Genomic DNA, 72,089 nt, shown 5'->3' on the forward strand with positions numbered 1-72,089 from the left:
AGCTTTCACTGCGCAGATGGGAGGTAGCTGCTGACAACAGTGAGACCCTACACGAGCTTGCCATGGAAAGGAGTAAGAAGGATTGGATGAAGGCAGTAGGAAAGCAGAGAGACGGAAGGGAAGGCATCTTCATACGCTTGTCTGAAGCTCTTACACCAATGATATACATAAGTATCACTATCCTTATCTTTATATTATTTTCGTTCATCATCATATACAATTGAGTTTGCCTGACTAAGATTTACAAGATGACCATAGCTTGCTTCAATGCTAACAATCTCCGTGGGATCGACCCTTACTCGCGTAAGGTATTACTTGGACGACCCAGTGCACTTGCTGGTTAGTTGTGCGAAGTTGTGTAATGCCATGGTATTGAGCCACCAAGTTTTTGGAGCCATTACCGGGGATTATGAGAGTTGTGAAAAAGTATTGTTCACAATTTTGCGCACCAAGTTTTTGGCGCCGTTGCCGGGGATTGTTCAAGTTTTGAGCAAGCTTTTTGTCCGGTAACATCAGTGCCAAAATCCGGCAACAGCACCAAGTTTTTGGCGCCGTTGCCGGGGATTGTTCAAGTTTTGAGCAAGCTTTTTGTCCGGTAACATCAGTGCCAAAATCCGGCAACAGCACCAAGTTTTTGGCGCCGTTGCCGGGGATTGTTCTAGTTTGGACAACTGACGGTTCATCTTGTTACTTCGATTAGGTATTTATTTTTTTTTCGAAATTCTTGAAGATGAATTCTAGAGTTTCATGATGATTTGTTGAAATCTGGCTGGCTGAGAAGCCATGTCTAATCTGATTGGACCGAGGTTTCAACTTATCACCACAAGAGCTTGTTGATTTTCATCAATTGTGCTTTTGGAGCAGTGATCTGCTAAGGCTTGGCTGACCTTTGGTCATGTCTAGTGTTTTGGACCGAAGCTTTCTTTGAAAGCTTGGCTGGCTGTGAAGCCATGTCTAATTCCTGGACCGGAGTCTTAGACTAGCATTGCACTGATTCCTGGAATTCTCATTAAGAATTTTGATACCTTTTCCCACTTAATTTTCGAAAAATACAAAAAATTTGCAAAATCATAAAAAACCAAAAAATATTTGATGTTTCTTGCTTAAGTCTAGTGTCTCATCTTAAGTTTGGTGTCAAATGCATGTTTTTGTTATATTTTTCGAATCCATGCATATATTTCTTTGTTTTGATCTTTGAATTCTTTTGGCTTGAGTGTTTATGTGTCTCATATAGTGTCAGTAGTACACAAACTGCTAAGTTTGGTGTCTTGCATGCATTGTTATTTGATTCTTGTTGCATTTTGATTATTAAAAATCCAAAAATATTTTTAATTTGTGTCTTTTCAAGTCAATGATACAAAGAATTGAAGATTCAGAACACACTGCAGAGGAATTATACAGAAAAAGCTGAGCATTCAAAAATGCCCAGTGAAGAAGGCAGACTGGCGTTTAAACGCCAGCCAGGGCACCTGGTTGGGCGTTTAACGCCCAAAGAGGTAGCATTTTGGGCGTTAAACGCCAGAATGTATACCATTCTGGGCGTTTAACGCCAGGATGGTGCTAGGAGGAAGATTTTGTTTTCAAATCAAATTTTTTTTCAAGTTTTCAAAGTTTTTCAAAACCAAATCTTTTTCAAATCATATCTTTTCAATCAAATGTTTTCAAAATCAATTTCTTTCCTTTTTCAAAGATACTTACTAACAATTAATGATTTGATTGAACATTTTTTGCCTTTTCTATTAAGGAAGGTTTTATGTTTGAATCATATCTTTTCTTGTTAGGCAAGTCATCAATTTTTTTTTTTAAAAAAAAAATCACTTCTTTTCAAATTGTTTTCAAATCATATCTTTTAAAATTGTTTTCAAATCATATCTTCTCAATCACATCTTTTTAAAACCATAACTTTTCAATCAATTCTTTTCAATCACATCTTTTTCAAATTAGTTTTCAATCAAATCTTTTTAATTTCTAATTTCAAAATCTTTTTCAAAAATCACTTGATTTCTTTTTCACTTTGAATTTTTGAAAATTATCAATCAAATTTTCAAAATGTTTTCAAAATCTTTTAATTGAATTTTCGAAAATCCTCTTACCTCCTTCTCACATCCTTCTATTTATGGAGTACCACTCCTTCTTAATGCACAACTCGAATTCTATCTAATCAAGTTCGAATTCTTCTACCTTCTTTTCTTCTATTTTTCTTTTCCTCTGACACTTCAAGGAATCTCTATACTGTGACATAGAGGATTCCACATTTTTGTTCTCTTCTCTTTCATATGAGCAGGAGCAGAGACAAAGGCATTCTTGTTGAAGCTGACCCTGAACCTGAGAGAACCTTGAAGCGAAAGCTAAGAGAAGCTAGAGCACAACTCTCTGTTGAGGACCTGACCGAATTCTTCAAGAAAGAAGAACCCATGGCAGCCGAAAACAACAACAATGCCAACAATGCAAGGAAGGTGCTGGGTGACTTCACTGCACCTACTCCTGATTTCTATGGGAGAAGCATCTCTATCCCTGCCATTGGAGCAAACAACTTTGAGCTTAAGCCTCAATTAGTTTCTCTAATGCAACAGAATTGCAAGTTCCATGGACTTCCAATGGAAGATCCTCATCAGTTCTTAGCTGAATTCTTGCAAATCTGTGACACAGTCAAGACTAATGGGGTTAACCCTGAGGTCTACAGACTGATGCTATTCCCTTTTGCTGTAAGAGACAGAGCTAGAATATGGTTGGATTCTCAACCTAAAGAAAGCCTGGACTCTTGGGAAAAGCTAGTCAATGCCTTCTTGGCAAAGTTCTTTCCACCACAAAGATGGAGTAAGCTTAGAGTGGAAGTCCAAACCTTCAGACAGAAGGATGGAGAATCCCTCTATGAAGCTTGGGAAAGATACAAACAATTAATCAGAAGATGTCCTTCTGACATGCTTTCTGAATGGAGCATCATAGGTATTTTCTATGATGGTTTCTCTGAACTATCCAAGATGTCTTTGGATAGCTCTGCTGGAGGATCTCTTCATCTGAAGAAGACGCCTGCAGAAGCTCAAGAATTGATTGAAATGGTTGCAAATAACCAATTCATGTACACTTCTGAAAGGAATCCTGTGAACAATGGGACTAGTCAGAAGAAAGGAGTTCTTGAGATTGACACTCTGAATGCCATATTGGCTCAGAACAAGATATTGACTCAACAAGTCAATTTGATTTCTCAAAGTCTGTCTGGAATGCAAAATGCACCAAACAGTACTAAGGATGCTTCATCTGAGGAAGAAGCTTATGATCCTGAGAACCCTTCCATGGAAGAGGTGAATTACCTAGGAGAACCCTATGGAAACACCTATAATTCTTCATGGAGAAATCACCCAAATCTCTCATGGAAGAATCAAGAGAGACCTCAACAAGGTTTCAATAACAATAATGGTGGAAGAAACAGGTTTAGCAATGGCAAGCCTTTTCCATCATCTTCTCAGCAACAGACAGAGAGTTCTAAGCAGAATACTTCTGACTTAGCAACAATGGTCTCTGATCTAATAAAGACCACTCAAAGTTTCATGACTGAAACAAGGTCCTCCATCAGAAATTTGGAAGGACAAGTGGGACAGCTGAGCAAGAAAATTACTGAACTCCCTCCTAGTACTCTCCCAAGTAATACAGAAGAAAATCCAAAAGGAGAGTGCAAAGCCATAGACATGGCCGAATATGGAGAGGAAAGAGAGGAGGTGGACGCCACTGAGGAAGACCTCAATGGGCATGCACCAACCTCCTCTGAGTTCCCCAATGAGGAACCATGGGAATCTGAGGCTCAAATTGAGACCATAGAGATTCCATTGGACTTACTTCTGCCATTCATGAGCGCTGATGAGTATTCTTCCTCTGAAGAGGATGAGTATGTCACTGAAGAGCAAGTTGCTAAATACCTTGGAGCAATCATGAAGCTAAATGACAAGTTATTTGGAAATGAGACTTGGGAGGATGAACCTCCCTTGCTCACCAAAGAACTGGATGACTTGTCTAGGCAGAAACTGCCTCAAAAGAGGCAGGATCCTGGGAAGTTTTCTATACCTTGTACCATAGGCACCATGACCTTCAAGAAGGCCTTGTGTGACTTAGGGTCAAGTGTAAACCTCATGCCCCTCTCTGTAATGGAGAAATTAGGGATCCTTGAGGTGCAAGCTGCAAGAATCTCATTAGAGATGGCAGACAATTCAAGAAAATAAGCTCATGGACTTGTAGAGAATGTTTTGGTGAAGATTGAAGACCATTACATCCCTACTGATTTCATAGTCCTAGAGACTGGGAAGTGCATGGATGAATCCATCATCCTTGGCAGACCCTTCCTAGCCACAGCAAAGGCTGTGATTGATGTTGATAGAGGAGAGTTGATCATTCAAGTGAATGAAGAATCCTTGGTGTTTAAGGCCCAAGGACATCCCTCTATCATCATGGAGAGGAAGCATGAAAAGCTTCTCTCAAAACAGAGCCGAGCAGAGCCCCCACAGTCAAACTCTAAGTTTGGTGTTGGGAGGCCACAACCAAACTCTAAGTTTGGTGTTGAACCCCCACATTCAAACTCTAAGTTTGGTGTTGGGAGGTTACAACACGGTTCTGAGTATCTCTGAGGCTCCATGAGAGTCCTCTGTCAAGCTAATGACATTAAAGAAGCGCTTGTTGGGAGGCAACCCAATGTTTTATAGTTAACTATTTTCTTTTGTTATTTTATCTTTTTTGTAGGTTGAGGATCATAAGAAGTCACAAAAACAATGAAAAAAGCAAAAACAGAATGAAAAACAGGAAGAAAAACAGCACACCCTGGAGGAGAAGAAGCTGGCGTTCAAACGCCAGTAATGCTAGCTGTTGGGCGTTTAACGCCCAGTCTGGCACCATTCTGGGCGTTTAACGCCAGAAAGGGGCACCAGACTGGCGTTAAACGCCAGAAAAGGGCAACAACCTGGCGTTAAACGTCAGGAATCGGCACCGCCCGGCGTTTAACGCCAGAAATGGCTCAAAACGTGATTTTGAGCAACAATTGGTGCAGGGATGACTTTTCCTTGACACCACAGGATCTGTGGACCCCACAGGACCCCACCATCACTCTCTCTCTTCTTCCCCCATTCACCAATCACCTCAATACCTCTTCCCCAAAAACCCTTCACCTATCAAATTCCATCTTTCTCTTCACCACTCACATCCATCCTTCATAAATCCCCACCAACCTCACCCTTCAAATTCAAACCACTTTCCCTCCCAAAACCCACCCCTAATGGCCGAACCTTTACCCCCCTCTCTCCTATAAATACCCTTCTTCAACTCTTCATTTTCACACAACCTAAACACCCTTTCTTACCCTTCTTGGCCGAACACACTACCATCTCCCTCTTCCTCATTTCTTCTTCTTCTACTCTCTTCTTTCTTCTTTTGCTCGAGGACGAGCAAACATTTTAAGTTTGGTGTGGTAAAAGCGTTGCTTTTTCGTTTTTCCATAACCATTTATGGCATCCAAGGCCGGAGAAACCTCTAAAAAGAGGAAAGGGAAGGCAAAAGCTTCCACCTCCGAGTCATGGGAGATGGATAGATTCCTCTCAAGGGTGCATCAAGACCACTTCTATGAAGTTGTGGCCTTGAAGAAGGTGATCCCCGAGGTCCCCTTTTCACTCAAAAAGGGTGAATATCCGGAGATCCGCCATGAGATCCGAAGAAGAGGTTGGGAAGTACTTACCAACCCCATTCAACAAGTCGGAATCTTGATGGTTCAAGAGTTCTATGCCAATGCATGGATCACCAAGAACCATGACCAAAGTGTGAACCCGAATCCAAAGAATTATCTCACTATGGTTCGGGGGAAATACTTGGATTTTAGTCCGGAGAGTGTGAGGGTGGCGTTCAACTTGCCTATGATGCAAGGAGATGAGCATCCTTACACTAGAAGGGTCAACTTTGATCAAAGGTTGGACCAAGTCCTCACAATCATATGTGAAGAGGGCGCACAATGGAAGCAAGATTCAAGAGGAAAGCCGGTTCAATTGAGAAGGCATGACCTCAAGCCCGTGGCTAGAGGATGGTTAGAGTTCATACAACGCTCAATCATTCCCACTAGCAACCGGTCCGAAGTTACCATAGACCGGGCTATCATGATCCATAGCATCATGATTGGAGAAGAAGTGGAAGTTCATAAGGTTATAGCCCAAGAACTCTACAAGGTGGCGGACAAGACCTCCACTTTGGCAAGGTTAGCCTTTCCTCATCTCATCTGTCACCTCTGTTATTCAGTTGGAGTTGACATAGAAGGAGATACCCCCATTGATGAGGACAAGCCCATCACCAAGAAAAAGGATGGAGTACACAAGAGACCCCTCTCATCAAGAGATCCCTGAGATACCTCAAGGGATGCACTTTCCTCCACAAAACTACTGGGAGCAACTGAACACCTCCCTAGGAGAGTTGAGTTCCAATATGGGACAACTAAGGGTGGAGCATCAAGAACACTCCATTCTCCTCCATGAAATTAGAGAAGACCAAAGAATCATGAGGGAGGAGCAACAAAGACAAGGAAGAGACATTGAGGAGCTCAAGCACTCCATAGGACCTTCAAGAGGAAGGAAGAGCCGCCTTCACTAAGGTGGACCCGTTCCTTGATTTCCTTGTTCTTTATTCTTCTGTTTTTCGATCTTTATGCTTATGTTATCTATGTTTGTGTCTTGTGATCATTAGTGTCTTAGTGTCTATGCCTTAAAGTTATGAATGTCCTAAGAATCCATCACCTTTCTTGAAAAAAAAAAAACGTGCTTAATTGAAAAGGAAAGAATAGCATGAATTCTGAATTTTATAATAGTTTAATTATTTTGATGTGGTGGCAACACCTTTGTTCTCTGAATGTATGCTTGAACAGTGCATATGTCTTTTGAATTTGTGGTTCATGAATGTTGGCTCTTGAAAGAATGATGAAAAAGGAGACATGTTATTGAGGATCTGAAAAATAAAAAAAAATGATTCTTGAAGCAAGAAAGAAAGCAAGCAAACGAAAAAAAAAAATTCGAAAAAAAAAAATTCGAAAAAAAAAAAGAAAGAAAGAAATAAAGTTGTGATCCAAGGCAATAAGAGTGTGCTTAAGAACCCTGGACACCTCTAATTGGGGACTTTAGCAAAGCTGAGTCACAATCTGAAAAGGTTCACCCAATTATGTGTCTGTGGCATGTATGTATCCGGTGGTAATACTGGAAGACAGAGTGCTTTGGGCCACAGCCAAGACTCAATAAATAGCTATGTTCAAGAATCATCATACTTCACTAGGAGAATCATTAACACTATCTGGATTCTGAGTTCCTAAAGAAGCCAATCATTCTGAATTACAAGGGATAGAGTGAGATGCCAAAACTATTCAGAGACAAAAAGTTAAAAGCCCCGCTCATCTAATTGATACTGATCTTCATAGATGTTTTTGGAGTTCATTGCATATTCTCTTCTTTTTATCTTATTTGACTTTCAGTTGCTTGGGGACAAGCAACAATTTAAGTTTGGTGTTGTGATGAGCGGATAATTTATACACTTTTTGGCATTATTTTTAGTATGTTTTTAGTATGATCTAGTTAGTTTTTAGTATATTTTTATTAGTTTTTAGTTAAAATTCACTTTTCTGGACTTTACTATGAGTTTGTGTGTTTTTCTGTGATTTCAGGTATTTTCTGGCTGAAATTGAGGGACCTGAGCAAAAATCTGATCCAGAGACTCAAAAGGACTGCAGATGCTGTTGGATTCTGACCTCCCTGCACTCGAAGTGCATTTTCTGGAGCTACAGAAGCCCAATTGGCGCGCTCTCAACGGCGTTGGAAAGTAGACATCCTGGGCTTTCCAGTAATATATAATAGTCCATACTTTGCCCAAGATTTGATGGCCCAAACCGGCGTTCAAAGTCACCTCAAGAAATCCCAGCGTTAAACGCTGGAACTGGCACCCAAATGGGAGTTAAATGCCCAAACTGGCACCAAAGCTGGCGTTTAACTCCAAGAAGAGTCTCTACACGAAAAATGCTTCATTGCTCAGCCCAAGCACACACCAAAGGGGCCCGGAAGTGGATTTTTATGTCATTTACTCATTTCTGTACACCTTAGGCTACTAGTTTTCTATAAGTAGGACCTTTTACTATTGTATTAGATATCTTCGAATCTTCGGATCTTTGGAACTTTTTTCTTTAGATCTTTTGATCACTTTGGGAGGCTGGCCATTCGGCCATGCCTAGACCCTGTTCTTATGTATTTTCAACGGTGGAGTTTCTACACACCATAGATTAAGGTGTGGAGCTCTGCTGTACCTCGAGTATTAATGCAATTACTATTGTTCTTCCCTTCAATTCCTCTTGTTCTTTATCCAAGATATCACTTGTTCTTCAACATGATGAAGGTGATGATTGACGCCCATCACCATTCTCACTCATGAACAAGGTGACTGACAACCATTCTTGTTCTACAAGCATCTGAGGCTTAGTGAATATCTCTTGGATTCTTTAAAAGGAATCTTCGTGGTATAGGCAGGACTTGATGGCAGCATTCAAGAGAATCCGGAAGGTCTAACCTTGTCTGTGGTATTCTGAGTAGGATTCAATGACTGAATGACTGTGACGTGCTTCAAACCTGTAACCTACTGGGCGTTAGTGACAGACGCAAAAGAGTGATTCTATTCCGGTAGGGGAGGGAACCAAACCGGTGATTGGCAGTACTGTGACAGAGTGCGTGCATTAGCTTTCACTGCGCGGATGGGAGGTAGCTGCTGACAACAGTGAGACCCTACACGAGCTTGCCATGGAAAGGAGTAAGAAGGATTGGATGAAGGCAGTAGGAAAGCAGAGAGACGGAAGGGAAGGCATCTTCATACGCTTGTCTGAAGCTCTTACACCAGTGATATACATAAGTATCACTATCCTTATCTTTATATTATTTTCGTTCATCATCATATACAATTGAGTTTGCCTGACTAAGATTTACAAGATGACCATAGCTTGCTTCAATGCTAACAATCTCCGTGGGATCGACCCTTACTCGCGTAAGGTATTACTTGGACGACCCAGTGCACTTGCTGGTTAGTTGTGCGAAGTTGTGTAATGCCATGGTATTGAGCCACCAAGTTTTTGGAGCCATTACCGGGGATTATGAGAGTTGTGAAAAAGTATTGTTCACAATTTCGCGCACCATAATACTGATCAACTGCATCTCTACCAATAGGCCCGAAACTTCCTCTTGCAATAATTTCAGCACCTTTATCTATAACATCATTGACAAGGCCTTCAAGTTTTTCAGAATGCTCATGCATGCATAGAGCTCCAATGCAACATGTTCATGAACAAACCACATTGAAAGCAGCAAAGGCATAAAGCCTATATATGCCTCAAAGAACTGTCATTGTTTTGCCATGATAATTTCATTATATTATGAGCTTAGAAGATATTTTTCGCTTTTTCATAAAATATATATAATCAAGGAAACCATCAGGAAACTACCAATTAAGAACCATGGAACTATGAAAGTGTTGTGATTATAAAGTACAAGACTCATTAGAACAAAAATGAAGTGTTAAAAAACTGAAAGAAGGACACCATCAAAACATTTCAAATTTCTAGACAGATTTCTGGACTTAAACAATTTTGTTTACCATCATATACAAATAAACTCAAGTGATGAGTAACATAATGAAAAATGAGTAGCAATTCAATTAAGTAGGGCCCTTCTATGGCAGTAGGGTGGTACTAAAAAAAATCTTTCAAGTGATTACAACACAAGCAATGAATCTTTGGCTCAACATGAACAATATAAAGCTAAAAATATACAAACCTGAAAAATGACAATAGCTGCTTAAACACATCTTCTAGTTTAGAGATATCTTCAGCAATCAAATTATTTTCATTGAATACAATGGAATCACTAACTGTAAAGTCCATTCTACTGCCAAAACACTCAATGCTGCTTCTCAGTCTCGCACTTCCTTCATGCTTGCTTTGCAAGTCTTGATGCCCTTTATGTATTTCTGCCTCTGCCTGCATATATATTGGTCCTTTCATAAGAGAACTTTCTCAGAAGTCAAGTCATATATATATATATATATATATATATATATATATATATATATATATTGGTCCCTTCCTGTATTTTAACTTGTCAATTTAAAAAGGATCATAAAAGAAATGTGTATAAGAAACATATATATTTATCAAATCTTACAAAACAGAAGTCCCTTAGCTTTCTTCTAGTTAAATCAGTTTTTAAGTTCAGTGGCTATGAACATTATTCCACTGCTCGTCTTCAAAAGCTCAGCTAAACAGAATCATTTTTCCCTGCCATTCATCCACTCACGTTTGTCATTGTTAAAGGTTTAATTTGTTAGAACTTGCAAACTTAAAGCTTTATGAGCTTCAATTTGAGGGACATGATATCAAATTTAGCTGTGGCTTCTAATTAAATTGATTGTTCACTTAGATAAATGGCAGAAGAATATAGAAACTTACTTGGCTACCCTTCTGCACAAGGCTGGCAATATCTTCCAAGATTGGCTTAGCAAGGTGCTCTAATTCGGCGGATTCCTCAGTAGAATCAAGTTCCCTCTCCTTTTCATCATTCAGCTGCAGTGGTAGAGTGCCACACACATCTGATTCTAGAGGTATATAATCCAAGTCAGAAGCCGAACTGGTTACGCTTTCAGTTCTAGCTAAGGGCAGCTTCCTAACAACACTAAGTATCCTTGTGATTTTGAGCAAGGTCTCTTTGGTATCTCTTGAAGTCTGATCCGGCACATCGAACCTAAAGAAACATTCTAGAGACACCACCAATTTGGCAAGTTCATCTTGGTACTGAAATTCATGTCCTTCCCAAATCTGTTTGGATTTGGATTCTCTAAAGTTTGAATTTCACTTTAGAGAGTAAAGTGTGATCTCTTACCATTTATTTTATAGGTGGGACCAAAAATAAATATGAGAGAGAAACCATTTAAGAATAGAAGATCACACTTTATCCTCTAAAGTACAAATTTAAAATTTAGAGGATCCAAATTCAACCTATTTCATGAATTAAAGAAAAAATCATACTAATCTAGAAACAATAACAGGGCTAGAGCTTATATGACAGAGCTTAATTGAATATGGTGATAGGATAATTTTGACTAACTGATGAATGGATTTTAGCCGGTATAGAAATTATCAAGTAACCAATCGTAGTATAGTCTAAACTGACACAAAATCCATCATCAAACAAATCAAATCAATAACCGAGAGTATTAGTCCTGAGTCGTTCTTCCCTAGGAATGCTACAAGGATGCATGTTATTGGTTAAATGGTCTTTTGTGGTTTGAAGAATGTGGCATAAAAGTGCTAACAAAGGTGAACAACAATCAATCAATATTAAAGGCCTTGGCCAAGGTTGAACATTGGAAGTTCCATCACTATAGCTTCCTTCAATTGTGATAACAATGGAGTATTGTTTCACTTTGTTAATCCCTAATCATAGAAGAAAGTCAAGTGAAAGTAACTAACTTGAGTCACAAGTCCTAGTCTTACCCTAGGAAAGTCTAGCTTTAGTGCACTCCAAGTCAATCAATTAGCAATTCTCAATTCTCAATCAACAATTGACATCCATTATTCAAGTGTCTCCAATGACTCAACCACTAGGCCAAGTGAGGGAATGCTACTCCATATCTAAAAGTTGGCATTTTCTCAAACATTTGGAGAGCAAGAATGAGAGACATAGTAGAATTGAAAAGTTAGAATCAAAGTAGTTTAATACAAGAGATTAACAACAATCAACAATGAATAATAATGAAAATAAGATCTCCAATGCATTAATAGAATCTAAAACAACAAAGTTAAATCTAAGATCTATCAGGATTGAACAATTACAAGCACTAATTGAGATTAGAGAAGATGATCTATAACATGAACAAAGCCAATTGAGAGTTGCAATAGATCTCACCAAGGAATGGTTGAAAATTGAGAAAATGAAGATGAACCCTAGAGAGAGGTTGGAGTCTCTCTCTCTACAAATGTAACTAACTAAAAATATCTCAGAAGGTGTAATAAAATGAGTGTACGGATGTGATTGTGTGTCAATCCCCTTCAATCCTTGGTTCTTATATGCAGTTTGGTGCCAAAGTTGGTTGCAGAAGCCCTCCAAAATCGCCAGGCACATGTTGCAATAACAGAATCACGTGCGGACTGCGACGCGTGCATGCACAATACGCGTACGCGTCCCTGGCCGATTTAGCGATGTGCGCACGAGCGCCTTGTGTGCGTGCGCGTCCTTTGCCGAGATCAATTCTTTGGCTTTTTGTGCTTCTCTCCACTTGCATGCTTCCTTCCTTGCTCCTTTGATCCATGCCTAGCCTATTTTAACCTGAGATTACTAGCAAACACATCAAGGCATCTTATGGAATCAAGGATGAATTAAAATTATCAAATTAAAGGCTTAAAAAGTATGTTTTTACATTCAAGCATAAATATAGGAGAGATTACAAAATCATGTTAATTCATTGGTTAAACGTGACAAAAGGTTGATAAAATGCTCTAAATTCAACACAGGATAAACCCTAAAAATGGGGTTTATCAACCTCCCCACACTTAAACCTTAGCATGTCCTCATGCTAAAATAAGAAGGAAACAAGGGGTATGATCTTTATTTGATGGAACTAACCATATGAGTCCTATCTAAATTCAACTACTAAAGTGAATGCAAATGCTTGATCAACATAATTCAACTTCCAAGAGAACATGTATAAGCATGAGAGCTAGAGCAATAGGAATCAAGTCCAAACCACAATTGTATTGAATTATCAAAAGAAATTCAAGCTTGCAAGAATATAGATAATGTGGGCGAACACATGTAATTGAACTTTTGAACCCTCACCGGATGTGTATCCGCTCTATTCACTCAAGTGTTTAAGGGTTAATTCACTCAATTCTCTTCTAATCATGCTTTCCAAAATTTGATTTTCTTCTAACAATCAACACCTATTCAATGCATGCATATATTCATCATGAGGTCTTTCATTTAGGTTGTAATGGGGTTAGGGTCAAGGTAGGATCATTTATGGTTAAGTGGACTAGAGTTTAGATCTTTGATTAGTATAGACTTTCCCACCTAACCTATGCAATGACCTATACAAATTCAAACTATTCTAACTACCCATTCTTTATTTTCTTACATATTCATGCATTGTCTTTTCTTGGTTCACAACACCTATGCATTGATTCCTTCATTAAGCTTCACTTTGGGGCATTTTGTCCCCTTTGGTTGCTTTCTTTTTATTTTCTTTCTTTTTCTTCTCTTTTTTTCTATATTTCTTTTCTTTTGTTTTTTTTCTCATTTCATATTTTTTTTCTTTCATACTTTGTACAAGAACATCAATTGCATAAGGTCCTATACATTTAATCAATACATGAGTATGTATTCCTAATTCCTAAATATGGAAGTGTAACTACCCCTTTTATCTCTTCCAATGTTCCCAAGCCTCACCAACTTTGAATAATGAACACTCTCACTAGCCTAGGCTAATCAAAGATCCAAGCAAGGGACTTTTATTAGTTTTCCACCTTGGGCTTGTAATGTGCTAAACTGAGAATAAGTTGGTTAAGCGTAGGCTCAAAATTGGCTACAATGGGGAGTAAAAGGTAGGCTATTTGGGTAAGTGAGCTAATGAAATAATGGCCTCAATCATACAAATGTATGAATACAAGGAATAAATGGACATATAGAATCAAGCAAATCAAGGATCACAATCATAGAAAGAGAACAGTTGCACACAAGAATGCAAAGTAAGTGGTTATAAAATGTAACCACGTCAATAGGCTCAAATCTCACAATACATGCTTCACAAAGTATGAATTCAAGCAAGCTACAAAAATTTTTCAATCAACTGGGTTGTGCTCTCTAGATGGGTTCCTTGAAAAGTTCTATTATTTTGACTAAGCATTGTTGTGATTGAAAAGCTCCTTAGTTTACCCTTTCTATTTCCAATCAAAACAAATTTCATATGTAAAAAGGTTGACTACGTCTTAACAATTCCAAAATATTTTTTAATCACTACTACAAGCTACTAAGAAGATAACTATATAGAGAAAAATCTAACTAATATCTAACATCCAAAATAAAAGAGTATGCAACGACCAAAATGTGTCAAAAATATCTAACACAGTATATACAATAATATACAAAATAGGATAGCTAGGAGGATATAACTAGAAAATGCACCTAAAATGTTCACCGGTCCTCCAATGATGCCAACGGCAGCCTCCCCACACTTAAGATCAAGCATTGATGAGCGGATAATTTATACGCTTGTTGGCATTGTTTTTAGTATGTTTTTAGTATATTTTAGTTAGTTTTTATTATATTTTTATTAGTTTTTAGTTAAAATTCACTTTTCTGGACTTTACTATGAGTTTGTGTGTTTTTCTGTGATTTCAGGTATTTTCTGGCTGAAATTGAGGGACCTGAGCAAAAATCTGATTTAGAGGCTGAAAAGGACTGCAGATGCTGTTGGAAAGTAGACATCCTGGGCTTTCCAGCAATGTATAATAGTCCATACTTTGTCCGAGATTTGATGGCCCAAACAGGCGTTCCAAGTCAGCTCAAGAATTCTAGCGTTTAACGCCGGAAATGGCACAAGAATGGGAGTTAAACGCCCAAACTGGCACAAAAGCTGGCGTTTTACTCCAAGAAAAGTCTCTACACATAAAAGCTTCAATGCTTAGCCCAAGCACACACCAAGTGGGCCCGGAAGTGGATTTTTATGTCATTTACTCATCTTTGTAAACCCTAAGCTACTAGTTCTCTACAAATAGGACCTTTTGCTATTGTATTAAGCATCTTTCAATCTTTCAATCTTTATATATTTTGATCATGTTTTTATGATTGAACCCTCTTTGGGAGGCTGGCCTCACGGCCATGCCTAAACCTTGTTCTTATGTATTTTCAACGGTGGAGTTTCTACACACCATAGATTAAGGTGTGGAGCTCTGCTGTACCTCGAGTATTAATGCAATTACTATTGTTCTTCTATTCAATTCAGCTTATTCTTATTCTAAGATATCACTTGTTCCTCAACTTGATGAATGTGATGATCCGTGACACTCATCATCATTCTCACCTATGAACATGTGCCTGACAACTACCTCCGTTCAACCTTAGATTGAGTGGATATCTCTTGGATCCCTTAATCGGAATCTTCGTGGTATAAGCTAGAATTGATGGCGGCATTCAAGAGAATCCGGAAGGCTAAACCTTGTCTGTGGTATTCTGAGTAGGATTCAGGGATTGAATGACTGTGACGAGCTTCAAACTCGCGATTGTGGGGCGTTAGTGACAGACGCAAAAGAATCACTGGATTCTATTCCGACATGATCGAGAACCGACAGATGAATAGCCGTGCTGTGACAGAGCGCGTTGAACATTTTCACTGAGAGGACGGGACTGTAGCCATTGACAACGATGATGCCCAACATATAGCTTGCCATGGAAAGGAGTAAGAAGGATTAGATGAAGACAGTAGGAAAGCAGAGAGACGGAAGGGACAAAGCATCTCCATACGCTTATCTGAAATTCTCACCAATGAATTACATAAGTATCTCTATCTTTATTTTATGGTTTATTTATCTTTTAATCATTAATCCTCCATAACCATTTGAATCCGCCTGACTGAGATTTACAAGATGACCATAGCTTGCTTCATACAAACAATCTCCGTGGGATCGACCTTTACTCGCGTAAGGTTTATTACTTGGACGACCCAGTGCACTTGCTGGTTAGTTGTGCGAAGTTGTGATAAAGAGTTAAGATTGCAATTGAGCATACCATGTTGATGGCGCCATTGATGATCACAATTTCGTGCACCAAGCATCATCCCCGATGCTAATCCTGAGGGTCAGGAAGAGGGACACCAGTTGGTACTGGCTCTGGCTGGGGCTGCTGTGTCTGAGACAAGAGTAGGTTCTGGTGTTCTCTTCCTCTTTCTGGAAGATGGTACTTTCCTCTTTTCTTTGTTCGACATCCTGAAAGTAGAATATGGTAGAATATAAGCAGTTAAACAAGTAATATGAAGCAAATAGAAGCATATTCAGGATGCAAGATGGATGGCAAGTAATCATGTTGTGAACTTGAAATAGAAAACTTGGTTTGCAAGTAAGCCTAGAAAAATGGAAACATAAACCAAGAATTCAGGATTCCAACCAATGTGACACAATTCTCAAAGATTAGGCATATTCATCATCATACCTTAAGAGAATGGTTAAAAGGTCAAGTGTAAGTAAAAGTAAAGTTAGTGGTTAAAGAAATCAGTGAGTTAGAAAAGTGAAGTTGGTAATTAGTGGTATGATGGAAAATTGCCTAATGGGGGAGAGAATTGCAAGTTATGCGCAACGGTCATGTTCACAAGCATGAAAATATAGAAATGCCAAAAATGGACTTCCCAATAATTGGTGTGACAAACAGTAAAGTGCAATTGTGTAACTATGAGAAGTTAAAAATGATGTTAAGTTGCAAGGAGTTACACAATCAAAGCATACTAATTATTGTGAGCTAATCACGGGAATCAACATAGGAACGGAAAAACTGGCCCAAAAGTCTTGGGTATTTAACTTGGTGCGAGCTAGGCAAAGGTTGAAGTATAAATGCCAAGTTCAATCCCTGCTCAAGAATTTAGAATTGAGATGGTTTTAGGAAAAATTGGGCAGCATTCCGGCTTAAAATTGGACGTCACCGGATAGCCAAACAAACAAGAAGCGATTCCAAAAGCATCGCTCAAGTACCAATCATATAATCAAGCAAGCATGGGAGAATCTTCAACAAGCATAGCAGCAGAATAGGTACAACATGGCAAGACATGATCAAACCACTCAGCAATTAAGCAATATGCACACAAACATGTAAACGAATACGACGCACTTTTAATGCAGTCTCATTATACGACCTTAGAACAGTAACCACAGCCAAATCAATGATCATCAACGACTTCAGGAGCCTCCAATTTTCCAGATTCAGGCCAAATCAAATGCAGAATTTTCACTACTCAGCAACAATTCAGCAAAGCTAGCAGCAAAAAATTTAATAATCACATATCTTCAATTTTGGAATTCAGATTCAGAATATAAAATTGCAGAATTAGAGTCTACAACAGCAAAAGCTTCAGAATCAGCAAGGAATCCAAAACTTACAGAAGAAGTTCACATCAAAGGAGAAGAAGGAGACTCATCAGATTTTAATTTTACATTTTAACCTCAACAACAAACAAAATCAACAGAGCTGGCAGATCGAGCAATAATTCAGCATTTATCTTTGTCTATTTATGCAGAAAACGAAGAAGAAGCAACAGATTTAGCTGAAGAAGAAGAATTAGCTTTCAATTTTGAATTTCAACCAGTATAATCAAGAGCAATTTCAATTCGAGCAGGATTCCAAAATTCAATTCCAAAACTGCAATCAAAATTACCTCTCATTCCAGAACACACAAGAGAAGAACACATGGATCTACATTTGGCGCATTTGGAGGAAACGGCTCGGGCCGAGCTGAGGAGGAAGTTGCCATCCAGGGCGGCGGAGTAGCAGCGGAGGGGTTGAATCGCTCACCGCCAAAGCTACCTTACTCATTTACAAAGGCTGTGGTTGGCTGGGCGACAGCCAGCGGCGCCGTCAAAAAGTTGGAGGGAGATGACACCGTGCATGAAGGAGGTGGATGGGCCCAGAGCGGTGAGAACGACGACAACGCGACTACCTCCACGACCACCAGAGGCAGAGATCTTCCCTGAAAAATGTGGGCAGTGATTTCTGAACCGGTGGATGAGGATAACCAGCGAATGGCCGTTGCTGAGGTCAGTGATGAGATTGTGCGACGCTAGCGGCGGCGGCAGCAGTAAAAGAAGCTCGTGGACGGTGAGAGAGCATGGATGGAGAGAGTGTGGACGGAGAGAGGAAGAAGCTCTTCACTTGTGCGGAGGATGGATGGAGCTCGAGAGACTAGGGTGTAAGTTAGGGTTAGCTCAATGTTTTCGACGGAAAATTTTTAATTACAGACGAATTTTTCTGTCTGTAATGATTTACTAAAACACAGCGTTTTGTTTATTTAATTATAGACGAATTTTTCGTCTGTAACCATTTTCTATGAAAAAAAATTAATTTTACCGACAGAATTATCGACGGATTTTGTTTTCTGTCTGTAATTTATGTTAATTCATTTTTTTTATCTTTTGACAAAAAATTTTTTCCGAAATTCCGTTTGTATTTTCGTGGGATAAAATCCATTAGAAATATCCGTCTGTAATAACTAATTTTCTAGTAATGTCCTAAATTTTACTCGTAACTACTCTAAGATACTTTTTACTATTTTAGAAGAATTACGCTGATTTGAATTTCTTATTGCATGTATCTCGTATTTAAGTCAATGAGCGACAATAGTAATAGAAATTCCAGCATATGGCATATGCTTTTTGAAGCGCTAAGTTTTTTTTTTTTTTTTTTTTTTTGGGATGTCCGAAGCGAAACTAATTTGATTAACAGTAGGATTATATTTAATTATTTATGGATTTAGATTCTCTAAATTTTGAATTTTACTTTAGAAGGTAAAGTATGATCTATCACCATTTATTTTATAGGTGAGACCAAAAGAAAACATGAGAGAAAAAATATTCAATGGTAAGAGATCTCACTTTATTCTCTAAAGTGAAAATATAAAATTTAGAGAATCCAAATTCATTATTTATATAGTATAAAAATAATTTGGAGACGAAGAACCAAAAATAAAATGAAGCTAGCTCTGAAGCCTTTATTGTTGTTTTCCAAATTTATGATGAAGCATACAAGAAAGTTAAAATGGAGCATCATCTGAATACATGATTTTCACAGATGGTAAGGTTAACAAGGTCGACCATACCTACACCTAAGCGCCCCAGCAAATTCTGTTAGGGAACTCACAAATCTGCCAGGTATTGCTTTCAAGATGTCTTCAGGTTTGAATAGGTGACTTAGCACTAGATCAGGTCCAGATTCCTTAAAAAATGCTCCATTAATAAATTCATCGTTGATTGATTTCCATTGCCATAAATTTAGCCCAACTAGTCCGTTCCTCTTTGTTACCTTCATCAATTATCCAACAAAATGTTTTGTTATGTAGTAAAAAATCAAATATATAATTAGTAAACAATGATATATGATTAATAAAATTTATTATTTTTTATTAATATTTTAAATTTTAAATCTTAAATTATAAATTCTACTCTTAATAGTATAAAAATAAAATGTTAGTTTAAAATATCGACTAATATTAATAAAAAATATTAGTCTCCTAACATTTTTCAATAATAAAGCTGCTTCAACTTCTCTCCTTTTCTCATTTGAAACCCGTTAACTAACAGATTTTTTAAAATAAATAATTGAATATTTTATTTATAAATATATTTAATTATGAAAGTGTTTACGAATTTACACCTTGTTATGAGAGTATTCAAAAGGTTGATATTTTAAAAATAAATTGTTGTAAATTAATAATTGGAATAGGCAGCAAGAGTAAACTACTTAATACAAATGCTTGTATAACATTAAATTATTCATAAAACTACATTTAGTATGCGATTTAAGAGCGAGAGACAGCGAAAGTATGTGTAATACTAGCAAAATAAGTATTTATTTGTTTTTTTTAAATAAAATACTTTTATAAAATTTTATGCATGTTGAATACATATTTTAAAAAATTATTTTTATAAAAAAAATTATTTATTCTTTTAAAAAGTTAAGAATATCTTACTTTTCTAAAAAGTAGAAGCAAGAAAATTTTTTAACTAGTTTTTACTAAAATATCCATGATTATAGTAAATAATTACAATTATACCCATAATCCTATTTTTTAAAATATTATTTTTTTCCTTCACATTTATATCTATATAATATATTCCCCCAAGATTTTTTACGTTTATCAACATTTTAATTTAGAATAAAAACAAGCTACGTTCCACTGGTAACACATCTTCCAAGTACAAAGACAAACACACATATAATTGAACTATATTTTTCAAATGTTTTTTCTTTATTTGAAATAAAAAATATTGTACATTTTTCACATATTCATGATAAGTCTTACCACAAAGAAAGTGAATACTGTTTACAAGCTTATGAAAGTAAGAAAAGAGAGAAAAAAAAACAAAGCTGAGAGAAAACATTATTGACTAAGAATTTTTTTAACATGTTTTTTTTTTTATGTAATGTAACTAAAAAAAATGTACTTTCCTATTCATCCAAATAAAAAAAAACTATTTTTAATATTTAAAATTTCTTTTTGAAAAATCGGATAAAATGTGACATAGTTTTTCTTATCAAAAGAATTTTTTTTTAAAATAATAAAAATAAATATTTTTTTCAAAAGCAAATTCAAATGGATCCTAAGTGCTTTCTCAATACTAAGTTTTTTTTTCAAATAAAAAATATATTTTATCTATTTTTTTCAATCTTAGCCTAATATAAAAAATTTTCAAAAACAACACAAAAAATTTGTCAAAAATAACACTAAAAGTTCTTAAAACCAACACAAATTTTTGGAAAATAATGTCAAAATTATAATGAAACAACTGAAATCTTGTACAAATAACACATAATATGATGAAGTGAAGAAATAAGTAGAAAAGTGCCAAAAGGAAGAAGATATGTAGGAGTAGAAGAAAAGTGTTGAGAGGGAATAAAAGAACGAAATAAGAAAACTGCAAAAGAAGAAGACTAATAAAAACAGAATAAGGAGAAGAAGATGCAGGAGAATAAGGAGGACGAGGGAAAAAGAAAGAAAGAAAAAGCTTAATAAGGTGAAAAGGAATAAAAATAAGAGGAAGAAAAATATGGGTGATCGATGACTTAGTTGGGGATTTGTTTGAAAAAGAATATCTTGACCTAAAATTGCTGTAAAATAATATATAAAATACTCATATAGTTGCATACCTCTTTAGCAGTGCTGTCATTAGAAGCCATAAATCGATTACCCTCACTAATAATGATAGGATGCATGCTACCCCCAATAGCATACATTTCCCAATGAGTATAGTCATTATTTACCAAATGGAAAAATCCAAATCTACACCTTGGCATTCTTTGCACTAATCTTTTACCAAAGTGGTTAAAGGCCACCGTGATTTGCATTATTTTATCATCGGGAGAAAAATCATTAGCACCAAAAAGCATGACCTACAAAATTGATCAACACAATAAACAAAAATTGAATGTTGAAGTGAAATTTAATGAAAGTGAATTATTACCTTATTATGGTCTGTAAAATGGCAATTGGAGATGGTAATTGCAGTGGAACCTCTAATAGCATCAATGAGACCATCAGTGCAATTTCTCATGGAAACATGGTCAATCCAAACATTGCTAGAAGCATAAATGCTAATTCCATCACCATCACTACGTGTCCTAATATGAGTCTTCTCTCCCTCACCGTACCTAATACGTCCACCAACACCGGGTTTAATGTCATATACCTTGATCCCATGGATGATTACATTTTGGGCGTAGTTAATAGTGATGCCACATCCCTTACTAATGTGAACATCAACTCCTCTTCCGTCAATGGTCTTGTCACTTGACACCAAGAGCTCCTGGGTCAGCTTAATGTTCATGTTACGTGAAAAGATTATCCACAAGGGTCTATCCCTAGTCACTGCATATCGCAGGGTACCTGGTTTTGGATTAACAATGTCGTCGTCGGAAGGATCCGTAACCGTATAAAACTCACCACCTTTTCCACCAATAGTATTTTTTCCAAAACCCAGAACACAAGTTGCAAGTTTTTGGCGATCTTTTTCCCAGTTAGGATCACATCTCCAACATCTATCAATGGGGTTCGTTGCCGTGCATGGAAGCCCTGCCTTTTTCCCTTTCAAGCTTCTCCTTGTGTTATTGTGCCCTTCTACGTCTCTGTACATCCAAGAATGGAAAAATAAAAAGTTTAGATTTTATTCTCAATTTTTATTGTTTTCTATTTTTATAAGAAATATATTAATTGGAAATGATAATATCACCCATAAACTAATAAATTTATGAGTTATACTATGTGTACACCAAAATCAACCACCAGTATAAAATATATATTAAAATATAAATATACATTAAAAATAAATTAAACCACACCTATATTTATATATAAATATATTGATGGCTGATTTTAGTATATAAATAAATATCTTTGTATATGTATGCATATGTAAAATGGTAATAAGACGACATGAAATTTATAATTTTGCAGAAACAATTGTTTAATATAAGAATACTCACTCCGCAATGATAGAAGTGAAGTTTTTAGAGACTTCATATGGGTTTGTAAAATATGCTTCTCGGTTGGTCTTTTCAGCTCTTGCTTCCATTTCCTGCCAAAGTTTTTCTTCTATGTCTGAAACTTGGAAATCATCTTCCGAATTCGTAGTATTCTCTAACGTATTGCCATTTAAGGTTGGCAAAATGAGAACAATACATAGTGAAATGAATAAATTGTATGCTTTCATCATTATATTTGTCTATTGATTTAAGACCTAAGGGCCTAGCGTTAAGCCTAATCTAAATTAAAAGAAAGAATCCTTGAGGAATACGAAAGGGTTCGTTACCCTAGAAGGGTCCCTCAATCATATTGAAGAAAGTATGCAGGTTATATACATGGCAAGATTACAAATCTTGACCAAAAAGGAATGCCAAGTTGGACAAATACATAATAATGGTTAATCTCTTTTTGCCGTTGAAGCGATTTAGGCTGAAACCTACCTATTATTAAATTTATTTTACTATAAAACTCTATATCCTAAAAATATATCAACTAAAAAGCTCTTGAATATTATTAGAACAAACAAAATGTCTCTCTTTTGTACAATAACGTTTAGCCAACTAGGTATCCAAGTAATAGTTTTCTTGTTCTTATTTTTTTGGCTTCTGCACGCGTCATCTACTTGACTGTGGTTTATTTTCTACCTTCTCTCGCTTTCTTTATATATTTTTATCTCCTCCCAGTTTTGCTGTTCCCCAACATACGATCATAAATAACATTAATCACCCATATACTAAGTCTTATGCGGCACATTACGTATACTCTAAAATACATGGCTTAATAAATGCATACCAAAATAACTAAAATGGGTGATCTCCTAGAATGTCTTTGTATTGCACCTCTCTAATTAATTTGATCAAATAATCAGTTCATTCAATCATTTAAATAAATATAAAAATTTTAAATTGTGTATACAACAATTTAAGTTAATCAAAAATTTAAATAAAATTCACATTCATAATAAATTAATATTTAGTCCGCCAGACAAAAAAAAAAAAAAAACAATTGTGGAAAAAAATACATACAAATATTGCACATACTTTAAACATAATGTATTTTCATCACGTAAATATGTGCATTTTAAGAACATAAGGTGTCTCTTCCTATGTTAAAAAGTCTGAGTATTGATATAGAAACTAAATAAGTATAATTTGAGTCTATAAGTATGTAGATTTTATTTGGTATTTATTTTGATATGATAATAAATTTATATGTATCGATACGATAAAAATATAGACAAATTAGAACATGATATGTAGATTATATTTTCTACATTAGTAATTTTTTTTTAAATATATATCATATCAATACTTTTACTAAACTATATTTATACTTTAATAAAAATAAAAAATATTTTTTATTTAATTTTACAAAAATACTTAAATATTTTTTTATATTAGACAAAAACTACACTAACGCTTTTAGTTTAGACAAAATTCAATTAACTTTAGTTTTATATTTTTAAATTTGAAACAATTTAAAAATTAAAAGTTTAAAACAAAAACATATATGAAAAATAAAAAAAAAATCAAAAACATTTTTTTATCTTTTTAGGGTTCAGTGTTCTTTCTCTTTGGGCAAAGAAAAAGAAGGTGTCTTCGTCTCCTCTATGTTCTTCTTTCTCCAAAGCTTTCTTTGTCTCGTCTCCACTATGTTCTTCTTTCTCTCAAGCTCTGTTCGTCTCGTCTCTGGCCAAGAAGAAGACGAAGATCTATTCGAATTGTCTACTCTCTATGCCTATTTGTTTCTGGCAAAGAAAAAGAACACAGTTCCTCCACGATTTCTATGTCAATTTTTTGTTCCTCTATGACCTCCCCATGTACGAGCTCAGCAATCCATGGAAGAAGTTTTTGCTGGTTGCCGGAGTCTCCACTGACAAGAACCTCGGTCTCTTTTACTTCAATGAAGGCGACGCCCAAACCTGCTCCGCCAGATTTCTACAGCCGACCCTCGCCTGCGTGATGGCTTCAAAATTATTCCCGTTTCACTCAACAAGGTTCTCCCTATCTCTCTCTCTCTGTTATTTGATTCACCTTATGATGTTTTACTGATTCATTTTATTATCTCTCTCTGTTATTTGATTCACCTTATGATGGTTTACTAATTCACTTTATTGAATTGCTTGGTAATAACTTTTATTGATGACCTTAATTCTATACATTAATCTAAACTTACTGTAGTTATACCTTTGTATGCTATGAATGATTGACTTTATTGAAAAATCCAACAATAAATTAGCATTTAGAAAATTGGTGGTCAATACTATCAAGTTTTTATGATTTTGTGCTTTTGAATCCAAATCATGCTCCTGTTGGGACAGTGAAATACTTTTATTCGTGTATAAAACATATGTCTATTTAGGGTGTTTTTTTATTATTCAGATTTGTCTAGAATAGGTTTTGTAAGTGTTTGAATGTTACATCTACTGCTTTAAAAGTTTTGTTATAGAGTAACACATAGTTCGGTGATAATAACGGTAATGCAAGAAAATAATTGCAGGACATTCCTTTGAATTCTAGTTTATATACACCCTTCTGAATTATTTTACATATGAATTTTAACATTCTCTAATTTGGATAACTTAATAAAGTAAAGTATAAATGGATGTGCTAAAGAGTTTTGCACATATTCTCTGCCCCTACGAATTCGTTTAGAATAAGCATTTTTGCTAAGGACTAAATTTTCTTATATGAAAACACTAAAATTTTCAATATTCTTTGTATTAAAAAACTGTAGAAGCAAATTAAAGTTTTAATAATTAAGAAGTTAAGAAATTATAAGTTTTCGTTTTGGCCAAAATATGTGCAGGAGGAGTGGATAGCTTCTTGAAAAGTAAAAGTTTGTATAATTGGGTGACTGAGTAGAGGTTCAAGTTCTTAAAAATTTTTAAATTATTTAGTAATTAATTGACGCCTGTGAGTTAACTGACAATTTGAATTGGTTAAAGTCAATTTATTGCTTAATTATATGCTAATTTTCTCCTTTTTCAATATGTTAATCTCATGTGCAAGATTTACACTTTATTATTCCTGATTATTTCATTTAAGTGGGACAGTGATACACCCTCTTTTTTATCAGCAGGTTAGTATTATGTACATTAGATTGCACATTCATGTATATTCGAATATGCTGAAAACCATGAGTAGACTGTTAATTGTTTTTTTATTAGGCATAATATATATATATATATATATATATATATATATATATATATATATATATATATATGTAGAGTGGTGGAATTACTTTGGCCCTTTACCAGAAATCTTGCCCCCACCTGCTGATGAGGGGTTCAAAATTTTCACCAAAAAATTTGACCAACAAGAAACAAGCATTCCCGCAGATCTCCAATTTTTCTCTACATTCTCACTAGCTTGGGTATTCTCATGGCAGTACAGGTATGGCAAACAGGAGCACCTAAAAGTATCACGTATGCTTCAAAGAAATGCCTATGTCAAATAGTGGTCTTAGTTCGATGCAACCATGGCTCATCCGGACACAGTTCGAAAATGGTTCAACGAACACCCTAAGTTCACCAAACCATTTGATCATAAAGCGTCAATATTTCTCAACCAGAAAGCCCAAATTGATGCAGCCCTCGCAGGAGCCCAATCAAAAGAAACTTTAGCAAAACATCTTCAGCAAATCAGGTAGATGATAGAAGAAGATAAAGCACACAAAGAAGATCCTACTTCGTCAGCAGAATCCTCAAGTGGTTATAATTAAAACAAAGACGATTGCTTTGGGATCAACCTAGGAGAAGATTAGATTCTAATCTCAAAATTTATGTAATTGCAAAAAATTAAAATTGTATCAACTTATACTGTAGAAATAGTACCGGTTAACATGACCTATACTGTAGAAACAGTAGAATCCTCAATTATAAAAGGAGGCCTTGTTCTCATTGTGAGGCACCCTTCAGTTTACACAATTATAGAGAGAAGTTAGAGAGAGAAGCTCTGAGAGTTTCCTTGTAAGCTCTCCAGCTCTTCTTCTTTCCTCTTCTTCTTTTTCAATCATTCAATAAAGTTTTATCCAGTTCTTCAATTACGTGCTTTTCATGTTTAGTTTTCTACATCTGCATATGTGTGTGGACTACTGCCACATCTAACTTCATACTAACCTGCATATGCGTGCGGACTACCGCCGCATCTAACTACATATTTACTTCCTTGTCTTTGCATCTGCATTCATTTAACTGGCATTTATCATATCACCTTCTTCCCCTTTTCCTCCTTGATCCGCTTCGAGCCATCTGGTATCGGAGCCTGATGGGAAGTAGGAATATTATTATTATCATTAAACTATCTCTGAGGTTCATGGATCTGGGAATTTATAATTTACTGTTCATGTTCTCAAATTCTGTACATATGAAATAATGCTTTGAATCTGAAAATACAGGTTGTTTAATCTTACACTTAAAAGGGCTGTAGCAGTAAGACCCTTGAGATTGGGCAGTAAGGCTAATTTGACGATGTCCTTGAAGGTGATAAGATCCGAACATAAGAATTCCTAGTGGCTATGGATTTAAGGGTTTATTATAAAAAAAAAGAGTTAAAATCCCCAGATTCAAAAATTTGAGTGATAGTTTAGTGATAATATATATGTTCTTTCTGATTATTTTGCAACCAAAATACTCTTGTTCAGGTGTCCACATAATCCCAATAAGAATATCCTATCGGGTCAAACGGTTGGGAAAATTTCTTAATACTATTTGGGTTTTTACCGAATTGAGTAGGGGTGAGTACTTTTAAGATTTGAATGGTTGAATGAGTTATGTTAGCGGTATCTTTGGGGTCTTTATAGTGTTTTATCGAGACCAAATCTGAATCCACTAATATGAATTCATAAAACTGTCTAGTTTTGTTTATAGTTGTTGGTCTAAAATAGAATCCTGATGGAAAGACTTTAGGGATTACCTTAAAAGATAATTTTTCCTAGAATTCAGGTTCCATTAAGAGGACAGATGAGAATTTGTTTTTTGAAATGTATGTAGATTGTTGTTCTGGTTGGGTGTTTAGGGGCTGGGTTTGAAGCAATTTGAGTTATTTTACTTGGGTAATTGTTTTACCTTTTGGGACATTACATATAGTTTTTTGGGCTGCTACTTGTGACAAAAATTTGGTTAGGTCTATTTCATCATCATTTGAGCTATCACATAGATCAGCCCAGGATTTTTTATGAAGTTTTGAAAGGCCTACATCTTGTAAGGCCAACAGGGTTTGGATTGGTAGGGCATAGTCTTCCTTTGTTTGTTTTGTTGTTTGGCTACTTGGGAGTTGAGTAGATGACTCAACTATATTTTTTGTGATCTAAGTAAATGACACAGTTGGTTCTTGGATTATTGGGGTAGGTTGTTGGGTAGATGACCCAGTTGGGGTGCTTGACCCTGATTTTTTAGTTGGCCCTGGTAGGGCTAGGCGAACGCCTCTACCTCTTACAGAGGCAAATGTTGCCTTTTTAGGCATCGTGTCCTTGCTTGTTTCCCTGCAAATATTCACGTGTGAGCAAGTCAGGGAGAGAGTTTGAGTTACCCTTGATGTGCTCAATATCGAAATCAAAAACACTTAAGATGGCTTGCCATCTGGAAAAATTTTGTTTTGATGCGAGGTTTTTAACATATTTTTGTAAAACTTCTTTAGCCGATTTGCCATCAGCTCGGACTAAAAATTTTTGATTGAGTAAATCAGACTGAAATTTTGTGATACACAAAATTATGGCTAAAATCTCTTTTTTCATGGTGGAATAAATTTGCTGAATACTATTCCAATGCTTTGATGTGAATGCAATGATACATTCTTTATCATGCAATTTTTGTTTTAAGATACCACCATATCCTATATCAGATGCATCTGTTTCAATAATTTTGAATTCATGAGGAATAGGTAGGTATAGACAAGGAAGATTGCGAACTTTGGTTTTAAGAAATCTGATGATCTCATAATGTTTGTCCGTCCATGGTGGAGGATTTTTCTTAAGTCTATCATGAAGAGGCTTAATAAGATTGTTAAAATTTGGGATGAAATTCGAGACATAATTAAGACATCCTAGGAACCTCTAGAGTTGAGGTTTGTCAAGGATATAGTTCGGGAATTTTTCTGCAAACAAAATTGATCGTTCGATTGGGGTTATTGTTCCTTGGGAAATCATATGACCAAGAAAATGGATTTTTGTTTGGAAAAGGACAATTTTTAATTTGGAGACAGCAAGTCTATTTTTCTGGATGATGTACATAAAAGTTTTAACATGTTTGAAATATTCTTCTAAAGTTTGAGAGAAGATTAAAACATCATCTATGTAAACGATTGCAAAGTTTGAATATGGGTTAAAAATATCGTTCATTATTTTTTAAAATTTAGATGGGAAATTTTTCAGATCAAACGGCATTACATTCCATTCATATTGACCGAATGGGACTGTAAATGCGGTTTTATATCTATCAGATTCTTTAATCTGGATTTGCCAAAAACTGGATTTCATATTAAATTTTGAAAAGATATTTGCTGTGTTTAACCTATTGAGTAAATCCTTTTTGTTTGGGATAGGATAACGAATCCACTGTAAAGCTTGATTCAAAGGTTCGTAATTGATAACAAGCCTGGGGGTTCCTCGTTCTATCTCAGCTTGCTTATTGACATAAAAAGTTGAGCAAGACCAAGGACTCTCACTAGGACGAATTATTCCTTTATCCAAAAGATCTTTAATCTATTTTTGACAATGCTGCAAAAGCTGCTCATTCATTTGAATGGGGCAGGCTTTTGTAGGGATTTTTTATTCTTTGAAACCTTTTTCATAGGGAAGATCAACAATGTGTTCTTTCTTTTTCCAGAAGGCATGAGGCAAATTAGAACAGATAGACTTTTCAATTTGATTTGAAAGATTTTTTATTTTATTTTGAATCCTTGGTTGAGAAAGTTGTGATTCAAGGGTTTTAAAAGAGATATTTTCTTTCAAAAAATAAATCTGTTTGGTTTTGGATTCAATTAGGTTTAGAGATTTCTGGGTTGGTGAGTCTAGAAATTCAAAGAAAGTCACCTGTCCTCCCACAAAAGAGGTAATTCCAGAAAAATCTACCAGGTATGGAAACAAAAGGATTATAAAAGGTGTCCCCAAGACTACATCATTTTTTATATCCTTTGCTATGATGAAATTGGTCGGAATCCTAAGATTATCTTTTTCAACAAAAGCATCATTTAATTTGAATTTGATATTTAGTCTTTCACCCGTTATCGAGCTAAGACGTTCAGTAGTCTTTTCAAAATACTTTGTGGGGATTAGACCTTCTTTAATACAATTTGAATCTACACTTAAGTCAAAAAGTGCTATGGTTTCAAGAACAAAATCTTTAACGACAATTCAGATATTAACACGTTATTTCATAAAAGAAAATATGTTTATTATTCTCAAGATTTCTTTTCCATCATTGTCGTTAGAAATTTTATTTTCTTGTTTTTCAGAAAACTCAGTTTGGTTTATAAGAGGATAAAGTTCTCCATTATCATATTCTTCTTCTTGCATTAACTGCGAGAGAATGAGTTGATGATTGTCTTGATTTTTTTTACTTCTTGGATTTCCCTTTTAAGGTTGTTGACCTCAGTATGGAGATCCTGAATGGTTATGGGGCGAAACATATTTTTCTAATTTCTTGAAAATAGGTTTGACATCATATTTATTACTAAGGACAAGGTTTTTGGGTTTCTTTTCTTTTTGTAAAGATTTTTTTAATTTCAAAAGAAAGTCTTTCTTTTGTTCTGGATCGCTAATAGCCTCTATAGCATCAAATAAGAGATCTTGATCTTTGGATAAAATATTAATTTTCTTAACATCAGAATCTGAGGATGATTCAATATCATCAACTTGGATATTATTGATATCATCCAAAGATTCTGGTCCAGAATCATCATCTGAACTTTCGATTAACAGATTGTTAATCTGTTCCTCAATCTGAGGATCAAGGTTCAGATTATTAATCTTTCCTTTTAACCTATAGTATTTGCTAACATGTCCTTGTTTTTTACATGTATAGCAAATAATGGGGTTTTTCTGGGGATACTTTTGGAAGTTCTTTTGAAAACTTATCTCATTCTTAGAGTTTTGAAAATTTTTTCTAAATCTCTTGAAACTCTTTTCAGGATTGGGTTTAAAAACTTTTTTATTGGATGGTCTTTTAAATTTCCTTGGATGGCAAGCAGAAAGACCAAATTGTTCACAGAAAGTTTCCAAATCAATACGATTTTGTGTTTTTTCTCGAGCAAGTTGCCGTTGGATTTTATCATCTTGACAAATCTTTAGAGCAACTTTTTGGATGAAAGAAATAAGTTGGCCATAACTTAACTCATCATAAGGTATTATCCCATCTGGAGTTAAGCTACGAATTTTGTCCCTTACTTTATCTCCCAGGGATTTGGGAAGTCTGATGAGCGGATAATTTATACACTTTTTGACATTGTTTTTACATAGTTTTTAGTATGTTTTAGTTACTTTTTAGTATATTTTTATTAGTTTTTATGTAAAAATTATATTTCTGGACTTTACTATAATTTTGTGTGTTTTTCTGTGATTTTAGGTATTTTCTGGCTGAAATTGAGGGACTTGAGCAAAAATCTAATTCAGAGGCTGAAAAAGGACTACAGATACTGTTGGATTCTGACCTCCCTGCACTCGAAGTGGATTTTCTTCAGCTACAGAAGCCCAATTTTTGCGCTCTAAATTGCGTTGGAAAGTAGACATCTTGGGCTTTCCAGCAACATATAATAGTCCATACTTTGCCCAAGATTTGATGGCCCAAACTGGCATCTAAATGCCGATCAGAGACCCTTTTCTGGCGTAAAACGCCAGAACTGTCACCAAAGCTGGAGTAAAACGCCAAGGAAAGCCTATGCACGTGAAAGCTTCAATGCTAAGCCCAAGCACACACCAAGTGGGCCCCGGAAGTGAATTTTTGCACTATCTACTTATTTCTGTAAACCCTAGTAACTAGTTTAGTATAAATAGGACTTTTTACTATTGTATTTATATCTTGAGATCATTTTGAGACTATCTTTGGATCACTTTTGATCTCTTGATCATGTTTTGGGGGCTGGCTGATGAGCGGATAATTTATACACTTTTTGGCATTGTTTTTAGGTAGTTTTTAGTATGATTTAGTTAGTTTTTAGTATATAATTATTAGTTTTTATGCAAAAATCACATTTCTGGACTTTACTATGAGTTTGTGTATTTTTCTGTGATTTCAGGTATTTTCTGGCTGAAATTGAGGGACCTGAGCAAAAATCTGATTCAGAGGCTGAAAAAGGACTGAAGATGCTGTTGGATTCTGACCTCCCTGCACTCGAAGGAGATTTTCTGAAGTTACAGAAGCCCAATTGGCACACTCTCAATTGTGCTGAAAAGTAGACATCTTGGGCTTTACAGCAATGTATAATAGTCTATGCTTTGCTCGAGATTTGATGGCCTAAATTGGTGTCAAAACGCCGGTGAGAGACCCTTTTCTAGCGTTAAACGCCAAAACTGGCATAAAAGCTGGAGTTAAATGCCCAAACTAGCACCTGAGTTGGCGTTTAACTCCAAGAAAAGCCTATGCACGTGAAAGCTTCATTGCTCAGCCCAAGTACATACCAAGTGGGCCCCGGAAGTGGATTTCTGCACTATCTACCTTAGTTACTCATTTTCTGTAAACCCTAGCTACTAGTTTTAGTATAAATATTACTTTTTCTCATTGTATTAGATATCTTGGTTATTCTGGTTCCCCCTCTGGGGCCGAAACCAACGAACACGATTATCACTTATGTATTTGATGCATTCGCATATTTGCCATTTTAACTAGTTAGTTTAGTTAGTTTTAGCTTAGGTTCATCCACTTTCTTTGAAATAAATGAGCAATTTTGTGAGTTTTCCTCCATGCATCCATGAACCAAGAATTAAGTGAAATTTGGCATAATTCATGCAAATAAATCAAGGAGTTTATATACAAGTTGATGTGAATGATTCCCTTGAAAATTATTGCATAAGATGGCAAAACTTTGAGGAAAGTTCTTTGGTTTATGTTAGGTGATGAAGCAAGAAGACAATGGAGCAAGAAAATATTGGAGAAAGGAAGAACAAGCAAGTTGGCAACTTGGAAATCAAGTTGGCAACTTGCTAGTGTGTGTCCAGCAGAGTTGGCAGCTTGACCTCCCCCTCTTCAAGGATGAATATCTTGAACCACAAGGATCCAATTGGCATGATTCCAATTGCGTTGAGAAGATGACATCAAGAGCTTTCCAACGATATATAATAGTCCATAATGTGGCGAGGAATGGAAGCTCAAATCAGAGGGAAACTCAAGCCCCAAGAGCAAGGAAATGAAGCATTGCAAGTTGCCAACTTGAGCAGCAAGTTGGCAACGCCAGGCAGCCCTGGAGAAGCAAAGTTGGCGTTGCCAACTCTAGAACCACGTTGCCAACGCCACACACAAGCTTGGCCCTGGAGGAAGAGCTGGCGTTGCCAACTCTAGAACCACGTTGCCAACGCCCACCAAAGCAATCTTGGGGAGCTAATTTGGAGCCTCGAGCACGTTGCCAGCCTAGAGATGAGGGGCGTTTTTGAGGACAACGCAGGCTAACAACGCCAAACAATCAAGCTTGGCCCTGGAAGAAAAGGAGCTGGCGTTGCCAACTCAAGATGGGCGTTGCCAACGCCACACAACCAAGCAACAAATGGAGCCCTGGAAGAAAAGGAGCTGGCGTTGCCAACTCAAGATGGGCGTTGCCAACGCCACACAAGAATGCTTGGCTAGGCACCAAGTCTTGGTGCCAACCAAGTTACCAACGCCCACAAGCCGCACCATCCAAGTTGCCAACGCCAAGACATGGCACCATCCAAGTTGCCAACGCCAAAACATGGCACCAACCACGTTGCCAACGCTGAAATACAAAGGAGTGTTTGCCAAAAACGCTGGTGAGCTGGACAGCCTGACCTTACCTCCTTCAATGGAGTATATCTTGAGCTACAAAGCTCCAAATGAGGTGATTCCAACGGCATTTGAAAGTAGACATCCAGAGCTTTCCAACCATATATCATAGTATGGGATTGGCATTCATTTGAAGCTTCAAAAGTTGGCTTCATTTAGAGCTTCAGAATCTGAGCACGTTGGCAACGCTGGAAACAAGGGCGTTTTCACCAAAAACGTGTGCGATTTTGGCAGCCTGACCCTGTCTCCTTCAATGGAAGATATCTTGAGCTACAGAGATCCAAATTGAGTGCTTCTAGTTGCATTGGAAAGCTGAAATTCAGAGATTTCCAACCATATATAATAGTCTATGATGGAGCACAAAATTGAAGCCAAACCAGAGTCATCTTTAGGCCCTAAAAACAAGAACATGAAGTGAAATTCAAGAAAGCTAGAGATTGGCCTTGGGGTGTGGGTCGAGCACGTTGCCAACGTGCCACAAGGGGGGCGTGTTTTGCAACAACGCCAGCTCCAAGTCCTTGCCTTGGGAGAGTGATGCACGGGCACGTTGCCAACTTGGGGTTGATGGTGCGTTATTCACAACAACTTGGCAACAACTTGGCAGCTTGACCTTACCTTCTTTGAGGAATCATAACTTGAGCTAGGAAAATCCAATTGAGGTGATTCCAGTGGCATTAGAAAATAGACATCAAGAGCTTTCCAATGATGTATAATAGTCCATATTGAAGCTAAAGGTTGACACTCAAATTCTGGGCTACATTTAGCATGAAAGTAAGGCCAAGAAGAGGAAAAGCAAGTTGTTGGCAACAACTTGGGCTAGCAACGCCCAAGTCTCATACTTCATGCCCAGGAAAATGTCAAGCACGTTGCCAACGTGCATTTGGCCTGGAGTTAGTGCCAATAACGCCAAGCCAATGGGCCAGAAACATGATGAATGAACTCTTCCTTTCCAAGTCTAGCAACACTTCCAATTGAGCCAAGAATTCAACAATGAGAAAGCCCACATTGCTAACCCAAATTGAAGATCTCTGAAGAGTTTTAGGAGTAGTATAAATAGAAGAGATTGATGTACTTGTAGAGGACTTTTTACACTTTTACACTTTTGATTACTTTTTAACACTTAGCATTTTTTTTCACTTTTAGCATTTTTACTTGGCTTTGTAAGAACTTCCGGGTACTCTCCCGGAAAGCTCATCTTTGGTTTTCTATTGGAATTTCTCTTCTTCATTTTCAAGTTCTAAGCATTTCATTCTTCTTCTTCTTCTTCCTTTACACTTAGTTTAATTCTTGTTTATGGCAATTGTTGTTGAATTTGGAGCAATGACTCACTAAACCCCACTTTCATTAGGGGGAGGAGCTCTGTTTGTTGGAATGGATTGATGAACCCATCTTTCCTCCTCAATTCTAGTGGTTGATCTAAAGAGGGAACTCTTGCTCTTCATAGATTCAACCACCATCGAGAGAGGGGTTAATCTACATGAATTATGTGGTGAATTTGAGGAATGAACCACACAATTCAGTTTAGAGATCATCCTTTCATGATTTCTTTAATCAATATACCTTGGTTAGTATGTGAGATGTAACTCTCCTTGGTTGAGATTATAGAAATTGTGTGGCTGGATAATATATGAGCTTCATCTCTTCTCATGAACAATTAGATCACGAGAGTGGCAATTGGTTATGTTGAGAGAGATTGAATCACCAAGAGATTGGGGTTCAATCACCCACTTGCCATAGATCTATACCCATTGATTGAGAAGGATTTGACTAACATCAATTCATGAAAACTAACATCTCTGATCCCTAATGATCCTCTCCATCATTAATTCTCATTTCTTTTGTTCTTAGTGTTTGAAAACCCATTACCCAATTCCCTTCTACATTCTTGCAATTTATTATTCTTGTCATTTACATTCTGTTTCTTATTTCTCACTCTTATGCTCTTTAGAATTCAGCACTTTAATTCCTTGCAATTTATCTTTGATGTCATTTAAGTTTCTTGCACTTTAAGTTTCCGTCATTTACTTCCATTTTATTTCTCTATTCTAGCTCTTCACATTTTGTGTCATTTACATTCTTGCAATTATGTTCAAAAATAAAAAATGCTCATGAAATCAAAACTATGTTTGCTTGACTAAATTTACCATTAACTAAAGTTGCTTAATCTACCAATCTCCGTGGGATCGACCTCACTCTTTGTGAGTTTTATTACTTGATACGGCCCGGTATACTTGCCGGTAAATACGTAAAATCTAATTTTTACGTATCAAGTTTTTGGCGCCGTTGCCGGGGATTGGAAAAGATTGACAATGATTAAGTGAATGGTAGTTTAGATTAAGCATTTTTTTTTCTTTGTACAGTTCTTTTAATTTTTTGTTTTCTTTTTGACACTAAGGTGTTTGAGTTATTGCCTCACTAAGAAATTCTTCTCTCTGACATGAATTTCAATTTTATTTGGTGTGGTGTTTTACAAAATTCAAATGGAGTTCAACTTATCTTGTGATCAAACAAATTTTCTGGGATATCACCCACCATCACCAATTGACTATTCTAATGGTGGTTGGGAATATCACCAAGAAATTACAGATCCTGAGCACTCCAATCCATGGAGATTTGCTTCAGAGACACAAGATGAGCAAGAGAATCATATGGGATACCAACCACCACCACAAAATGATTCATATCATTATCCTTATGGTGGATGGGAATATCAACAAGAAATGATGGATCATGAGCAATCAACCCAAATGGGATATGCCCCAAGGTCACATAATGATCAAGAAAGTTACATGGGGTATTTTCCACCACCACAAAATGATTCAAGTTACCATACTAATTGTGGTTGGGAAAATCAAGACCAAGGAATGATGGGGTTTGAGCAATCAAACCAAATGGGATGCTTCACAAGAACACAGAATGATTCATACTTCTATGAATGGGACAACTATCCAAATTGTGATTGGGAAGGACCAAACCAAGGAGAATTCAATGTTTCTTATCCCATCCATCATGAGCCAGCACCTCTTAATTATCCAACCTTACCTCCAAATTTTTCATATCAAAATTCTTCACCACTTGAGTATGCCTCAACACAAAGTTTCCTCCAAAATCCATACCATTCATCCCATCAATCACACAACTTATTCCACACCCCTCAACACAACTTCGCCACAACACATTCACGTCACCAAAATTACTCTCAACCTTCATCTCTTGAATTAACAGATGAGGAATACCTTGAAGGCATTGAAATACAGAGAAAATTAGTGGAATTTTACACAAAATCCCCATCTTGGGAAGAAACCATCCTCGAGCAGATAAATGGGTCCTTAGAGCAAACAAAGAGGAACTTAGAACCATCAAACAGTACGGAGGAAGACAAATTTGTGGGTGAGGAAGTGGAAAAGCAAGATGAGGAAGCCTCTGTGACAAGAGAAATTTCAATGAAAAATGAGGTAGAGGTGGTTGAACCTGAAATTGCACTTGAGATGACAAGAGAACATGAAGACTCACAACTCTCACAAACTTCCCTGGACCAAAACGCCTCAACACTTGAAACCATGATTGAAAGGTATGAAGAGGAGATGAAGAAATGTTGGGAAGATCAACAAACCTCCTCTATGATAGAGCTATTAAAGCAAATGTTGGGTGCAAAGAAAGGAGTGGAGGAGCATGAACGTGAGGAAGTCATTCCAGAGAATTCACACTCAAGTGAAGCAGAAAATCACATGAAGGAAGGGCTCATGGAACCACCAATACAAAAGGCTTTTGATGAAAAGAAGACTCCAACAATCACACAACCACCAAGACTTGGATTCAAGGAAGTGAAGGCAATTAACAAAAGCACCAAGAAGAGGATTGTGACCAAGCTACCAAGGACAACATTCATGAAGAAAAAAGGGTCAACCACAAGCAATCCTCCCCATGATCCAGCAAGCAAGCTCAATCAAGCCATTAACAAAAGAAAGTTTGCTGAGGAGAGGCCAAGACAGGGGACACTAGCTGAATCTTCTCCCCCCTTAAGGTCATTCCTATTAACAAACTGGAAGAAGAGGAAGAAAGTGAACAACATGTCAACCATAGGTATAATTTCTCTTCTCTGCTTTGTTTTTGTTCTTTGTTTTATTTAAATTCAATAAATTGGCATATGGTTACATTTTAAGTTTGGTGTTGCCTTGCAACAAATTGTTTTCAATCTTTTTGGATGATTGCATCAAATCAAAAATGAAAGTGACACACCAAGATTCTATGTTTGGTGTGCCATTTATTTTCTATGCAATTTATTCAAGCAACACTACTTGTCTGCATAATCATAATGCCCCTGCAGTTTTATTTTTCTCTTTTGATTTGACACTTTTTCATTCTACTTGCTTTAGTTATTTTTCTATCTTTAAATGCTTTCATTTAGTTTGCTTATTAACTGTTTTTGTTAATACATTACCAAGAGATCCTTATTCATGATAGATTCTTAGCTTGGTGATTGTATTTAACATACAACAGTTTCATTTGCTTAGTTTTAATTCAAATAAATTGACATATGATTGCATTCTAAGTTTGGTGTTGCTATGCAACAAAATCTGTTTCCAATCTTTACTGGATACTTGCATTAATTCCAAGTGAAAGTGTCACACTAAGTTTGGTGTGCCACTTATCTTTTATGCAATGTATTGTGCTCACCTTCTTAAGTTTGCAATCAAAATGTCTCTGTCTCTTGTGCCTTAATTGTTATCTTTAATTTTGTTTGCTTGAAACACATGTGCTACTAATGTTTCATTGTGTAAGACATTCATGATCTATCTTAGCCCCATAGCCACGGTTCTAATTGTTGCTTGAGGACAAGCAATCATTCTAAGTTTGGTGTTGTGATGCATTCGCATATTTGCCATTTTAACTAGTTAGTTTAGTTAGTTTTAGCTTAGGTTCATCCACTTTCTTTGAAATAAATGAGCAATTTTGTGAGTTTTCCTCCATGCATCCATGAACCAAGAATTAAGTGAAATTTGGCATAATTCATGCAAATAAATCAAGGAGTTTATATACAAGTTGATGTGAATGATTCCCTTGAAAATTATTGCATAAGATGGCAAAACTTTGAGGAAAGTTCTTTGGTTTATGTTAGGTGATGAAGCAAGAAGACAATGGAGCAAGAAAATATTGGAGAAAGGAAGAACAAGCAAGTTGGCAACTTGGAAATCAAGTTGGCAACTTGCTAGTGTGTGTCCAGCAGAGTTGGCAGCTTGACCTCCCCCTCTTCAAGGATGAATATCTTGAACCACAAGGATCCAATTGGCATGATTCCAATTGCGTTGAGAAGATGACATCAAGAGCTTTCCAACGATATATAATAGTCCATAATGTGGCGAGGAATGGAAGCTCAAATCAGAGGGAAACTCAAGCCCCAAGAGCAAGGAAATGAAGCATTGCAAGTTGCCAACTTGAGCAGCAAGTTGGCAACGCCAGGCAGCCCTGGAGAAGCAAAGTTGGCGTTGCCAACTCTAGAACCACGTTGCCAACGCCACACACAAGCTTGGCCCTGGAGGAAGAGCTGGCGTTGCCAACTCTAGAACCACGTTGCCAACGCCCACCAAAGCAATCTTGGGGAGCTAATTTGGAGCCTCGAGCACGTTGCCAGCCTAGAGATGAGGGGCGTTTTTGAGGACAACGCAGGCTAACAACGCCAAACAATCAAGCTTGGCCCTGGAAGAAAAGGAGCTGGCGTTGCCAACTCAAGATGGGCGTTGCCAACGCCACACAACCAAGCAACAAATGGAGCCCTGGAAGAAAAGGAGCTGGCGTTGCCAACTCAAGATGGGCGTTGCCAACGCCACACAAGAATGCTTGGCTAGGCACCAAGTCTTGGTGCCAACCAAGTTACCAACGCCCACAAGCCGCACCATCCAAGTTGCCAACGCCAAGACATGGCACCATCCAAGTTGCCAACGCCAAAACATGGCACCAACCATGTTGCCAACGCTGAAATACAAAGGAGTGTTTGCCAAAAACGCTGGTGAGCTGGACAGCCTGACCTTACCTCCTTCAATGGAGTATATCTTGAGCTACAAAGCTTCAAATGAGGTGATTCCAACGGCATTTGAAAGTAGACATCCAGAGCTTTCCAACCATATATCATAGTATGGGATTGGCATTCATTTGAAGCTTCAAAAGTTGGCTTCATTTAGAGCTTCAGAATCTGAGCACGTTGGCAACGCTGGAAACAAGGGCGTTTTCACCAAAAACGTGTGCGATTTTGGCAGCCTGACCCTGTCTCCTTCAATGGAAGATATCTTGAGCTACAGAGATCCAAATTGAGTGCTTCCAGTTGCATTGGAAAGCTGACATTCAGAGATTTCCAACCATATATAATAGTCTATGATGGAGCACAAAATTGAAGCCAAACCAGAGTCATCTTTAGGCCCTAAAAACAAGAACATGAAGTGAAATTCAAGAAAGCTAGAGATTGGCCTTGGGGTGTGGGTCGAGCACGTTGCCAACGTGCCACAAGGGGGGCGTGTTTTGCAACAACGCCAGCTCCAAGTCCTTGCCTTGGGAGAGTGATGCACGGGCACGTTGCCAACTTGGGGTTGAGGGTGCGTTATTCACAACAACTTGGCAACAACTTGGCAGCTTGACCTTACCTTCTTTGAGGAATCATAACTTGAGCTAGGAAAATCCAATTGAGGTGATTCCAGTGGCATTAGAAAATAGACATCAAGAGCTTTCCAATGATGTATAATAGTCCATATTGAAGCTGAAGGTTGACACTCAAATTCTGGGCTACATTTAGCATGAAAGTAAGGCCAAGAAGAGGAAAAGCAAGTTGTTGGCAACAACTTGGGCTAGCAACGCCCAAGTCTCATACTTCATGCCCAGGAAAATGTCAAGCACGTTGCCAACGTGCATTTGGCCTGGAGTTAGTGCCAATAACGCCAAGCCAATGGGCCAGAAACATGATGAATGAACTCTTCCTTTCCAAGTCTAGCAACACTTCCAATTGAGCCAAGAATTCAACAATGAGAAAGCCCACATTGCTAACCCAAATTGAAGATCTCTGAAGAGTTTTAGGAGTAGTATAAATAGAAGAGATTGATGTACTTGTAGAGGACTTTTTACACTTTTACACTTTTGATTACTTTTTAACACTTAGCATTTTTTTTCACTTTTAGCATTTTTACTTGGCTTTGTAAGAACTTCCGGGTACTCTCCCGGAAAGCTCATCTTTGGTTTTCTATTGGAATTTCTCTTCTTCATTTTCAAGTTCTAAGCATTTCATTCTTCTTCTTCTTCTTCCTTTACACTTAGTTTAATTCTTGTTTATGGCAATTGTTGTTGAATTTGGAGCAATGACTCACTAAACCCCACTTTCATTAGGGGGAGGAGCTCTGTTTGTTGGAATGGATTGATGAACCCATCTTTCCTCCTCAATTCTAGTGGTTGATCTAAAGAGGGAACTCTTGCTCTTCATAGATTCAACCACCATCGAGAGAGGGGTTAATCTACATGAATTATGTGGTGAATTTGAGGAATGAGCCACATAATTCAGTTTAGAGTTCATCCTTTCATGATTTCTTTAATCAATATACCTTGGTTAGTATGTGAGATGTAACTCTCCTTGGTTGAGATTATAGAAATTGTGTGGCTGGATAATATATGAGCTTCATCTCTTCTCATGAACAATTAGATCACGAGAGTGGCAATTGGCTATGTTGAGAGAGATTGAATCACCAAGAGATTGGGTAGTTTAGATTAAGCATTTTTTTTTCTTTGTACAGTTCTTTTAATTTTTTGTTTTCTTTTTGACACTAAGGTGTTTGAGTTATTGCCTCACTAAGAAATTCTTCTCTCTGACATGAATTTCAATTTTATTTGGTGTGGTGTTTTACAAAATTCAAATGGAGTTCAACTTATCTTGTGATCAAACAAATTTTCTGGGATATCACCCACCATCACCAATTGACTATTCTAATGGTGGTTGGGAATATCACCAAGAAATTACAGATCCTGAGCACTCCAATCCATGGAGATTTGCTTCAGAGACACAAGATGAGCAAGAGAATCATATGGGATACCAACCACCACCACAAAATGATTCATATCATTATCCTTATGGTGGATGGGAATATCAACAAGAAATGATGGATCATGAGCAATCAACCCAAATGGGATATGCCCCAAGGTCACATAATGATCAAGAAAGTTACATGGGGTATTTTCCACCACCACAAAATGATTCAAGTTACCATACTAATTGTGGTTGGGAAAATCAAGACCAAGGAATGATGGGGTTTGAGCAATCAAACCAAATGGGATGCTTCACAAGAACACAGAATGATTCATACTCCTATGAATGGGACAACTATCCAAATTGTGATTGGGAAGGACCAAACCAAGGAGAATTCAATGTTTCTTATCCCATCCATCATGAGCCAGCACCTCTTAATTATCCAACCTTACCTCCAAATTTTTCATATCAAAATTCTTCACCACTTGAGTATGCCTCAACACAAAGTTTCCTCCAAAATCCATACCATTCATCCCATCAATCACACAACTTATTCCACACCCCTCAACACAACTTCGCCACAACACATTCACGTCACCAAAATTACTCTCAACCTTCATCTCTTGAATTAACAGATGAGGAATACCTTGAAGGCATTGAAATACAGAGAAAATTAGTGGAATTTTACACAAAATCCCCATCTTGGGAAGAAACCATCCTCGAGCAGATAAATGGGTCCTTAGAGCAAACAAAGAGGAACTTAGAACCATCAAACAGTACGGAGGAAGACAAATTTGTGGGTGAGGAAGTGGAAAAGCAAGATGAGGAAGCCTCTGTGACAAGAGAAATTTCAATGAAAAATGAGGTAGAGGTGGTTGAACCTGAAATTGCACTTGAGATGACAAGAGAACATGAAGACTCACAACTCTCACAAACTTCCCTGGACCAAAACGCCTCAACACTTGAAACCATGATTGAAAGGTATGAAGAGGAGATGAAGAAATGTTGGGAAGATCAACAAACCTCCTCTATGATAGAGCTATTAAAGCAAATGTTGGGTGCAAAGAAAGGAGTGGAGGAGCATGAACGTGAGGAAGTCATTCCAGAGAATTCACACTCAAGTGAAGCAGAAAATCACATGAAGGAAGGGCTCATGGAACCACCAATACAAAAGGCTTTTGATGAAAAGAAGACTCCAACAATCACACAACCACCAAGACTTGGATTCAAGGAAGTGAAGGCAATTAACAAAAGCACCAAGAAGAGGATTGTGACCAAGCTACCAAGGACAACATTCATGAAGAAAAAAGGGTCAACCACAAGCAATCCTCCCCATGATCCAGCAAGCAAGCTCAATCAAGCCATTAACAAAAGAAAGTTTGCTGAGGAGAGGCCAAGACAGGGGACACTAGCTGAATCTTCTCCCCCCTTAAGGTCATTCCTATTAACAAACTGGAAGAAGAGGAAGAAAGTGAACAACATGTCAACCATAGGTATAATTTCTCTTCTCTGCTTTGTTTTTGTTCTTTGTTTTATTTAAATTCAATAAATTGGCATATGGTTACATTTTAAGTTTGGTGTTGCCTTGCAACAAATTGTTTTCAATCTTTTTGGATGATTGCATCAAATCAAAAATGAAAGTGACACACCAAGATTCTATGTTTGGTGTGCCATTTATTTTCTATGCAATTTATTCAAGCAACACTACTTGTCTGCATAATCATAATGCCCCTGCAGTTTTATTTTTCTCTTTTGATTTGACACTTTTTCATTCTACTTGCTTTAGTTATTTTTCTATCTTTAAATGCTTTCATTTAGTTTGCTTATTAACTGTTTTTGTTAATACATTACCAAGAGATCCTTATTCATGATAGATTCTTAGCTTGGTGATTGTATTTAACATACAACAGTTTCATTTGCTTAGTTTTAATTCAAATAAATTGACATATGATTGCATTCTAAGTTTGGTGTTGCTATGCAACAAAATCTGTTTCCAATCTTTACTGGATACTTGCATTAATTCCAAGTGAAAGTGTCACACTAAGTTTGGTGTGCCACTTATCTTTTATGCAATGTATTGTGCTCACCTTCTTAAGTTTGCAATCAAAATGTCTCTGTCTCTTGTGCCTTAATTGTTATCTTTAATTTTGTTTGCTTGAAACACATGTGCTACTAATGTTTCATTGTGTAAGACATTCATGATCTATCTTAGCCCCATAGCCACGGTTCTAATTGTTGCTTGAGGACAAGCAATCATTCTAAGTTTGGTGTGGGAAGGGAAAGAAAAGGAGGAAAAGGACAACAATAGAGAAGATAAATTACAAGGTTGTAAAGTTCTTTTTTTTCTCTCATTTGTTTCCAGCACTTTAAATTGCATGAGTGTCTTATTACCTTATCTGTATACATGTGAGATATGAATGGGCATAGTTTGATTTCTAAATTGCAATATGCTGCTGTGGCATTATGACCACCAACTTGAGTTTTGTGAATTCAAAAGCAATAAAGCATCATGATCATAAACAAACAAGGCATGAAAGAAGAACTTAGCATGTGCATACAAATATTGGAAAGCTAGTATGATTGATTGTTGCTCAAGTACATTAGATTTTATTTAATTGAAGTTTTCATCTAGGACATTTTTGTGAAATCTTTTGAAAATTATGAAAACCTTGAAGAAGCAAATGCAATTAAGGCAAGAAAAGAAAAAGGGAAAGAATGAGAAAGCTGAAGGCTCTGAGTACCAATGACAATTTCATTGTTATGTACTTGTGGTGTTTATGTATCAAGTAAAATGCTTGAAAACAAAACACTTAGAAGTCAAGGCTAGGCTCAAGTGCAAAAGCACTCCCTCAAAGCTCAAGGTTCTGAGCATCAATGATTAGAGAGTCAAGAAAAGAAAAGAAAAAAATGAACCTAATGAAGTCCTCTAATTAAATGCTTGTGGTGCTTATGTATCAAGTGGTAATACTTGAAAACAAAGCATTTAGAATCGTAGCTTTGTTATTAACTCATGGGGCAAAGCACCCAAAAGGAGAAGCTAATAAGAAAAATCAAAAGCTTATTTCAAGGAAGAATTATAAGAAAAAGATTTCATAAAGTGAGCTAGATAGAAGCATCAATCATTTACATTTCTTTTGTGATTGTAGCATGCATAGAAAACTAGCTTGCCATGAACATTAACTTGCTATTCTTCTAACCTTGGATTGTCAATCTCTATTGCATGATTCTTTTCTTGCTTGAGGACAAGCAAGGTTTAAGTTTGGTGTTGTGATGCATTCGCATATTTGCCATTTTAACTAGTTAGTTTAGTTAGTTTTAGCTTAGGTTCATCCACTTTCTTTGAAATAAATGAGCAATTTTGTGAGTTTTCCTCCATGCATCCATGAACCAAGAATTAAGTGAAATTTGGCATAATTCATGCAAATAAATCAAGGAGTTTATATACAAGTTGATGTGAATGATTCCCTTGAAAATTATTGCATAAGATGGCAAAACTTTGAGGAAAGTTCTTTGGTTTATGTTAGGTGATGAAGCAAGAAGACAATGGAGCAAGAAAATATTGGAGAAAGGAAGAACAAGCAAGTTGGCAACTTGGAAATCAAGTTGGCAACTTGCTAGTGTGTGTCCAGCAGAGTTGGCAGCTTGACCTCCCCCTCTTCAAGGATGAATATCTTGAACCACAAGGATCCAATTGGCATGATTCCAATTGCGTTGAGAAGATGACATCAAGAGCTTTCCAACGATATATAATAGTCCATAATGTGGCGAGGAATGGAAGCTCAAATCAGAGGGAAACTCAAGCCCCAAGAGCAAGGAAATGAAGCATTGCAAGTTGCCAACTTGAGCAGCAAGTTGGCAACGCCAGGCAGCCCTGGAGAAGCAAAGTTGGCGTTGCCAACTCTAGAACCACGTTGCCAACGCCACACACAAGCTTGGCCCTGGAGGAAGAGCTGGCGTTGCCAACTCTAGAACCACGTTGCCAACGCCCACCAAAGCAATCTTGGGGAGCTAATTTGGAGCCTCGAGCACGTTGCCAGCCTAGAGATGAGGGGCGTTTTGAGGACAACGCAGGCTAACAACGCCAAACAATCAAGCTTGGCCCTGGAAGAAAAGGAGCTGGCGTTGCCAACTCAAGATGGGCGTTGCCAACGCCACACAACCAAGCAACAAATGGAGCCCTGGAAGAAAAGGAGCTGGCGTTGCCAACTCAAGATGGGCGTTGCCAACGCCACACAAGAATGCTTGGCTAGGCACCAAGTCTTGGTGCCAACCAAGTTACCAACGCCCACAAGCCGCACCATCCAAGTTGCCAACGCCAAGACATGGCACCATCCAAGTTGCCAACGCCAAAACATGGCACCAACCACGTTGCCAACGCTGAAATACAAAGGAGTGTTTGCCAAAAACGCTGGTGAGCTGGACAGCCTGACCTTACCTCCTTCAATGGAGTATATCTTGAGCTACAAAGCTCCAAATGAGGTGATTCCAACGGCATTTGAAAGTAGACATCCAGAGCTTTCCAACCATATATCATAGTATGGGATTGGCATTCATTTGAAGCTTCAAAAGTTGGCTTCATTTAGAGCTTCAGAATCTGAGCACGTTGGCAACGCTGGAAACAAGGGCGTTTTCACCAAAAACGTGTGCGATTTTGGCAGCCTGACCCTGTCTCCTTCAATGGAAGATATCTTGAGCTACAGAGATCCAAATTGAGTGCTTCCAGTTGCATTGGAAAGCTGACATTCAGAGATTTCCAACCATATATAATAGTCTATGATGGAGCACAAAATTGAAGCCAAACCAGAGTCATCTTTAGGCCCTAAAAACAAGAACATGAAGTGAAATTCAAGAAAGCTAGAGATTGGCCTTGGGGTGTGGGTCGAGCACGTTGCCAACGTGCCACAAGGGGGGCGTGTTTTGCAACAACGCCAGCTCCAAGTCCTTGCCTTGGGAGAGTGATGCACGGGCACGTTGCCAACTTGGGGTTGAGGGTGCGTTATTCACAACAACTTGGCAACAACTTGGCAGCTTGACCTTACCTTCTTTGAGGAATCATAACTTGAGCTAGGAAAATCCAATTGAGGTGATTCCAGTGGCATTAGAAAATAGACATCAAGAGCTTTCCAATGATGTATAATAGTCCATATTGAAGCTGAAGGTTGACACTCAAATTCTGGGCTACATTTAGCATGAAAGTAAGGCCAAGAAGAGGAAAAGCAAGTTGTTGGCAACAACTTGGGCTAGCAACGCCCAAGTCTCATACTTCATGCCCAGGAAAATGTCAAGCACGTTGCCAACGTGCATTTGGCCTGGAGTTAGTGCCAATAACGCCAAGCCAATGGGCCAGAAACATGATGAATGAACTCTTCCTTTCCAAGTCTAGCAACACTTCCAATTGAGCCAAGAATTCAACAATGAGAAAGCCCACATTGCTAACCCAAATTGAAGATCTCTGAAGAGTTTTAGGAGTAGTATAAATAGAAGAGATTGATGTACTTGTAGAGGACTTTTTACACTTTTACACTTTTGATTACTTTTTAACACTTAGCATTTTTTTTCACTTTTAGCATTTTTACTTGGCTTTGTAAGAACTTCCGGGTACTCTCCCGGAAAGCTCATCTTTGGTTTTCTATTGGAATTTCTCTTCTTCATTTTCAAGTTCTAAGCATTTCATTCTTCTTCTTCTTCTTCCTTTACACTTAGTTTAATTCTTGTTTATGGCAATTGTTGTTGAATTTGGAGCAATGACTCACTAAACCCCACTTTCATTAGGGGGAGGAGCTCTGTTTGTTGGAATGGATTGATGAACCCATCTTTCCTCCTCAATTCTAGTGGTTGATCTAAAGAGGGAACTCTTGCTCTTCATAGATTCAACCACCATCGAGAGAGGGGTTAATCTACATGAATTATGTGGTGAATTTGAGGAATGAACCACACAATTCAGTTTAGAGATCATCCTTTCATGATTTCTTTAATCAATATACCTTGGTTAGTATGTGAGATGTAACTCTCCTTGGTTGAGATTATAGAAATTGTGTGGCTGGATAATATATGAGCTTCATCTCTTCTCATGAACAATTAGATCACGAGAGTGGCAATTGGTTATGTTGAGAGAGATTGAATCACCAAGAGATTGGGGTTCAATCACCCACTTGCCATAGATCTATACCCATTGATTGAGAAGGATTTGACTAACATCAATTCATGAAAACTAACATCTCTGATCCCTAATGATCCTCTCCATCATTAATTCTCATTTCTTTTGTTCTTAGTGTTTGAAAACCCATTACCCAATTCCCTTCTACATTCTTGCAATTTATTATTCTTGTCATTTACATTCTGTTTCTTATTTCTCACTCTTATGCTCTTTAGAATTCAGCACTTTAATTCCTTGCAATTTATCTTTGATGTCATTTAAGTTTCTTGCACTTTAAGTTTCCGTCATTTACTTCCATTTTATTTCTCTATTCTAGCTCTTTACATTTTGTGTCATTTACATTCTTGCAATTATGTTCAAAAATCAAAAATGCTCATGAAATCAAAACTATGTTTGCTTGACTAAATTTACCATTAACTAAAGTTGCTTAATCTACCAATCTCTGTGGGATCGACCTCACTCTTTGTGAGTTTTATTACTTGATACGACCCGGTATACTTGCCGGTAAATACGTAAAATCTAATTTTTACGTATCAGTATTTTAAACGGTAGAGTTTCTACACCTCATAGATTAAGGTGTAGAGCTCTGCTGTTCCTCATGAATTAATGCAATTACTACTGTTTTCTATTCAATTCAAGTGTACTCTTGTTCTAAGATATCCATTCGCACTTCAACATGATGAATGTGCTAATCAAGTGACACTCGTCACCATTTTCACTTATGAATGCGTGCCTGACAACCACTTCTGTTCTACCTGAAAACAAGCTTGAATGCATATCTCTTGGCCTCCTGGTCCACGACGCATGGTTGCCTCTCCTGACAACAGAGCCTTCCATTCTGTGAGATCAGAGTCTTTGTGGTATAAGCTAGAATCAATTGACAGCATCCTTGAGATCTGGAACGTCTAAACCTTGTCTGTGGTATTCCGAGTAGGATGTCGGATGGGATGACTGTGACGAGCTTCAAACTCGCGAGTGCTGGGCGCAGTGACAGTGCGCAAAAGGATCATTGGATCTTATTCCGACACAATCAAGAACCGACAGATGATTAGCCCTACGTAACCCGTAGCCAAACCATTTTCACTAAGAGGACGGATGGTAGCCATTGACAACGGTGATCTCCCAACATACAGCTTGCCATGGAAAGGAGTACGCATGACTGGATGAAGGCAGTAGGAAAGCAGGGATTCAAAAGGAACAAAGCATCTCCATATGCTTATTTGAAATTCTTACCAATGAATTACATAAGTATCTCTATCCTATTTTATGTTGTATCTGCCTTTTAATTATCAAAATCCCATAATCATTTGAATCTGCCTGACTGAGATTTACAAGATGACCATAGCTAGCTTCAAGCTGACAATCTCCGTGGGATCGACCCCTACTCACGTAAGGTATTACTTGGACGACCCAGTGCACTTGCTAGTTAGTTGTATCGGAGTTGTGTGATCACAATTCCGTGCACCAAGTTTTTGGCGCCATTGCCGGGGATTGTTCAAGTTTGGACAACTGACGGTTCATCTTGTTGCTTAGATTAGGTATTTTTTTTCTTTTTTAAGAATTTTTAAGAATGAATTCTAGAGTTTCAGATAATGCTTTTATCATCACAGGAGCTAGTTGATTCCCATCAATTTGGCTGTTGTATGTAATGTCCTGCTGAAGCTTGGTTAGCCATGTCTAATCTTTTTAGACTGAAGCTTTAGACTAACATTGCATGATTCCTGGAATTCGTATTAAAAATTTTGAGTTTCTTATTTTCTTTTTCAAAAAAAATTTTTGAAAAAAAAAAACAAAAAAATTTATAAAATCATAAAATCAAAAATATTTTTGTGTTTCTTGTTTAAGTCTAGAGTCAAATTTTAAGTTTGGTGTCAATTGCATGTTTTTATTTTTCTAGCAATTTTCAAAAATTCATGCATTATGTTCTTCATTGATCTTCAAGTTGTTCTTGATGATTTTCTTTGCTAATCTTTAAATTCTCTTGGTGTGTGTCTTTTGTTGTTTCTCATGTGCATTTTCAATTTGTTAGTATCTCTAGCATGAAAATTTCTAAGTTTGGTGTCTTGCATGTCTTTCTTTTCTTAAAAAATTTTCAAAAATATGTTCTTGATGTTCATCATGATCATCATAGTGTTCTTGATGTTCATCTTGATATTCAAAGTGTTTTTGCATGCATTCCTTGTTTTGATCTTAGTTTTTCATGTTTACTTTCATTCTATTGTTTTTCTCTCTCATCATTAAAAATTCAAAAAAATTCAAAAAAAATTCAAAATTATGTCTTTTCAAGTCAATAATACAAAGAATTGAAGATTCAGAACATACAGCAGAGGAATCACAGAGAAAAAGCTGGTCGTTCAAAACGCCCAGTAAAAAAGGATTTCTGGCGTTTAAACGCCAGCCAGGGTACCTGGCTGGGCATTTAACGCCCAAGGAGGTAGCCAAGTGGGCGTTAAACGCCAGAATGGATACCCTAAATCTTATCTTTTTACTATCCTCTCTTATCAATCATATCTTTTTCAAAATCAAATCTTTTTCATTTTCCTTTTAATATTTTTGAGAATCCTTATTAACAATTAATGTTGTGAGTCAAAAATTTCAAATTTGTTACTTTTTTGTTAAGAAAGGTTCAATATTTGAATTTTAGAATCATATCTTTTAAATTCTTGTTAGTCAAGTCATCAATTTTAAAAATCAAATCTTTTTTTTAATTTGTTTTTCAATCATATCTTTTCAATCATATCTTTTTTAAATCATATCTTTTTCAAATCACATCTTTTTAAATTCTAATTTCAAAATCTTTTTCAAAACCACCTAACCACTTTTCCACTTTCAATTTTCCAAAACCATCAACCACTTTTTCACAATTCTTTTTAATTATTTTAAATTTTTATTCTTTAGTTTTATTTAAAAATTTGTTTTCGAAAATTCCCCCTCTCACCTCCTTCTATTTAAGGACTAACACTTCTCCTCAATTAGCAATTCGGACTCTATCCTTCTTTATAAGTTTGAATTCCTCTCTCTACCTCATCCTTTTATTCTTCTTTTCCTCTGACACATCAAAGAATCTCTATACTGTGACATAGAGGATTCCATACTTTCCTTTGTTTTCTTCTCTTTCATACGAGTAGGAACAAAGATAAAGGCATTATTGTTGAAATTTTTGAAAAAGAAGAAGACATGACAGCGAAAATAATAACAATGCTAACAATGCAAGGAAGGTGCTTGGTGACTTTACTGCACTAACTCTCGACTTCTGTGGGAGAAGCATCTCTATTCCTGCCATTGGAGCAAACAACTTTGAGCTTAAGCCTCAATTAGTTTCTCTGATGCAACAGAATAGCAAGTTTTATGGACTTCCATTGGAAGATCCTCATCAGTTTTTGGCTGAATTTTTGCAAATCTGTGACACTGTTAAGACCAATGGAGTTGATCCCGAGGTCTACAGACTTATGCTTTTCCCTTTTGCTATACGAGACAAAGCTAGTATATGGTTGAACTCAAAACCTAGAGACAGCCTGAACTCTTGGGAAAAGCTGGTCAATGCCTTCTTAGCTAAATTCTTTCCACCTCAAAAGATGAGTAAGCTTAGAGTGAAAGTTCAAACTTTCAAACAGAAGGAACATGAATCCCTCTATGAAGCTTGGGAAAGATATAAGCAATTGATCAGAAGGTGTCCTTTTGACATGCTTTCAGAATGGAGCATCTTGGGTATCTTCTATGATGGTCTGTCTGAGTTATCCAAGATGTCATTGGACCATTCTGCAAGTAGATCTATTCATCTGAAGAAAATGCCTGTAGAAGCCCAGGAACTCATTGAAATGGTTGCAAATAACCAGTTCATGTACACTTCTAAAAGAAATCCTGTGAACAATGGGATAATCAGAAGAAAGGAGTTCTTGAGATTGATACTCTGATGCCATATTGGCTCATAACAAAATATTGACTCAGCAAATCACTATGATTTCTCATAATCTGACTGGATTACAAGTTGCATCTAGCAGTGCTAAAGAAGCCTCCTCTGAAGGAGAAGCTTATGACCCTGAGAATCCCGCAATGGAAGAGGTGAATTACATGGGAGAACCCTATGGAAACACCTACAATTCTTCATGGAGGAATCACCCAAATTTCTCATGGAAGGATCAACAGAAGCCTCAACAAGGCTTCAATAACAATAATGGTGGGAGAAACAAGTTTGGCAATAGCAAACCTTTCCCATCATCCCTCAGTTTCATGACTGAGGCACGGTCTTCCATAAGAAATTTGGAGGCACAAGTGGGTCAGCTGAGTAAAAGAGTTATTGAAACTCCTCCTAGCACTCTCCCAAGCAATACAGAAGAGAATACAAAAAGAGAGTGCAAGGTCATCCACACGTCCAACATGGCCGAACCTGTAGAGGAGGGAAAGGCAGTGATTTCCAGTGAGGAAGACCTCATGGGACGACCACTGACCACTAGGGAGTTTCCTCATGAGGAACCAAAGGAATCTGAGGCTCATCTATTGACCATAGAGATTCCACTGAACTTTCTATTACCATTCATGAGCTCTGATGAGTATTCTTTCTCTGAAAAAGATGAAATTACTACTGAAGAGCAAGTTACTCAGTATCTAGAAGCAATCATGAAGCTGAATGCCAAATTATTTGGTAATGAGACTTGGGAGGATGAACCTCTATTGCTCATTAATGAACTAAACACCTTGACTCAGCTGAAGATACCTTAAAAGAAACCAGATCCCGAAAGGTTCCTAATACCTTGCACCATTGGCACCATGACCTTTGAGAAGGCTCTGTGTGACATGGGGTCAAGTGTAAACCTCATGCCACTCTCTGTAATGGAGAAACTGGGAATCTTTGAGGTACAAGCTGCAAGAATCTCACTAGAGATGGCAGACAAATCAAAGAAATAGGCTTATGGACTTGTAGAGGATGTCTTGGTAAAGGTTGAAGACCTTTACATCCCTGCTGATTTCATAATCCTAGACACTGGGAAGGATGAGGATGAATCCATCATCCTTGGAAGACCCTTCCTAGCCACAGCAAAAGCTGTGATTGATGTAGACAGAGAAGAGTTAGTCCTTCAAGTGAATGAGGACTACCTTGTGTTTAAGGATCAAGGATCTCCTTCTGTACACATGGAGAAGAAGCATGAAAAGCTTCTCTCAATACAGAGTCAAACAGAGCCCTCACATTCAAACTCTAAGTTTGGTATTGAGAGGCCATCATCATGCTCTGAGTATCTGTGAGGCTCCATGAGAGCTCACTGTCAAGCTATTGACATTAAAGAAGCACTTGTTGAGAGGCAACCCAATTTTTAATTATCTATGTTGAATTTCTATTTTCCATTGTTATTTTATGTTTTCTATAGGATGATGATCATGTGGAGTTACAAAAACAAAAGCAAAAATAAAAAATAACATTGAAAACAGCACACCATAGAGGATGAGCTTACTCGCGTTTAAACGCCAGTAAGGGTAGCAGAATGAGCGTTAAACGCCCAGTCTGGCACCATTCTAGGCATTTAATGCCAGAAAAGGGCACCAGAATAGCGTTTAATGCCAGAAAAGGGCACTAAGTTGGCGTTAAACGCCAGAAAGAGAAGAAAAGTTGGCGTTAAATGCCAGAAATGGGCAGCAACCTGGCATTTAACGCCAGGATTGGCACTCAAAGGGGCGTTTACACGCCAAAATGGTGCAGGGATGAAAAATTCTTGACACCTCAAGATCTATAGACCCCACAGGATCCCCACCTACCTCAACTCACTCTCTCTCTTCTTCACACCTTTCCATAACACCCTTCCCCAAATACCCTTCACCAATCACCTCTATCTCCCTCCCAACCCAACCCTCACACACAAACACCCCTCTCTTCCACTCCTATATAAATCCCTCATCACTCCTTCATTTTTACACATCATATACACTTTTCCTCTCTTTGGCCGAACCTTTCTTCACCCTCTTTCTCCTCCATTTCTTCTTCTTCTCTATCATTCTTTCTTCTTTTGCTCGAGAATGAGAAAACCTTTTAAGTTTGGTGTGGAAAAAGCATTGCTTTTTGTGTTTCCATAACCATTTATGGCACCTAAGGCCGGAAAAACCTCTAGAAAGAGGAAAGGGAAGGCAAAAGCTTCCGCCTCCGAGTCATGGGAGATGGAGAAATTCATCTCAAAGGTCCATCAAGACCACTTCTATGAAGTTGTGGCCAAGAAGAAGGTGATCCCTAAGGTCCCTTTCATGCTCAAAAGGAATGAGTATCCAGAGATCCGACATGAGATTCAAAAAAGAGGTTGGGAAGTTCTCACCAACCCCATTCAACAAGTCGGAATCTTAATAGTTCAAGAGTTCTATGCTAATGCATGGATCACCAAAAACCATGATCAAAATGTGAACCCGAACCCAAAGAATTGGCTCACAATGGTTCGGGGGAAATACTTAGATTTCAGTTCAGAAAATGTGAGGTTGGCATTCAACTTGCCAATGATGTAAGGAGATGCACGCCCTTACACTAGAAGGGTCAACTTTGATCAAAGGTTGGACCAAGTCCTCATGGACATATGTGTGGAAGGAGCTCAGTGGAAAAGAGACTCCAAAGGCAAGCTGGTTCAATTGAGAAGGCATGACCTTAAACCCGTGGCTAGAGGATGGTTAGAGTTCATCCAACGCTCTATTATTCCTACTAGCAACCGGTCCGAAGTAACTGTGGATCGGGCTATCATGATCCATAGTATCATGATTAGAGAGAAAGTGGAAGTTCATGAGATCATACCTCTAGAACTATACAAGGTTGCTGACAAACCTTCCACTTTAGCAAGGTTAGCCTTCCCTCATCTCATCTGTCACCTAGACAATTTAGCTGGAATTGTCATAGAGGAAGACATCCTCATTGAAGAGGACAAGCCCATCACTAAAAAGAGGATGGAGCAAATAAGAGAGCCCACTCATGGACCTCAACAAGAGCATGAGGAAGTCCCTCATCAAGAAATCCCTGAGATGCCTCAAGGGATGCATTTTCCTCCACACAACTATTGAGAGCAACTCAACACCTCTTTGGGAGATTTGAGTTCCAATATGGAGCAACTATGGATGGAGCACCAAGAGCACTCCATTATTCTCCATGAAATTAGAGAGGATCAAATAGCCATAAGGGAAGGGCATCAAAGGCAAGGAAGAGACATAGAGGAGCTCAAGCATTCCATTGGATCTTCAAGAGGAAGAACTAGCCGCCATCACTAAGGTGGACCCGTTCTTTGATTTTCTTGTTCTTATCTTTCTATTTTTTTATTTTTATGCTTTATGTTTGTCTTTGTTTGTGTCTTCATTACATGATCATTAGTGTTAAGTATCTATGTCTTAAAGCTATGAATGTCCTATGAACCCTTCACCTTTCTTAAATGAAAAATGTGCCTAATTACAAAAGAACAAGAAGTACTTGAACTTCAAAATTTATCTTGAAATTAGTTTGATTATTTTGATGTGGTGGCAATACTTTTTATTTTCTGAATGAATGCTTAAACAGTGCATAATTTTGATAGTGAAGTTTATGAATGTTAAAATTGTTGGCTCTTGAAAAAATAATGAAAAAAGAGAAATGTTATTGATAATCTGAAAAATCATAAAATTAATTCTTAAAGTAAGAAAAAGCAGTGAATAACTAATGAGCGGATAATTTATACGCTTTTTGGCATTGTTTTTAGTATGTTTTTAGTATATTTTAGTTAGTTTTTATTATATTTTTATTAGTTTTTAGTTAAAATTCACTTTTCCGGGCTTTACTATGAGTTTGTGTGTTTTTCTGTGATTTCAGGTATTTTCTGGCTGAAATTGAGGGTCCTGAGCAAAAATCTGATTCAGAGGCTGAAAAGGACTGCAGATGCTGTTGGATTCTGACCTCCCTGCACTCGAAGTAGAGTTTCTGGAGCTACAAAAGCCCAATTGGCGCGCTCTCAACGGCGTTGGAAAGTAGACATCCTGGGCTTTCTAGCAATGTATAATAGTCCATACTTTGCTCATGATTTGATGGCCCAAACCGGCGTTGCAAATCAGCCTCAGAATTCCCAGCGTTTAACGCTGGAACTGGCATAAAAATTGGAGTTAAACGCCCAAACTGGCATAAAAGCTGGCGTTTAACTCCAGAAAAAGTCTCTACACATGAAAGCTTCAATGCTCAGCCCAAGCACACACTAAGTGGACCCAGAAGTGGATTTTTACGTCATTTACTCATTTCTGTATACCCTAGGTTACTAGTTCACTATTAATAGGATCTTTTGACATTGTATCTAGACCTCATGACACTTTACACGTTTCTCATTGTATCTTCTACAGTATGAGTCTCTAAACCCCATGGTTGGGGGTGAGGAGCTCTGCTGTGTCTTGATGGATTAATGCAATTACTATTGTTTTTCATTCAATCATGCTTGCTTCCATTCTAAGATATCACTTGTTCTTAAACCTGATGAATGTGATGATCCGTGACACTCATCATCATTCTCAACTATGAACGTGTGCCTGACTACCACCTCCGTTCTACCTTAGATTGAGTAGATATCTCTTGTATTCTTTAATCGGAATCTTCGTGGTATAAGCTAGAATTGATGGCAGCATTCAAGAGAATCCGGAAGGTCTAAACATTGTCTGTGGTATTCTGAGTAGGGTTCAAGGATTGAATGACTGTGACGAGCTTCAAACTCCTGAGGGCTGGGCGTTAGTGACAGACGCAAAAGAATTACTGGATTCTATTCCGACCCGATTGAGAACCGACAGATGATTAGCCGTGCTGTGACAGAGCGCGTTGAACATTTTCACTGAGAGGATGGGAGGTAGCCATTGACAACGGTGAAACTCTACATACAGCTTGCCATGGAAGGATCCTTGCGTGTTTGAAGAAGAAGACAATAGGAAAGCAGAGGTTCAGAAGACAGAGCATCTCCAAAACCTCCACCTGTTCTCCATTACTGCAAAACAAGTACTTATTTCATGTTCTTTTGCTTTTCACAATCAATCCTGATAATTTTTGATATCCTGACTAAGAGTTACAAGATAACCATAGCTTGCTTCAAGCCGACAATCTCCGTGGGATCGACCCTTACTCACGTAAGGTATTACTTGGACGACCCAGTGCACTTGCTGGTTAGTTGTGCGGGATTGCAAAAGTGTGATTGCAATTTCGTGCACCAATAACAAAGCTTGCGAAAAAAATGGCGAAAAAAAAAAAAAGAAAAAGACAAAGCAAGCAGAAAAAGCCAATAGCCCTTTAAACCAAAAGGCAAGGGTAAAAGGGATCCAAGGCTTTGAGCATCAGTGGATAGGAGGGCCCAAAGGAATAAAATCCTGGCCTAAGTGGCTAAATCAAGCTGTCCCTAACCATGTGCTTGTGGCATGAAGGTCCAAGTGAAAAGCTTGAGACTGAGTGGTTAAAGTCATGATCCAAAGCAAAAAGAGTGTGCTTAAGAACTCTGGACACCTCTAACTGGGGACTTTAGGAAAGCTGAGTCACAATCTGAAAAGGTTCACCCAGTTATGTGTCTATAGCATTTATGTATCCGGTGGTAATACTAGAAGACAAAGTGCTTAGGGTCACGGCCAAGACTCATAAAGTAGCTGTGTTCAAGAATCAACATATTGAACTAGGAAAATCAATAACACTATCTAAATTCTGAGTTCCTAATGGATGCCAATCATTCTGAACTTCAAAGGATAAAGTGAGATGCCAAAACTGTTCAGAAGCAAAAAGCTACTAGTCAAAAAAATATCTTTTGCTTATTTCACTCATAAAATTCAAAATTTTGGGTTGACTTAGTTAAAGATTTTTAAAGTTTAGTTCATTCTTGTTAGTCAAGTCAAAATTTCAATTTAAAAATTCTATCTTTTCAAATATTTTTCAAAAATCAAATCTTTTTCATTTTTCTTCTTAATATTTTTGAAAATTTTAAAATTGATTTTCAAAATCTTTTTCTTATTTCCATCTCATATTTTCGAAAACTTTACTAACATTTAAGGATTTGATTCAAAAAATTTCAAGTTTGTTACTTTCTTGTTAAGAAAGGTTCAATATTTAAATTTTAGAATCATATCTTTTAATTTCTTGTTAGTCAAGTCATTAATTTTAAAATCAAATCGTTTTCAAATCATATCTTTTTCAAATTTTTATTTCAAAATCTTTTTCTAACTTCTCATCTTTTCAAAACTTACTATTTCTTATCATTTTCAAAACCACCTAACTACTTTTTCACTTCTCATTTTCGAAAATCACCTTCCTCTTTTTCAAAAACCTTTTTAATTAACTAATTGTTTCAAACTCTAATTTTATTTTATTCTTTTTCTTAATTTTTGAATACTAACTAATTTTTAAAATAAAAACAAAAATATTTTTCCTTTTTCTTTTATTTAATATTCGAATTCCCTCTTACTCTCATATCTTTCTATTTATTTTATTTATCTACTAACACTTCTCTTCTACTCATAATTCGAAACCTCTCTCTCCCTCTGTGTTCGAATTCTTCTCATTCTCTCTCTACCTCATTCTTCTATTCTTTTCTTCTTTTACTCACATAAAGGAATCTTTATACTGTGACATAGAGGAATCCTCTTCTTTTTTGTTCTCTTCTTTTTCATATGAGCAGGAACAAGGATAAAGACATTCTTGTTGAAGCTGATCCTGAACCTGAAAGGACTCTGAAGAGGAAGTTAAGAGAAGCTAAAGCACAACACTCTGGAGAGGACCTGACAGAAATTTTTGAAAAAGAAGAAGACATGGCCGAACCCAATAACAATGGCAAAGGTGCAAGGAAGATGCTTGGTGACTATACTGCACCAACTTCTAACTTCTATGGAAGAAGCATATCAATTCCTACCATTGGAGCAAACAACTTTGAGCTTAAGCCTCAATTAGTTTCTCTAATGCAACAGAATTGTAAGTTTCATGGACTTCCATCGGAAGATCCTCATCAGTTCTTAGCTAAATTCTTGCAGATCTGTGATACTGTTAAGACCAATGGGGTTGATCCCGAGGTCTACAGATTTATGCTTTTCCCTTTTGCTATAAGAGACAGAGCTAGGATATGGTTGGACTCACAACCTAGAGAAAGCCTGAACTCATGGGACAAGTTGGTCAATGCTTTCTTGACCAAATTCTTTCCACCTCAAAAGATGAGCAAGCTTTGAGTGGAAGTCCAAACCTTCAAATAGAAGGAAGGTGAAAGAAGCTTGGGAAAGATACAAGCAATTAACCAAAAGGTGTCCTTCTGACATGCTTCCAGAATGGAGCATCATATGTATATTCTATGATGGTCTGTTTGAGTTGTCAAAAATGTCATTGGATCATTCTGCTGGTGGATCTCTTCATCTGAAAACCCCTGTAGAAGTCCAGGAACTCATTGAGATAGTTACAAATAATCAGTTCATGTACACTTCTAAAAGAAATCCTGTGAATAATGGGATGACTCAAAAGAAAGGAGTTCTTGAGATTGATACTCTGAATGCCATATTGGCTCAGAACAAAATACTGACTCAGCAAGTCAATATGATTTCTCAGAATCTGACTGGATTGCATGCTGCATCCGACAGTGCTAAAGAAGCCTCCTTTGAAGGAGAAGCTTATGACCCTGAGAATCCTGCAATGGAAGAGGTGAATTACATGGGAGAAGCATATGGAAACACCTATAATCCTTCATGGATAAATCACCCAAATTTTTCATGGAAGGATCAACAGAAGCATCAACAAGGTTTCAATAATAATAATGGTGGAATAAATAGGTTTGGCAATAGCAAACCTTTTCCATCATCTTCTCACCAACAGATAGAGAATTCTGAGCAGAGCCTCTCTGGCTTAGCAAATATAGTCTCTGATCTATCTAAATCCATTCTCAGTTTCATTAATGAAACAAGGTCCTCCATCAGAAATTTGGAGGCACAAGTGGGTCAGCTGAGTAAAAGAGTCACTGAAACTCCTCCTAGTACTCTCCCAAGCAATACAGAAGAGAATCCAAAGAGAGAGCGTAAGGCCATTAATATGACCAAAATGGCCAAACTTATAGAGGAGGAGGATGGTATGATTTCCAATGAGGAAGACCTCAATGGACGTTCACTGACCAATAAGAAGTTCCCTAATGGGGAACCAAAGGAATTTGAGGCTCATATAGAGGCCATAGAGATTCCACTGAACTTCTTATTACCATTCATGAGCTCTAAAGAATATTCTTCTTCTGAAGAAGATGAAGTTACTACTGAAGAGCAAATTGCTCAATATCTAGGAGCAATCATGAAGCCGAATGCTAAGTTATTTGGTAATGAGACTTGGGAGGATGAACCTCCATTGCTCATCAATGAACTGAATACATGGATTCAGCAGACATTGCCTCAAAAGAAACCGGATCCCGGAAAGTTCTTAATACCCTGTACCATAGGCACCATGACCTTTGAAAAGGCTCTGTGTGACCTAGGGTCAGGTATCAATCTCATGCCACTCTCTGTAATGGAAAAACTAATGATCTTTGAGGTACAAGCTGCAAGAATCTCACTAGAGATGGCAGACAAATCAATGAAAAGGCTTATGTACTTGTAGAGGACGTCCTAGTGAAGGTTGAAGGCCTTTACATCCCTGCTGACTTCATAATCCTAGACACTGGGAAGGATGAGGATGAATCTATCATCCTTGGAAGACCTTTCCAAGCCACAGCAAGGGCTGTGATTGATGTGGACAGGGGAGAGTTAGTCCTTCAATTGAATGAGGACTACCTTGTGTTTAAGGCTCAAAGATCTTCTTCTGTAAACATGGAGAAGAAGCATGAAAAGCTTCTCTCAATACAGAGTCAGACAGAGCCCCCACACTCAAACTCTAAGTTTGGTGTTGGGAGGCCACAATCATGCTCTGAGCATCTGTGAAGCTCTTAAAGAGAAAACAGTTAGCAGAATTTAAAGAGATGCTCCAAGAAACTAAAATTGCTAACAAGAACATAGAATCACAGTTGAATCAGGCAAAATAGCAGCTATCTAAACAGATAACAGAAGAATGCCAAGCAGCTCAACTGAGGAGTGGGAAGACATTGAATAACACTGCTCAAAGTAGCAAAAAGCCAATAAAGGAACAATTGACAGAGGATAGCCAAACCACTATCGAAAATCCCTCTGAGGACAGTAAGAGCCTAGAGAGGAATACTCTTCGCGTTCAAACGCCAGAAAAGAGGGGAAAGCTGGTGCTAAACGCCCATTCCCTGCCCAGTTCTGGCGTTCAAATGCCAAAAAGGGGGAAAAGTTGGCGTTAAACGCCCATTTTCCACCCAACCCTGGCGTTCAAATGCCAATGGGGAATCAGACACCTGAGAGTACTGATAGTAACCCCTCTAAAAAGGCTTCTCCAACCACTTCTATAAGGAATAAACCTGCAGCAACTAAGGTTGAAGAATATAAAGCCAAGATGCCTTATCCTTAGAAACTCCGCCAAGCGGAGCAGGATAAGCAATTTGCCCGCTTTGCAGACTACCTAAGGACTCTTGAAATAAAGATTCTGTTTGTAGAGGCACTTGAGCAAATACCTTCTTATGCCAAGTTCATGAAAGAGATCTTAAGTCATAAGAAGGATTGGAGAGAAACTGAAAAAGTATTTCTCACTGAAGAATGCAGTGCAGTCATTCTGAAAAGCTTACCAGAAAAGCTTCAAGATCCAGGAAGCTTTATGATACCATGCACATTAGAAGGTGCTTGCACCAAGACAGCCCTGTGTGACCTTAGAGCAAGCATTAATCTAATACCTGCATCCACTATTAGAAAGCTTGGGTTGACTGAAGAAGTCAAACCAACCCGGATATGCCTCCAACTTGCTGATGGCTCCATTAAATATCCATCAGGCATAATTGAGGACATGATTGTTAAGGTTGGGCCATTTGCCTTTCCAACTGACTTTGTAGTGCTGGAAATGTAGGAGCACAAGAGTGCAACTCTCATTCTAGGAAGACCTTTCCTAGCAACTGGACGAACTTTCATTGATGTACAAAAAGGGGAAGTAACACTGAGAGTCAATGAGGATGAGTTCAAGTTGAATGCTGTAAAGGTTATGCAGCATCCAGACACACCAAATGACTGCATGGGTGCTGACATTATTGACTCTTTGGTGGAAGAGATCAATATGACTGAAAGTCTAGAATCAGAGCTTGAGGACATCTTCAAGGATGCTCAGCCTGATCAGGAAGAACCAGAGGAAACAAAAGAATTTTTGAAAATTCCTCAGGAGGAGGATAAGCCTCCCAAACCTAAACTCAAACCACTACCACCATCCCTGAAGTATGCATTTCTGGGAGAGGGTGACACTTTTCCAGTGATTATAAGCTCTGCTTTAAATCCACAAGAAGAGGAAGCACTGATTCAAGTGCTAAGGACACACAAGACAGCTCTTGGGTGGTCCATAAGTGATCTTAAGGGCATTAGCCCAGCAAGATGCATGCACAAGATCCTATTGGAGGATAATGCCAAACCAGTGGTCCAACCACAAAGGCGGCTAAATCCAGCCATGAAGGAGGTGGTGCAAAAAGAGGTCACTAAATTACTAGAGGCTGGGATTATTTATCCTATTTCTGATAGCCCATGGGTGAGCCCTGTCCAAGTTATCCCCAAGAAGGGAGGCATGACAGTAGTTCATAATGAAAAAAATGAACTGGTTCCTACAAGAACAGTCACAGGGTGGCGTATGTGTATTGACTACAGAAGGCTCAATACAGCCACCAGAAAGGATCATTTTCCTTTACCATTCATAGACCAAATGCTAGAAAGACTAGCTGGTCATGATTATTACTGCTTTTTGGATGGCTATTCAGGCTACAACCAAATTGCAGTAGATCCTCAGGACCAAGAGAAAACAGCATTCACTTGCCCTTCTGGCGTATTTGCCTACAGGAGGATGCCTTTTGGTCTGTGTAATGCTCTTGCAACCTTTCAGAGATGCATGCTATCCATCTTCTCTGATATGGTGGAGAAATTCCTAGAAGTCTTCATGGATGACTTCTCAGTATATGGAGACTTATTCAGCTCCTGTCTTAACCACCTAGCACTTGTCCTGAAAAGGTGCCAAGAGACTAACCTGGTTTTAAACTGGGAGAAATGTCACTTTATGGTGACTGAAGGAATTGTCCTTGGGCACAAAATTTCAAGCAGGGGAATAGAGGTGGATAAGGCAAAGGTAGAGGTAATTGAAAAATTACCACCACCTGCCAATGTTAAGGCAATCAGAAGCTTTCTGGGGCATGCAGGATTCTACAGAAGGTTTATAAAGGATTTTTCGAAAATTGCAAAACCTCTGAGCAACCTGCTAGCTGCTGACACACCATTTGTGTTTGACACACAGTGTTTGCAGGCATTTGAGACCCTGAAAGCCAAGCTGGTCACAGCACCAGTCATCTCTGCACCAGACTGGACATTACCATTCGAATTAATGTGTGATGCCAGTGACCATGCCATTGGTGCAGTGTTGGGACAGAGGCATAACAAGCTTCTGCACGTCATTTACTATACCAGCCGTGTTCTAAATGACGCACAGAAGAATTACACAACCACAAAAAAATAGTTACTTGCAGTGGTCTATGCCATTGACAAATTTAGATCCTATTTAGTAGGATCAAAGGTGATTGTGTACACTGACCATGCTGCTCTTAAGTACTTACTCACAAAGCAGGATTCAAAACCCAGGCTCATAAGATGGGTGTTGCTTCTGCAGGAGTTTGATATAGAAATAAGAGACAGAAAAGGGACAGAGAACCAAGTAGCTGATCATCTGTCCCGAATAGAACCAGTAGCTGGGGTGTCCCTCCTTCTACTGAGATCTCTGAGACTTTCCCAGATGAGCAACTCTTTGCCATTCAGGAAGCTCCATGGTTTGCAGATATTGCAAATTATAAAGCTGTGAGGTTCATATTCCAGGAGTACAGCAGAGTGCAAAGAAAGAAATTAATTTTAGATGCCAAGTACTACCTATGGGATGAGCCATATCTCTTTAAGAGATGTGCAGACGGAATGATCCGCAGATGTGGACCCAGAGAAGAAGCACAAAGGATCCTATGGCACTGCCATGGATCACAGTATGGGGGACATTTTGGAAGTGAGCGAACAGCCACTAAAGTCCTCCAATGTGGCTTCTACTGGCCTACTCTCTATAGAGATGCCCGAGAGTTTGTGCGTAACTGTGACAGTTGCCAAAGAGCTGGTAACTTGCCTCACAGATATGCCATGCCTCAACAAGGGATATTAGAGATTGAATTATTTGATGTATGGGGGATTGACTTCATGGGTCCATTCCCACATCATACTCAAACACTTACATTCAGGTGGCAGTGGACTATGTATCTAAGTGGGTAGAAGCAATTGCTACACCCACTAATGATACCAAGACCGTGCTGAAATTCCTCCAGAAACACATCTTCAGCAGGTTCGGTGTTCCCAGAGTACTAATCAGTGATGGGGGCACTCATCTCTGCATTAAACAGCTGTACTCTGCTATGGTCCGATATGGAATTAGCCACAAAGTGGCAACTCCATATCATTCACAGACAAATGGGCAAGCTGAAGTCTCTAACAGAGAGCTAAAAAGAATCCTAGAATGGACTGTAATTGCCCGTAGAAAGGATTGGGCAAAGAGCTTGGATGATGCTCTGTGGGCGTACAGAACAGCATTCAAGACTCCAATAGGAACCTCTCCATACCAACCTGTATATGGCAAGGCCTGTCATCTACCCGTGGAATTGGAACATAAAGCCTACTGGGCAACCAGATTCCTAAACCTGGATGCTAAGTTAGCTGGTGAAAAAAGATTGCTCCAGCTAAACGAGCTAGATGAATTCAGACTCAGTGCCTTTGAAAATGCAAAAATTTATAAGGAAAAGGCAAAGAAGTGGCATGACAAGAAGTTGTCATCCAGAGTCTTTGAGCCAGGACAAAAAGTTCTGCTCTTCAACTCTAGGCTCAGACTGTTCCCAGAAAAACTTAAATCCCGCTGGAGGGGTCCGTATGTGATTATAGGAGTATCACCATATAGATATGTTGAGCTTCAGGATACCGATTCTGACAAAAAGTTCATTGTTAATGGACAGAGGATCAAGCATTATCTTGAAAGCAATTTTGAGCAGGAATGCTCAAAATTGAGGCTTGAGTGATCCTTAGTAAAGGTCCAGCTAAAGACAATAAAGAAGCGCTTGCTGGGAGGCAACCTAGTGTTTAGCAGGGTATCTGTTCGGTTTAATCAAGGGTTGATACATATTCTCAAAGGGGAATTATCAAAATTGAAGGAATTCACAGAGTTACAGAAAGATTCAGTGCAAAATGCAGAGAAAAAGAGCTTGCTGGCGAAAAAACGCCAGTAAGGGGTACTTTGGGCGTTAAACGCCAGAATGGGCACCATTCTGGGCGTTTAACGCCAGTAAAGGTGCCATTTTGGGTGTTAAACGCCAGAATGGGCACTATTCTGGGCGTTTAACACTAGGTGTGCAGCATCCTGGGCGTTTAGCAAAACGCCCAGTGAAGAAGGGAATTCTGGCGTTTAACGCCAGCCAGGGTACCTGGCTGGGCGTTAAACGCCCACAATGGCCAACAATTGGGCGTTAAACGCCAGAAAGGTGGGAGGCAGAGATTTTGCTTTCTGATTAAAATTTTTTCAAACTTTCCTTTTTTGATCCATAACTTTCTACACAAACATATTTCAAACTTTCATCATTCACTTTCAAATTTTCAAAAATTAAAATCATTCTTCAAATCTCGCTTAAATCCTTCCCAAATCTTCTTCAAAAACTCAAATATTTCTCAAATTTTTTCCATATCTTCTCAAATCTCCTTTAAAATTTTTGAAATCTCTCATCCTCCCTTATAAATACATGTTCGGCCACCCCTTTCTACCCACCATTCGAATTTGCTCTCCTCCTCTCTCTTCTCTTTCCTTTCTTTTGCTTGAGGGCAAGCAAACCTCTAAGTTTGGTGTGCTTTTCCGTGATCACTAAGCCAAGATTCATCAAGATCATGGCTCCTAAGGGAAAACAAACCAATTTAAGAGGCAAGAAAGAGAATAATCCAAAGAGTCTTTCGAATCAAGAGAAGTTCTTAACCAAAGAACATGAAGACCATTATCATAAAATAATGGGTCTGACGTGAGTGATCCCGGAAGTCAAATTCGATCTAAAAGAAGATGAATATCCGGGGATCCAAGAGCAAATTCGAAACAGAGGATGGGAAGTTCTAACCAATCCTGAGATAAAGGTTAGAAGAAACATGGTTCAGGAATTCTACTCAAATCTGTGGCTGACAGATAAGTAGAGAATGACTGGAACTGCTTTCCATACTTACAGAACCATGGTCAGAGGGAAAGTTATTTACTTCCATCTGGACAAAATAAGAGAGGTCTTCAAATTGCCTCAACTGCAAGATGATCCTGAATCCTTTAATAGGAGAATGGTGAGAGCAGATAAGGGGTTGGATCAAGTTCTAGAGGACATTTGCCTCCCTGGAACTAAGTGGATAACCAATTCAAAAGGTGTCCCAAACCAACTCAAGAGGGGAGACCTCAAACCAATTGCAAGAGGCTGGCTAGACTTTATTGGGCATTCCATATTGCCCACTAGCAACCGTTCTGAGGTCACTATCAAGAGAGCAGTGATGATTCATTGCATTATGCTTGGAAAAGAAGTGGAGGTTCATCATCTGATTGATTGTGAGATCTACACAATTGCAAATAAGAATTCCACTGAAGCCAAACTGGCTTACCCAAGCTTGATCTCCTTGCTTTGTAAAGAGGCTGGGGTGAAGATGGGAGTAGATGAATTCATACCCATTGAACATCCAATCACCAAGAAGTCAATGGAAGGACAAATGCAAGACAACTCTATCAAAAAGAGGGCGCAGGAGTTCCTCCCTGAATTTCCTGAAATTGACTACTGGGCCAGCCTAGAAGCATCTATCACCAAGTTGCAAGAAACTATGGAGCAACTTAAGGAAGAACAGCAGAATCAGAACTGCATGCTCTGCAAATTGCTGAAGGAACAAGAGAAGCAGGGGCGTGAACTTCAAGAGATGAAACGCCAAAAGCTCTCCCCTCAAGTGGAGGGAGCATCCACTTCTCCAAATCAAGGTTGTTGAGTCCTAACTCTGTGATAACCTCTATCATTAGGAGCTTATTTAAATTTTTTGTTTTCTATTACTATTAGTCTTATCTTATATCTATTTTTGAGTCTTGTTCTTAATTCATGATTAATAAAATTTAAAGTTCATGTCTTAAAGCTATGAATGTCCTATGAATCCATCACCTCTCTTAAATGAAAAATGCTTTAATCACAAAAGAACAAGAAGTACAGGATTTCGAATTCATCTTTGAAACTAGTTGAATTAGTTTGATGTGGTGACAATACTTTTTGTTTTCTGAATGAATGCTTGAACAGTGCATATGTCTTTTGAATTTGTTGTTTTAAGAATGTTAAAAATGTTGGCTCTTGAAAGAATGATGGAAAAGGAGAACTGTTATTGAGGATCTGAAAAAATCATCAAATTGATTCTTGAAAAGCAAGAAAAAGCAGTGAATCAAAAAAAATTTAAAATAGAAGAGAAAGAAAAAGAAAGAAATAAAGTTGTGATCCAAGGCAAAAAAAGTGTGCTTAAGAACCCTGGACACCTCTAATTGGGGACTCTAGCAAAGCTGAGTCACAATCTGAAAAGGTTCACCCAATTATGTGTCTGTGGCATGTATGTATCCGGTGGTAATACTGGAAGACAGAGTGCTTTGGGCCACAGCCAAGACTCATAAAGTAGCTATGTTCAAGAATCATCATTCTTAACTAGGAGAATCAATAACACTATCTGAGTTCTGAGTTCCTAGGGATGCCAATCATTCTAAACTTCAAAGGATAAAGTGAGAAGCCGAAACTGTTCAGAAGCAAAAAGCTAATAGTCCCGCTCATCTAATTGGAGCTAAGTTTCTTTGATATTTTGGAGTCTATAGTATATTCTCTTCTTTTTATTCTATTTTGATTTTCAGTTGCTTGGGGGCAAGCAACAATTTAAGTTTGGTGTTGTGATGAGCGGATAATTTATACGCTTTTTGGCATTGTTTTTAGTATGTTTTTAGTATATTTTAGTTAGCTTTATTATATTTTTATTAGTTTTTAGTTAAAATTCACTTTTCTGGGCTTTACTATGAGTTTGTGTGTTTTTTTGTGATTTCAGGTATTTTCTGGCTAAAATTGAGGGTCCTGAGCAAAAATCTGATTCAAAGGCTGAAAAGGACTGCAGATGCTGTTGGATTCTGACCTCCCTACACACGAAGTGGATTTTCTGGAGCTACAGAAGCCCAATTGGCGCGCTCTCAACGGCGTTGGAAAGTAGACATCCTGGGCTTTCCAGCAATGTCTAATAATCCATACTTTGCCCATGATTTGATGGCCCGAACCGGCGTTGCAAATCAGCTTCAGAATTCCCAGCGTTTAACGCTGGAACTTGCATAAAAATTGGAGTTAAACGCCCAAACTGGCATAAAAGCTGGCATTTAACTCCAGAAAAAGTCTCTACACATGAAAGCTTCAATGCTCAGCCCAAGCACACACTAAGTGGACCCAGAAGTGGATTTTTACGTCATTTACTCATTTCTGTATACCCTAGGTTACTAGTTCACTATTAATAGGATCTTTTGACATTGTATCTAGACCTCATGACACTTTACACGTTTCTCATTGTATCTTCTACAGTATGAGTCTCTAAACCCCATGGTTGGGGGTGAGGAGCTCTGCTGTGTCTTGATGGATTAATGCAATTACTACTGTTTTTTATTCAATCATGCTTGCTTCCATTCTAAGATATCACTTGTTCTTAAACCTGATGAATGTGATGATCCGTGATACTCATCATCATTCTCAACTATGAACGTGTGCCTGACAACCACCTCCGTTCTACCTTAGATTGAGTAGATATCTCTTGGATTCTTTAATCGGAATCTTCGTGGTATAAACTAGAATTGATGGCAGCATTCAAGAGAATCCGGAAGGTCTAAACATTGTCTGTGGTATTCTGAGTAGGGTTCAAGGATTGAATGACTGTGACGAGCTTCAAACTCCTGAGGGCTGGGCGTTAGTGACAGACGCAAAAGAATCACTAGATTCTATTCCGACCCGATTGAGAACCGACAGATGATTAGCCGTGCTGTGACAGAGCGCGTTGAACATTTTCACTGAGAGGATGGGAGGTAGCCATTGACAACGGTGAAACCCTACATACAGCTTGCCATGGAAGGATCCTTGCGTGTTTGAAGAAGAAGACAGTAGGAAAGCAGAGGTTCAGAAGACAGAGCATCTCCAAAACCTCCACCTGTTCTCCATTACTGCAAAACAAGTACTTATTTCATGTTCTTTTGCTTTTCACAATCAATCCTGATAATTTTTGATATCCTGACTAAGAGTTACAAGATAACCATAGCTTGCTTCAAGCCGACAATCTCCGTGGGATCGACCCTTACTCACGTAAGGTATTACTTGGACGACCCAGTGCACTTGCTGGTTAGTTGTGCGGGATTGCAAAAGTGTGATTGCAATTTCGTGCACCAATAACAAAGCTTGCAAAAAAAAATGGCAAAAAAGAAAAAAAAAGAAAGAAAAAGAAAACGCAAGCAGAAAAAGCCAATAGCCCTTTAAACCAAAAGGCAAGGGTAAAAGGGATCCAAGGCTTTGAGCATCAGTGGATAGGAGGGCCCAAAGGAATAAAATCCTGGCCTAAGTGGCTAAATCAAGCTGTCCCTAACCATGTGCTTGTGGCATGAAGGTCCAAGTGAAAAGCTTGAGATTGAGTGGTTAAAGTCGTGATCCAAAGCAAAAAGAGTGTGCTCAAGAACTCTGGACACCTCTAATTGGGGACTTTAGGAAAGCTGAGTCACAATCTGAAAAGGTTCACCCAGTTATGTGTCTATAGCATTTATGTATCCGGTGGTAATACTAGAAGACAAAGTGCTTAGGGTCACGACCAAGACTCATAAAGTAGCTGTGTTCAAGAATCAACATATTGAACTAGGAAAATCAATAACACTATCTAAATTCTGAGTTCCTAATGGATGCCAATCATTCTGAACTTCAAAGGATAAAGTGAGATGCCAAAACTGTTCAGAAGCAAAAAGCTACTAGTCAAAAAAATATCTTTTGCTTATTTCACTCATAAAATTCAAAATTTTGGGTTGACTTAGTTAAAGATTTTTAAAGTTTAGTTCATTCTTGTTAGTCAAGTCAAAATTTCAATTTAAAAATTCTATCTTTTCAAATATTTTTCAAAATCAAATCTTTTTCATTTTTCTTCTTAATATTTTTGAAAATTTTAAAATTGATTTTCAAAATCTTTTTCTTATTTCCATCTCATATTTTCGAAAACTTTACTAACATTTAAGGATTTGATTCAAAAAATTTCAAGTTTGTTACTTTCTTGTTAAGAAAGGTTCAATATTTAAATTTTAGAATCATATCTTTTAATTTCTTGTTAGTCAAGTCATTAATTTTAAAATCAAATCTTTTTCAAATCATATCTTTTTCAAATTTTTATTTCAAAATCTTTTTCTAACTTCTCATCTTTTCAAAACTTACTATTTCTTATATTTTTCAAAACCACCTAACTACTTTTTCACTTCTCATTTTCGAAAATCACTTTCCTCTTTTTCAAAAACCTTTTTAATTAACTAATTGTTTCAAACTCTAATTTTATTTTATTCTTTTTCTTAATTTTTGAATACTAACTAATTTTTAAAATAAAAACAAAATATTTTTCCTTTTTCTTTTATTTAATATTCGAATTCCCTCTCACTCTCATATCTTTCTATTTATTTTATTTATCTACTAACACTTCTCTTCTACTCATAATTCGAACCCTCTCTCTCCCTCTGTGTTCGAATTCTTCTCATTCTCTCTCTACCTCATTCTTCTATTCTTTTCTTCTTCTACTCACATAAAGGAATCTTTATACTGTGACATAGAACAATCCTCTTCTTTTCTGTTCTCTTCTTTTTCATATGAGCAGGAACAAGGATAAAGACATTCTTGTTGAAGCTGATCCTGAACCTGAAAGGACTCTGAAGAGGAAGTTAAGAGAAGCTAAAGCACAACACTCTGGAGAGGACCTGACAGAAATTTTTGAAAAAGAAGAAGACATGGCCGAACCCAATAACAATGGTGGAGGTGCAAGGAAGATGCTTGGTAACTATACTGCACCAACTTCTAACTTCTATGGAAGAAGCATATCAATTCCTACCATTGGAGCAAACAACTTTGAGCTTAAGCCTCAATTAGTTTCTCTAATGCAACAGAATTGCAAGTTTCATGGACTTCCATCGGAAGATCCTCATCAGTTATTAGCTAAATTCTTGCAAATCTGTGATACTGTTAAGACCAATGGGGTTGATCCCGAGGTCTACAGATTTATGCTTTTCCCTTTTGCTATAAGAGACAGAGCTAGGATATGGTTGGACTCACAACCTAGAGAAAGCATGAACTCATGGGACAAGTTGGTCAATGCTTTCTTGACCAAATTCTTTCCACCTCAAAAGATGAGCAAGCTTTGAGTGGAAGTCCAAACCTTCAAATAGAAGGAAGGTGAAAGAAGCTTGGGAAAGATACAAGCAATTAACCAAAAGGTGTCCTTCTGACATGCTTCCAGAATGGAGCATCATATGTATATTCTATGATGGTCTGTTTGAGTTGTCAAAAATGTCATTGGATCATTCTGCTGGTGGATCCCTTCATCTGAAAACCCCTGCAGAAGTCCATGAACTCATTGAGATAGTTATAAATAATCAGTTCATGTACACTTCTAAAAGAAATCCTGTGAATAATGGGATGACTCAAAAGAAAGGAGTTCTTGAGATTGATACTTTGAATGCCATATTGGCTCAGAACAAAATATTGACTCAGCAAGTCAATATGATTTCTCAGAATCTGACTGGATTGCAAGCTACATCCGGCAGTGCTAAAGAAGTCTCCTTTGAAGGAGAAGCTTATGACCCTGAGAATCCTGCAATGGAAGAGGTGAATTACATGGGAGAAGCATATGGAAACACCTATAATCCTTCATGGATAAATCACCCAAATTTTTCATGGAAGGATCAACAGAAGCATCAACAAGGTTTCAATAATAATAATGGTGGAAGAAATAGGTTTGGCAATAGCAAACCTTTTCCATCATCTTCTCACCAACAGACAGAGAATTCTGAGCAGAGCCTCTCTGGCTTAGCAAATATAGTCTCTGATCTATCTAAATCCACTCTCAGTTTCATTAATGAAACAAGGTCCTCCATCAGAAATTTGGAGGCACAAGTGGGTCAGCTGAGTAAAAGAGTCACTGAAATTCCTCCTAGTACTCTCCCAAGCAATACAGAAGAGAATCCAAAGAGAGAGCGTAAGGCCATTAATATGACCAAAATGGCCGAACTTATAGAGGAGGAGGATGGCATGATTTCCAATGAGGAAGACCTCAATGGACGTTCACTGACCAATAAGAAGTTCCCTAATGGGGAACCAAAGGAATCTGAGGCTCATATAGAGGCCATAGAGATTCCACTGAACTTCTTATTACCATTCATGAGCTCTAAAGAATATTCTTCTTCTGAAGAAGATGAAGTTACTACTGAAGAGAAAATTGCTCAATATCTAGGAGCAATCATGAAGCCGAATGCCAAGTTATTTGGTAATGAGACTTGGGAG

General features: G+C 37.7%; 1 protein-coding gene and 2 non-coding genes across 3 annotated transcripts; all 3 read right to left on the bottom strand.

The window, feature by feature from the left end:
- Positions 1 to 2,819: 2,819 nt before the first annotated feature.
- LOC130983400 (small nucleolar RNA R71) lies at positions 2,820 to 2,927 on the bottom strand. The gene has a single exon (XR_009087394.1). It is a non-coding gene; the product is annotated as a small nucleolar RNA R71 (small nucleolar RNA).
- Positions 2,928 to 18,869: 15,942 nt separating this feature from the next.
- On the bottom strand, positions 18,870 to 22,495 carry LOC130980741 (pectate lyase-like). The gene is made up of 4 exons (XM_057904390.1): positions 22,269 to 22,495; positions 21,251 to 21,911; positions 20,937 to 21,179; positions 18,870 to 19,091 (listed from the first exon to the last, which is right to left on the bottom strand). The coding sequence occupies exons 1-4, from the start codon at positions 22,493 to 22,495 to the stop codon at positions 18,870 to 18,872; spliced, it is 1,353 nt and encodes a 450-aa protein (XP_057760373.1).
- Positions 22,496 to 50,996: 28,501 nt separating this feature from the next.
- LOC130984311 (small nucleolar RNA R71) lies at positions 50,997 to 51,104 on the bottom strand. The gene has a single exon (XR_009088254.1). It is a non-coding gene; the product is annotated as a small nucleolar RNA R71 (small nucleolar RNA).
- Between the last annotated feature and the right edge of the window lie 20,985 nt (positions 51,105 to 72,089).

The sequence above is a fragment of the Arachis stenosperma genome, chromosome 5 (assembly GCF_014773155.1).
Source record: "Arachis stenosperma cultivar V10309 chromosome 5, arast.V10309.gnm1.PFL2, whole genome shotgun sequence".
NCBI classification, from domain to species: Eukaryota; Viridiplantae; Streptophyta; class Magnoliopsida; order Fabales; family Fabaceae; genus Arachis; species Arachis stenosperma.

Coding starts and splice junctions, on each gene's coding strand:
- LOC130980741 (XM_057904390.1), bottom strand. CDS start 22,495: ATGAAAGCATACAATTTATTCATTTCACTATGTATTGTTCTCATTTTG. Junction 21,180..21,250: donor ATTTTACAGACCATAATAAG/GTAATAATTCAC, acceptor TCAATTTTGTAG/GTCATGCTTTTTGGTGCTAA. Junction 19,092..20,936: donor ATGACAGCACTGCTAAAGAG/GTATGCAACTAT, acceptor TAATTGATGAAG/GTAACAAAGAGGAACGGACT.